This window comes from Thamnophis sirtalis, unplaced genomic scaffold (genome assembly GCF_051295495.1).
Source record: "Thamnophis sirtalis isolate CommonGarterSnake01/CBP01778 unplaced genomic scaffold, rThaSir2_p1.2 scaffold_2, whole genome shotgun sequence".
In the NCBI taxonomy this organism is placed as follows: Eukaryota; Metazoa; Chordata; class Lepidosauria; order Squamata; family Natricidae; genus Thamnophis; species Thamnophis sirtalis.
Genome location: NW_028261382.1, coordinates 63485450 through 63557538, shown reverse-complemented (window position 1 = coordinate 63557538; position 72089 = coordinate 63485450).

Here is a 72089-nt window from a genome sequence, read left to right as displayed (position 1 = left end):
GTGGTTAATGCCTGGCTAAATTAGATAAGGATCAATGGGATTCAAGGGAGATTGGACTTTCTTTGTGGCTACATAGGAATTCTAGGCTGATTCCTCTTTTAACTCCACCCCCAGATTCTGCCACTCCTTCTCCTACAGGTTGGCTATTAAGTCTATTCTGCCTTGTTTCTTTTCAAGTTCTTCTTAAAACAAATTGGTACGTGTATTTTAAATAAAATTGTATCTCAATGAATAGGTGGGTCTGGGGACCTGTTCATATTGGCGTGGAGTCTGCAGACTGTACTGTTAGGAAATCATGGTGCTGTTTTGCAGATTTTTAAACATGTTTTTAAGGGGATGCAGTGGCCCAGTGGCTAAGACACAGAGCTTGTCCATCAGAAAGGTCAGCAGTTCGGCGGTTTGAATCCCTAGCACTGCATAACGAAATGAGCTCCTGTCACTTGTCCCAGTTTCGGCCAATCTAGCAGTTTGAAAAATGCAAGTAGAAAAATAGGGACCACCTTTGGTGGAAAGGTAACAGCGTTCTGTGCGCCTTCAGCATTGAGTCATGCCGGCCACATGACCACGGAGACGTCTTCGGACAGTGCTGGCTCTTTGGCTTTGAAACAGAGATGAGCCACCCCCTAGAGTCAGGAATGACTAGCACATATGTGCAAGAGGAACCTTTATCTTTTTTAAAACATATTTTTATAGTTTTTATTGCTTTATTAACTTGTTGATGTTTTTTTACGTGTGTATTTTGGGAAGAACAACTTTACAAGCTCAGCGTCTTAGCCGCTGAGCCACCACGTCCCTGTCTGAGCCTCTATAGGAAATATTAATTTAGAGGTGGTAGTAGAAAATCCATGGGAAATAAGGTTGTACATTTCTAACCACTGAGAAGTTAAGTGTCAGCATTCCAAATATCATCCAGAATTAAATCAGAGTTCAAGGCAGAGCTTTCATCAAAGTTCCAATTTAATAAGAGAGACATGTTGGTACAAACTGTGGAAATCCAAATCTGAAAGCTTCCTGGGTTTCCACCCAGTTGAAAGTTCAAGATCTTGACCTCACACCCACAAGTCCATCACATGGTCCACTCTTCCTCTCCCCTGCTGGCATTTCCACCCATCTAGTTCCGGTCAGGTGCAGAGGTGCGGAGACAAAAGATGACCTTGGGCTTCTAGAAAGGAATGTTTTATTTTGACAACAACACATTCTACAAATCTGCTCCTTACTATTCCCTCTCCCAATTACCCCACTAATGAAACAGCATAGTAAAATAATAGAAAGTGTGGTAGACCAAAGATCCTAAAAGGAATATGACTGGAGGCCTGACATTAAGTTTCACTGGATTCTAGTGAATAGGCCTTCAGTCTTAATCTTTTAATTTTTAATCTGTATCAACAATCTCTTGTTCTATTGAAGCTACATAAGCTCAAGTCATGGTGAATTGTTGCATGAGATGAAAAGAAATTCACTTTTTGGACAAACACCGTCCACGGTGTGTACAGCAATAATATTCCTCGTGCCTTAAATGTATTAAAATGATGCTACAAGGCTGTGTTAGAAAACAATTCACCCAGCAAAGTAAAAGTAAAAAAAAATAAGGATATAGCGGACTTTAGATTCCAGGTCTTTACCCACTTTGTGGAGCAGGGCCAAATCACCCAAGAAAATTGTACTGCAGATATGCACCTCATGTGCTGAAAGCCATCAACCCACTGTGTTAATTCAGAAGGGACCTTGGAGGTCTTCTAGTCCAACCCCCTGCTCAAGCAGAAGGCCCTATACTATTCTGGACATATGGTTAACCCCTCTCTTCATAGAAACCTTCAGTGATGGAGCATCTGGAGGCAAGTCATTCCACTGATTAATTGATCTGTTAGGAAGTTTTTCCTTAGTTCTAGGTTGGTTCTCTCCTTGATTAGCTTCAATCCTTTGCTGCTTCTCCTGTCTTCAGGTGCTTTGGAGAATAGGTTGCCCTATTTGTGGTAGCCCCTCTAATATTGGAAGACTGCTATGATGTCATCCCTAGGCCTTCTTTTCATTAAACTAGACATATCCAATTGCAGCAATCATTATTCATATGTTATAGCCTTCAGTCCCCTAATCATCCCTGTTGCTCTTCTCTTCACAATATCATCTATCAGTTCTCCCAAATCTGTTAGGAAAGGAAGGTTGATTGATTATTCCAAATCACCTGATAAATCAGCATTAGTGCCAAGCAAGTTCACTTCACATGAAAATGTGAAGTCAAACCGAGGTTTCCTTGTATGATGCTTTAGTTAATATACCAGCAAACGTTGCCAGCTGATAGAAACAAAAATAAAAGTAAATATTAATATACTAGCTGGATACCTATGCTTCGCAATGAAACTATGTGATCAGGCAATGCAGGAGAAATCTTGTTCACTCCAGTTCAATCTGTTGGCTTAGTGGTGGTCGGTGATTGAAACACATAAGGGAATATTGTTCCCGCTGCCTTGAGTCCGGAAGCAGTCCCATGGATGGAAGGTGTAGACATTTTGGTGAGGTTACGTACAGTACATTAAGTACTGTAAGGGGCTCCAGACCACTCCTGAGTGAAGGAGTGCTAATTTGAATTGAGGTAATGGAATGTGAGGCAACTGGCAGTTGGAACAGAGTTCTTTTCAGGTGGGGAGGGGGAGTAGAACTCCTTAGCATCACAGCGTGTTAATTACTGTATAAGAAATACTAATGATCTGATGGCCATTTCAAAAAAATCCTTTCTAGCAAGCATCTAGAAGCCAAGAGGAACATACATGCCAAATTTCAAGTTTGTAGGCTTTACGGTTTTGGAGATTTTGTATATAAATTAAAACGTCACTTGCATCATTGATATATCTATTTTCCCGCTCTGCCTGCTAACTCTTATCTCCTGGATTTTATAAACATTTCTAGCAAAAACTAGAATTCCTGAACCTGAAATGCAACCATTTCAAAATGTGATTTAGGAGGCTTCCGTGTTCCCATCTGTTCCTTATTTCAGTTTCAAAAATATTTGAAGGAAGAATGTCTCAGTTTTATCCTTTGGCCAACTTCAGGTCTTTTTTTTTTAATAGTCATTAACGCCTTTTAAATGTCTTCCAGGTTTGGACTGTTATTATTCATGATGGCCACTTGAAAGTTACAGCAATATTAAATTTTAACACCTGCCTCCTCGACCCGAGTCAAAGATAAATTAAACTTTAAAAGAAAAAGGATGGGGGATGCATACCTAACGTTAAGGCATATTCTACATGTTAAGTCCTTTTTCTTAAAAAAAACCCTGATAAGGTCACCATGAAATATTTACAGCATCTAAGAAATGAACAGAATTCATCAGGCAAAGCAGTTGAGTATTTTAACCCACTTGAAAGTTTTGTTCCCTGCGAATGTTACGACATTTTAAAAAAAATGTCGTGAAGCTTAGCCCGGTGATGACTTAATCACAGATAATTGGATAAACTTTTTTTCCCCTGTCCATCCATTGAATTAGGCTGAAAGAACAGAAGACTTCAAAGAAGTTGAAGTTGATAGACATCCAGCATAGGTGGGTGGGGGATATAGTGAAGAGTTATCGGTTTAACATCATAGGGTATAAAGAGGTGCTAAATGTGTTTATATTTGTTGGGATGAAATTTGAAAGTCAATTCATTAAATATTTCTTTTCTTTTTCTTTATATTTCCTTCCTTCCTTCCTTCTCTCTCTCTTTCTTTCTCCTTTCTTTCTCTTCTTTATTATTTCTTTTTTTCCTTTCTTTCTTTTCTTCTTTCCTTTCTCTCTTTCTTCCTCTTCTTTCTTTCCTTTTCTCTTCTTTCTCTTTCTTTCTTTATCTTTCTTTCCTTTCTTTCTTTCCTTCCTTTTCTTCTTCATTTTTTCCTTCTTTCCTTTCTCTTTCTTCCTCTTCTTTCTTCCTATCTTTTTCTCTTCATTATCTTTCTTTATCTTTCTTTCCTTTCTTTCTTTCCTTCCTTTTCTCCTTCCTTCCGTCCTTTCTCTCTCTTTCTTCTTCTTCTTCTTCTTCTTCTTCTTCTTCTTCTTCTTCTTCTTCTTCTTCTTCTTCTTCTTCTTCTTCTTCATTTTTCTCTTCTTTATCTTTCTTTCTTTCTTTGTCTTTCTTTCTTTTCTTTCTTTCCTTTTTTCCTTCCTTTTCTCCTTCCTTTTCTCCTTCCTTCCTTTCTCTCACTTTCTTCCTCTTCTTTCTTTCTTTTTCTCTTTGTTTTCTTTCTTTTCCTTTCTTTGCTTTTTCCTTCCTTTATTCCTCTTTCTTTCTTTCTCTCTCCTTTTCTTTTTCTCCTTCCACTTTGTATTCTTTCCATCCATTCTCTTGTCTTTCCCTAAGTTTAGTATGCATTAGCTTTGACTAATGTAATTAATTCAGAGAGAGAGAGAGAGAGAGAGAGAGAGAGAGAGAGAGAGAGAGAGAGAGAGAGAGAGAGAGAGAGAGAGAGAGAGAGAGAGATGGATGACAGACAGAGAGATATGACAGACAGAGAGATAACGAGCATAGCAGAATAGCTAGAAACAGAAGCAAAACCAAGTGGCATGTGGCAGGCTACACACTCTGTAGGGGGTAAAAATCCAAAGGAAATCCAATACATGGATGAAAAAACTCAATTCTGTCACTGAGAGAAAATGGCATTGCCAGTTAAGTGGAGATTTCAGATTGTCAGCTGCTGTTGATGTACTTTTCTATGATTGGGCTTATTACATTAACCTTGACGCTGTGGATTATATGTTGTGGATTGTGTCTTGCTCATTGTACACAGTCTAGTGTCCCAGTTGTTGAGATGAGCAGCCAATATAAATCAGATTTATTCCTTAATTCATTCTCAACTAAGTACGCTGGCTTGATTGGGCAATCTGGAAATTAAGTCCTGGTTCAGCTAGGGGGTTACTGATTGGAGAAGGCAGGGATGAATTTTGTATCTTCAAATAAAGCTCAGTGGTGTGATAAGATGAGCCAGTAGTAAGTTTGAAAAAGAAATCAATAATTAAAATCAAATAATTGCTACCACCACCATCAGTGGGTGGCATTTCATCTTTGATCCTCTTCCAATTCTGTGAGTGGTTGCAAAAATGAATTTAGAAACACCATAATAGATGAGATTGTAAACAGAGATAGACCATAATCGGTGATTTTTGTGGTTTTGTGTATGTTTGCTTGTTTTCCTCCACTCGGAAAATGAAAACCTCTGGAGTTCTGTCAAAACTGATACAGAATGTAGAATCATAGAGTGGGAAGGGACCTCAGAGATCTTCTAGTCTGTCCCCATAACATTTCAGACAAATGGTTGTCTTTTTTAAACTCTCCAGTGATGGAGCACCCACAACTTCTGAAGGCTAGCTATTCCATTGATTGGTTAGTCTCACTGTCAGGAAATTTCTCTTTAGTTCTAGGTTGCTTCTCTCCTTGATTAGTTTCCACCCATTGCTTCTTGTTCTACCCTCAGGTGCTTTGGAGAATAGCTTGACTCCCTTTTCTTTGGGGCAGCCCCTCAAATATTGGAAGATGCTGTCCTGTCTCCTCTGGTCCTTCTCTTCACTAGACTAGCCATGCCCAGTTCCTGCAACTGTCCATGGTATGTTTTAGTCTCCAGTCCCCTCATTATCCTGGTTGCTCTTCTCTGAACTCTTTCCAGAGTCTCAACATCTTTTTTTATATTGCTCAGTTCAAGCTCACTTCAGCCTTTGCCTATAGATTTATTTATTTATTTTTTTATTTATTTATTTATTTATTTATTTATTTATTTATTTATTTATTTATTTATTTATTTATTTATTTATTAGACTGATATACCGCTTCATAGAGCTTTCAGCCCTTTCTTAGCGGTTTACAATTTTTTTAAGCAAATTGAGTCAGCAACTTGCCCCCACAGTCCGGGTCCTCATTTCACCCATCTCGGAAGGATGGAAGGTTGAGTCGACCTTGAGCCGGTGAGATTTGAACCGCTGAACTGCAGATCACAGTCAACTAAAGTGGCCTGCAGTACTGCACCCTAACCACTGTGCCACCTCGGCTCATAGATTCTCGCAGTAGGCAGTTGTGTTCCTGCAAAGCTTGAGAACTCTTATGATAGCTAGAATAATATTTAATTATTGCAAACCCTGCATTTGTTTCTTGTCCAACACTAATGCTAGCTCTATTAATGACAATAGTTATACCAGTTCATTGATCATTTCAGGACAGAGTAATCCTGCAAAGTTATGACTAAATGATAATACTCTAAGAAGATACACAGTATATATGTACACACACACAAAATTGCCCTCTGTATGTAGTTAAGTAAGCTATGTTCCATAAATAAAATTAAATGAATTTTATCATAGTCGCGGGAGAAAATCATTTATTTTCTCATTTGATGCCAATTTGCCTAATTCTCCCTTTCTGAAATTATCTGCGTGCTGGAAATGGATAACCATATTCATCAATATTGTAAATGTTGTTGGAAAATACAAACCCCCAAGTGAATCACCTTCCTGATTATTGGACATAATAAATATATTACATGGATAAAAATGCATTTTACCAAGGAAAAATCACTTTGAGAAAAACGATCCGTCGACTAAATTGCTATCTATTAAAGACCTTATGAATGCAAATTTGTGGTTCAGAAACAGTGGTGAGTTGCAGGCGGTACGCCCCAGTACGGGTGTACCGGAGACTGCCCGGAGCACCGGGTACTGTTCTGGTACGGTGCTCCAGAGGGCCCACCCGCCCGTGTGCCTTACCTGTCTTTAAAGCCTGTGGCACTTCCGCGCAAGCACATGACGCATACAGAGCCTGCACGACACTCTGCCAAGCAGCTGGAGCATCACGAAGGCTTGCGGAGGCGTTACTGGAAGGTAAGACGCATGCACAAGCTGCGCAGGTGTGCGGGTGTGCCGCGCCCGTTCATGTGGAGGATGCCGGGTCCCGTTGCAACTGTACCGGTTGCAATGGGATCCGGAACCCACCACTGTTCAAAAAGAAAAAATTGTGGAGCCCTTGATTTAGATGTGAGCTGAACGAGAAATGGAGAAGGAAGGAACCCAACTTTGCAAAAGTGAGAGGAACGGATGATGTTTTGATTGAAGATGGACCTTTTTTTTGAAACAGTGAAATGATTGGAAAAGCAGGAAAGAAAGTAAATAAATCTACCAATTTAAAGAAACATGTCAAGCATGAAAGACCAGCCCACATGTGAAGTTTCAATTTGTGACGACCCAAGGCATGGCACAGAGGTCTGTTCTGACCGAGGCTTCTGACCAAGAGCCTGAAGCAAACTCCTTGTCCAGACAAAAACCCCTTTTATTAATTTGCTGTGAATTCTGCCCATTCGCTTCCAGCAAAGTCTTTCAAGGGAGGATTTACAGTCACAGACCTTATCTGGCTTGGAGAGCTGCCAGGCCGATATCTGCAAAACTTGGCAAGGAGTCTCAGAGAGTCACGAACCAATTAAGCGAACTAATTGTCTTCTGCAAACTCCACTCCCCTTTCGCTCCTCTTTTATTTCCTCTGGGAGGGACCATTCATTGTCCACCTGTGACCTTACTCCCAAGTCGACCCTCGTTCCTTAGCTGTTCCCTTCCTCTGGCAACTCTGTGCACATGCACACTGGGAACAGGCTCCAGCTGTTCTTCTGCCTCACTGATGTCTGACTCTGAAGGCAGCTGATAACTGGCATGCGGCTCTGGCCCACTCTCTACCTCCGACACAGAGCCCTCATCAGAGCCTTCCCCAGACTGTCCAAAACTGATGCCAGCTCCACTGGCAGGCCACAACAAGATCACACAGGCAGCTGGCAATTCAAACCACCCCTTTATTGCTCCAAATTCCCCCCAATGCTCCCACATTTCTGGCAAGTCCCAGAGAAAAGAGTTGACAAACACACACACACACACACACGCACTGCCCTCAAGCAGCCTTTGACTGCAAATGGTCCAGCCCAGCGCTGTCTACACCAAGGCTGCACAGCAATAAAGGCAGCAGGGCAAATCAAGGAGTTCAGGAAGCAGAGGATCCTGTTAACTAGTCCAGAAAGCCAGAAATAATGCAAGGACAGAAAGAATGTGAGTAGCCTGCTCAGTTGTGCTGTTCTTGCCTTCCCTCCACGCTCCATGCTCTCAGATCAGGAGGGGGTGGTCCTTGCTCCTTGCCTGAGCTCTGTCTCTCATATTCACCGTGCCCCTGTTCCCCCCTGCCTACAAGCTGTTCTAAGCCTGAAAGGCCCATGCCTTCTCCATTTTCCTCCGACACCAATGAAGTTGCCCCCTCAATCTCTGTCAGTTCAAGTTCCAGCTTACCTTCCCCTATAGATTCAGGCACAATTAATCTGATTTATTGCTAAAAGTCCATGTGCAGGAATCTTCTTAACTAACCGTCAGCACTTACTATGGGTTAAATATGGGTCAACAGCACTCAAGGGGAGTTGGACTTAATTTGTGACTGCGTAAGGATTCTATGCTGATCCCCCTTTTTACGCCACCCCAGGTTCTACCATTTTTTCTACACAATGGCTTCTTTCATGTCAGGAGAACATCAGGGGTATGGACCACCTCATCACACTGAGAGCAAACCCCACATAATTTGCACTAACCATGCGGCTGCAGAGTTGTCATCAGCTTCCAAGGAATCCAAATGATGAGAGTCTTAATATTTAAAATTAGCACAGCTGTGTTCTTTGCTCTACTTTATATTGTACCCACGATATGATGCCAAGGACCAATAAACTTATAATGGGCCATTAAGGGACTGCCTAAAGAACATGGCCAGCTGTTCCTTGGCTGATCTTGCATTAGATCCCTGCCAGTCTGTTCAATAAGCTGCAGAGAAATGCCAGATGTTTTCCATTCCTGCCCGTCGGAGTTTGACCTTCAAATTTTCCCCTGCTTTGTTCCAAAGCTCCTTTCTTCTCATTTTTCCCCTCCCCATGGAAACCAAGAACATCTTACAATTAATGGTCAAAAGGAAAGTAGGACCATTATATTGACCCACAGTCTATCTGTCTCTGGAGGTCACCGTTGCTTTTTTTAATTTTGTAATGTCTGTTGACAACTCCCTGAAGATATCTATATAGTCTATCAGACAGCTGGATAGGAACTGAGATTGCATTGTGCAGCTTTTGAACATAAGTAAGCGGTAGGTAAAAACCGCTTGTTAGTTCCAATAAAACCAGGAGGGAAAAGCAAGAAGAAGAAGCTCTTGGTGAAAAGGGAATGAGTTTTTTTTCTCTCCCCAGGTCAGAAAAGACTTCACTAAACCTCTTAGATGTCAGATCTTCTCTGAGTCTTCACACTACCTGAGTTTTAGTTCGGTGCTAGGAATAGAATAGAATATATCTTTATTACGGTCATAGACCAGCAATAGACATCACTTTTTACCATATATTAAAAAAAGAATAGTACTTCCATTAATAGTGGATAATAACATCCCTGTTAAGAAACTACATGTTCTCAAACTGTTAGGGTCACTCCCTAGTTTACGTAGCCGATAAGTATATGAGTAAATATAATGTTCCAAAGATTGTTAGAGATATCCAAAAATTGGTACAAGTTGACAGCTATAATTCTGTAACCATTTTTTCCCCTTGTGGTCATTGCAGCAACATAGAATTTTGCCATTGCATGGATGGTAGATGGGTTTGAATCCTGGAGGAGAAAGCCTACATAAAAATTGTCTGCCCTCCCTGGCAATCTCTCTCTAGTAAGGGGAGAATATATGCTGACCCATAAACTTTGTAAAACTCACAGTATGGCCGGTGCTGGGGCTCAGCACCCCGGACAGCTCCCTTTCAGGGTGCTGGTGGACTATTTAGAGATTTGGCTTAGTGTCAGCATTCCGGAAGGACCCAACCCCAATGAAAAACTCCAAGACATTTATGAGAGTAGGTATACAGGCACATCTGGGAAAATCTTAATCTGAGATTTACGGGCTTTCCCACAATAAGTCAAAAGTCCAAACCCATCCCCTGCACCCATCCGTCCATCACCTCATCCAATCCCAATCCGTCCCAACTCGAGACATCACTTCAACCACTTCTCCTCCAGCTGGAGGAATACCATGACCTTGACTGAAAAGAAGAATGCTATATATTACTCTATGAACTCTTCGCTAGAGAGACTTCTTAGTCCAGGGGTGGGTTTCACATTTGGTTACCACAGGTTCACCCAGCACATGCGCCTGCTTTGCAGGCACACACGCCACCTCCCCGCATGCTCCCAGACTTCCGTGCATGCACTTTCCTTGTGCGCGTGCCTTCCATGCATGCGGCCGGGCTCAAAAATGTGCCTAAATAGGACTCACAGGCCCACCTGCAATTTCCACTACCGGTTGAGGCAAACCGGCTCGAACCGGCTGAATATCACTTCTGTCTTAGACCGCATTGTCTAAGAAGGCAGCAGTAGGTATAGTTCAATCCCTCTAATATTTCAACATTTGTAAGACATGTTGTGTGCACTATCCCTTGGTGGGAATTATATTTTTTAATGGAGAACTTCCTTTGTCATTCCCCCTAGCAATTGCACAGTGGATCGATCTTCTGTATATCTGGGGGCTTGGTTCCTGGGTATGTAAATGAGGTCCACGTTTCTGAGCAGCCAAGCTCTTTTTCACTTCACCGATGGGATCTATCCAATTATTATAACTACTCAAGCTGGTAATTCTAATGAATTCCATTTGGTTGGGTATTCTGATTGCCTGGAGCTATTTGACAGCCCTCTACAGATGTTCTGTGAATTACTTAGCAAACTGACTTCCTTGGTTATTTCCCCCTGATCAAAAGTTCATTTGATTGCACTCGGGGAGGGAAAAGAATATCGAATAGCCACAGAGTTCTTCCTTAAAAAGAAACCACACAAGGTCTCTAACCAAACTCTCTGCTCTGTTCCAGATTTCTTTAGGGATTCCTGAGCAGATCTAACAAAAGCAGAGACACTTTTCTGAATTCAGGAAGAACTATAAATTCTGTTGACCTTCAGATGGCTCCATTCAAGATGGCCAGTCTGTGACCTTCATTTCACATCACTCCAATGCTTTCATAAACCTGCCATCCTGGGCCCAACGTTTGGGAAGCCAGGCTCTGCCTGTCACAAGCCAGGACAAATGGTGAGTGATGGAAGAGTAACACCTCCTTAAAAAGCCTTGGTCCAGCTGGCCCGACTGGTAGCCCCTCGTAAGGGCACCTTTCCAGGGTTACAGGAGAAGAGGGTCAACGATTTTGAAGGCGGAACACGGCTCTATGCCCCAACGGCAGATAAAGTGGCAGAACCATCTTCTAGGATAGTGGTGTCAACCTGGTCCCTACTGCCCACTAGTGGGCGTTCCAGCTTTCATGGTGGGCGGTAGGGGTTTGTGTAACTCTGCTTTATAAATTTTATAAAGTAAAGTTACTTCCCTACTTTATAAATCACCATTACTGTGGAACTGGTGGGCGGTTAGAAAATGTTACTACTAATAGAGATACAAAAGTGGGCGGTAGGTATAAAAAGGTTGACTATCCCTGTTCTAGGAGAAGGGAAACTCTGATTACAAACCTCCACTGCCTTGTGGCTACATCCACTCCTGGAAAAGGCTTCGGAGTCAACCTCGAGGCAAAATCCGGAGCCGGAGTCCCAGAAGCAGTTCCTGACTGTGTACAACCACATTCTGGTAACTCCTGCAATGCAGCTGGAATGAATCGTATCAGCTCTGCCATTCCATTAGACCATTTCAGCCATGTGGAGAGGGAGGATTTGCTGCTTGGATAACAGTCTATCCTCCATATTAATCTACCCAGGTTCTCTGGAGAGGACACTCCAGCTTTGACCTCTTCCCAGAACATGATACCATAGTCTTTTGAGACTGAAGGATGCCGATGCAATGCTTTCATGTCTTTTCACAAGCTTTGGGCCAGAGGTCTGCAACCTTAAACACCCGAAGAGCCATTTGGATCCATTTCCCACCAAAAAGAAAACTCTGGGAACCACAAAACCTGGATGGGCATGGCCAACTCAATGTCACTCACTCCCACCCAGTCACACCTACCCAGGCTTTGTGGCTCCTGGTGTTTTGTTTTCTGTGGGAAACATGTTGGGATTACCTGAAAGGGAGCTGCAGCTGAGGGACGAAAGAGCTGCATGTGGCTCCGGAGCCACAGGTTGCTGACATCCACTTTGGGCTCTTTAAAATAGCCTTTAACAGTCAATTAAAAAAAATCCAAAATGCCCAATTGATGTCTAGTTCCCAGGAAGGGCACAGAATAAAAAAGAATATGTTCAACCCCTGTTGCGAGTAAAGAGGTTTTATTCATAAGTACCTTAAATATTCTTGGCCATCCTTTCTTTTTAAAATCTGTCAAGGGTAATTTAGCTTACAGTCACCACTAAAGTGACAAGAAGGCATAAAATTCACCTGCCTAATACTGGAGGTTGTCACTTTTAAATGGTCTTTCATTTGTTTTATTCTAATAATTGGCTTCCAACTGCTCTGCGCTAGAGGAAGGAAAAGCCAATCGTTCGCTGGAAGCATGAAAATATATTTTGGACGGAGCGTGTGAAGAATCATTGGAGAAAACCCCCAGGCTTGAAAAAAATGGAAGGCTATGGAAAAAGAGGTCAGCAGAAGACAGGATGGCTTGAAGTTCTCCCTAATGATATGGAAAAAGAGCTCAAAGAAGCAGCTACTGATGACAATCTTGGTAAAAATGATGTCCAACAGATCATGAATAGCTAGAAGCAAATGAGTGCCTGAATCTTCTCCTTCTCCTCCTTCTGCTTCTTTTTCCTCCTCCTTTTTCTTCCCCTCCTCCTCTTCCTCCTTTTTCCTTTTCTTCCTTTCTTTTCCTCTCCTCCTCCTCTTCCTTCTCCTCCTCCTTTTCTCCTCCTCCTTTTCTTCCTCCTCCTTCTTTCTCCTCCTTTCTTTTCCTCTCCTTCTCCTCTTCCCCATTCTCTTCCTCGTCCTCCTTTTCTTCTTCTCCTTTCTTTTCCTCTCCTCCTCCTTCTCTTCTCTTCCTCCTTGTTCTTCTCATTCTTCTCTCATTCTTTCCCTTCCCCTCCTCCTTCCATTATTCCTTGCATTATCCTCTTCCGTTCATCATTCCTTCTCCCTTTTTCTTCTGTTTTCTTCTATCCTCCTCCTCCCTTTTAATTGATTCAGAAGTTTGAATTGCTTCAAAGCAACATTTCTTGCATGTACAATAACAATGCTACCTGCTTGTTCTTTCAATGCATGTTTTAGAATTATGAAAATATTCCGAAGTATTCTGTAAAGATTAGGTATACCAAGGAGGATGTGGATACCAATTAAGACAGCCAGAAACACGTTGATGCTAATCACCTCCGTGTTTGGGAAGCCATTCTTATAGCAAAGGGAAGACCTGGTGTGATGTGGATAATGTCTCAGTTTGAAACTGAGAAATAGCTTGGTTTCATTTGAACAGCTAATCAACCATGAGAAACCACTTATAGCTCCCACAACACATTATGTTTTAAATTGCAGTTAATTGTTAACATAGAGTACAAATTAGGGATGCTATAATCCCTTAAATCAACATGCACATGAACACACTTTAAGCTTATAAGAGAGTAACCTTCTATCAAGATCTTCTATCAAGATCTATCAAGCTATTTTGACGAGATCCATCAGAAAGATCTGCCCCATGTCTGATGGACGTGTTTCTAAGCTTCATCAGAAACTTGGTTGATGTGAACACAAACATCCCAGTCTTCTGTTTTACAAGACATGGGCTGGCATGAATGAATATAGTGTCAGGGTTCCAAGTGACACCCCCAACAAAAGAAGACTCCGTGGCTTGAAGTTCCTCAAAGTCCCACTTTATTAGAGATGTCACATTGGGCTGTTAGTATTAACCTCTAAGCCACAAGCTCTCCTCCCTTATCAGCTGAGCCAGGGGAATGATTAAGTCTTTTTTTTTTTTATCAACGCATCTGATATGCTCAAATATGAGAGGGAACTTGTAGTTTATAACTGCCTAATATGTCAAAATAGCCCAAGTTTGAATCCCAGCAAGGGTATGGCTAGCTGTTGAGAGCTAAATAGCTTGAAATAGATCTATACTAGTCTCCCTTCATTTATTTATCAGCAAAAAAATGCAGCACAAAATGTTTTGTCTGCCTGGAAGGCTCCTGGGGTGGGGCTGAAAGGCAAAAGGGAAGCAGTATGCTCCCTCCAATATTTGGGCATACCAGGTGCTTTGACAAAAGAAACACACACACACACACACACACACACACACACACCTCCATGTCTATGCCTATATGTGTCTGTCTGTCTGTCTGTCTATCTATCTAAAGACACACATACCAAAAAACAAAGTTGTGTAGGAGAAATTGTGCTTGGGGGTGGAGTCATCAGACTAGAATCATGACATTCCCACAAAAGTCCAACCCCACCCAAATTCATCCAACCCCACTGGGTCTCAAGTACAAACTGAAGAGACACTTAAATTAATAACCAATTTGAGGATCCATCCATATCAACTTAGCTGGAGAAGAACTACCCAATCTTACATCTTAAAACGTCTTTGAATCTTGCCCCTCTCCGTCTGATCAGATTTAACTTGATCAGGGGCTATACACTCCAGAACGTGGAAAGAAGAGTGTCCTGGAAGATGACACCGCTTGGCTGAGAGCAGGTGGGAAGCCTGGACAACATAACCCCACGGTCCTAGCCACCCCTCCCCCCTTATTGCATTTCCCGACTGTAAATAAATCAAAGCTGTGTCCAAATGGGTGATAATGAAGTTTGACAGCATCTCTAATTAAAAGGACAACTTGGGAGTACCATCCATCTCGGAGTAACTCTGAAAGCTAAATTGTTCTCCCTCCGCAGGCCCTGACACTGATTTCAGATAAATTACTTTCATACACTTTCCAAGTAATTTAAAAACAAACTGCTCAGAATAAACTTCTCCCCACCAGCCCTCAAATGTTTATGAATGTTTTATGATGAGATTATGGGAAGAATCAATCTTTGCCAAGATGCTGGTTAAAAAGAGAAAGACACTAAAAAAAATGCTCCAGAAATTGTCATATTGGCCAGGCTTATTCACCGAAGGTCAGGCTGTGACTGCAGTATTTTTAAGCTGCATTTATGTCAGGAAAATCCACTCGAAATGGATTTGGGCCTTGCATGCGTAGCAAGCAATTAAGATACCATATTTCCTTTATTAAATCAGTAAATTGCAATGGTCCCCCCAAAAGTGACAAGCTTAAAGAATTCTGAGCCCCCTTGGTATATTTCATGCTGCTGGATTTAATAACGGCACGATCTCCAAATTTATGCTTATGTTTACATGCTTTCTTCCCTAATGCCAACTCATTTACAGAAGAATGGAATAACGGAAGGGATCTCAGAGGTCTTCTAGTCCAACCCCTGTTCAAGCAGGAGACCTATACCATTTCAGGCAAATGGCTACCCAGGTGTCTCTTCTCCAGGATGATCTGTCTCCAACCCTCAAGTATTCCAACAATAAGGTAAAAGTAAAGGTTCCCCTTGCACATTTGTGCTAGTTGTTCCTGACTCTAGGGGGTGGTGCTCATCTCTGTTTCAAAGCCAAAGAGCCAGTGTTGTCCAAAGATGTCACCATGGTGATGCGGCCGGCATGACTCAATGCCGAAGGGGCACGAAACATTGTTCTCTTCCCACCAAAGGTGTCCCTATTTTTCTACTTGCATTTTTACATACTTTTGAACTGCTAGGTTGGCAGAAGCTGGGACAAGTAACGGGAGCTCACTCTGTTACGTGGCGCTAGGGATTCGAACCACTGAACTGCCGACCTTTCCAACAAACTCAGCACCTTAGCCACTGAGCCACTGCACTTCCAACAATACACTCACTGTATGGCCAATATAACTGTCTTGTATTCTAAAACATCCCAACTTTGCCAGATCAAATTGTCCAGGGAGATACCATGGGAGATAGATGGTTCTTCAAATAACCAGATCTTTGTCATGAAGGGCTTCACAGCTAACAAGCACAGCATCTGGAAGCACAACTGGAAGCAATCAGATGAACCAGAATGCTACACAGGCATACCATCATAGCAAAATCAATGCGTGTAAAGAAAACATGAGTGCAATGAGTTACCTTGCACACCATTTGCTGTCTGCAAATACTGAACGTAACGTCTAACTATTGTTACTCTTAGGGTTGTACAGAGGGGTGTGATGGCTCAGTGGTTAAAGACACTGAGCTTGTCAGCTGGAAAGCTGACAGCCCAGGTTCAAGACTCAAACTTTGCAAGATGAGGTGAGCTTCCATTCCCTGCTCCAGATCCTGCTCATCTAACAGTTCAAAAGAATGCAAATGTGAGTAGATGAACAGGCACCACTTCTGTGGGAAGGTAATAGTGTTCTGTGTGCCTTGGCATATAGCCATGCTGTCCACATGACTGTGGAAATATCTTTGGACCATGTTGGCTCCCTCGGTCAAGAAACAGAGATGAGCACCTCCCCCTCAAGGTGGACTTGACTGGACAGGATGACAAGACAAGGAAAACCTTCACCTTTAGGGTTATTCAAGGGATCCTACTCAGATTTGTGTTTGGAGCATCAGTTTGCTTTGATCCTATTGTGGCAATTTGGGAATATGTAGAAGGCCACCCAATCCAATGGGCCACATTGATCTGAAGAATAATTCCGAAGAGGACTTTCAATCAAGCTTCCTTTGGATCAAATTTAGGAACTGGAGCTCCAACCCATGACTGTGACTGGTGGCTTCTCCTACCTTTTTCTGCTATCTTTTCTTTTCCTCATCTCGCCTGGGCTCAACTGTTGCTGAGCATGGCTGAAATGCGAGTATGCTACCATAAATACACCTGGCCCCATTGTGAGATTACACACTCAATTAAACTCACATAAAGTAAGCCGTTCTGCTTAGTTTAACGCATAAAAGCACTGAAGAGCTTCCCGAAGTATTAAAGACTCCTGTGGGCTGCAATCTTGATTCAGAAACAATGGCGTTGGTTACAATCATTTGCAAAGGTGCCCCTGGTTTGATCGTTCGACGAGTCAGAGGACATGGAAAGGCAGAGAGGAGGAAAAATCAAAGGAACATTTCCATTTCACATCAGCCCCATCAAGCCAACCCAGCGTGTCAAACTCAAGGCCTGGGGCCTGGATCTGGCCCGTGGGGTGCTTAGATCTAGCCCATGGGGCCACCCTGGGAACAGCGAAGGGCCGGCCTGCAGGGCCTCCCAAACTTCGTTTTCACTGGCAGAGGGTTGCAGGAGGTGGTAGCAACCAATGATGGAGGTTGGGAGCCCGTTTTCTCTGGCAGAGTGCTCGGGCCTCCCCAGGCGCCCCCAACACAAGTGACATCAAGATAGCCCCGCCCACCCTGGCCATACCACTCTGGCCCCCCGAGATCAAACATAACCTTGATGTGGCCATCAGTGAAATTGAGTTTGATACCCCTGAGCCAACCAATCAAGAGTTGTCCACCCCACAGTTCCTTGACATTGTGAATTTTCTTGTGTTTTTTTTTTTTAAAAAAAATACCCTTCCATGGTTGGATAACTTCTCCAAACTTTTCCAATCTGGAACCAAGAGAAGGAAAGCAATATGGACATATCATTCTGCCCACCAGACCGTGTCAAAGGAGATGAGGTCATTCATTTTGCACCCGCTAATAGTACCCTGAAAAATAAATTGAACTTTGCAGCTAAGCGATGGACTTCATCTTCTTCTCCCCATCCAAATTCTTTGCCAAATTGTCGCTGAGCTTAGAAACGGACCTTCTTCCCCGCTGAGGAGATTTTGATCTCCTTCCTTCTTTTCTTTCCCATCGTTTTTCTCTCTCTCTCTCTCCTTTTCTCTTTTTTGTCAACGTTTGAAAAGCATCCCAATGACCTACATTAAAAAACCCATTATTGTTCTGTCATATAATTTTGGTAACTAAGATTAAGGCTCGAGCACGCATGCACACCGCTGAGGAAGAAAATTCTCATTACATCAGATAAACACCATTGTTGCAAAACCCAGCTTGCTGGAGACAACCAGAAGGGGAGGTGACGGGGACCGGGGAAAAAAGAAAGAGAGAGGAGGGGGTGGTAATTTGAATTCTGTGGAGCAGTGTGTCACTTTTGCAACTCATTTGCAATCCTGAGCATACCTGCCAAGCCACATTCCAGCTATTGAGTAACGAACACATGTTTGAATATTCAGATCTGTGCAATTCTTGAAAGCTCCTGTTATCCTTAGCAAAACAGCTTGAAATGGAGAATTGCAGGGTGGGGGACAGCAGCATCTGGATAGGTGCTACCCTGTATACTAAACTTGGGTTTGTAGTGTAAAACAGATTTGGAGGGTATCCCACAGGGGTGAGTGCTTGGGGTGTGCTTTAGACGCATTCCTATACATGGATTAAAATATATTTTCTGCTGTTTGACAGCAGGTGGATTCTTCTGAGAAGTGCGTTGGTTGTCAATGTGTTGAAGTTGAGTGAGTTTTTCCTCTGTTGGCAGGCCCTTGACAGCTGCCAACACTTGCCTGCTGTTGATGGCATTCTTGTTTTGGCCATGCCAAAAAACACATGTTGAGTTGGACGAATTCCAGAGAAGGCAACCTGGAGTGTGAAGAAGATGAGCAACAGTTGGTCAATATCAGAAAGTCAATCAAGTGAGCATCAGTACTTTTCAGAGGAAACAGGTACATTTAATGAAGCTGAAATAGTTCGCAAGAGGAACAGGTTGGCCTTTCCTTGGTTGGGAAGATGGAACCAAAAGTGGATTTTAAGCAGATCTGGTCAATCTGTAGATGGGACATGTCCCAAGGAAGTCATTTACGCCAGCTTACAGAAGTGCAGAGCTGCAAGGGATCTTGGAGGTCTTCTAGTCCAACCCCCTGCTCAAGCAGGAAACCCTATACCATTCCAGACAAATAGCAATAGCACTTAGACATATACTGCTCCATAGTGCTTTTACAGCCCTCTCTAAGTGGTTTACAGAGTTAGCCTCTTGCCCCAACAATATGGGTCCTCATTTTACCCACCTCGGAAGGGGGGAAGGCAGAGTCTACTTGGAGCCTGGTGAGAATCAAACTTCTGGCAGTCGGCACAGTTAGCCTGCAGTACTGCCTTCTAACCACTGTGCACCATGGATGGATGGATGGATGGATGGATGGATGGATGGATGGATGGATAGAAGGAAGGAAGGAAGGAAGGAAGGAAGGAAGGAAGGAAGGATGGATGGATGGATGGATGGATAGCAACAGCACTTAGACTTATATACCACTTCATAGTGCTTCAGAATCAGCATATTTTCCCCAATAATCTGGGTCCTCAGATTGTTGTTTTATGACTGTCCAATCTCTTTTTAAAAATCTCCAGTGATGGAACGCCCACAACTTTTGAATGCAAGCCATTCCACTGATCAATTGTTCTCACTGTCAGGAAATTTGTTCTAAATTCTACATTGGATCTCTCTTTGATCATCTTCCATCCTTGTCTTGTCCTCAGGTGCTTTGGAGAACAGATTGACCCTCTCTTCTTTCTGACAGCCCCTCCAATATTGGAAGACTGCTATCCTGTCTCCCCTGGTCCTTCTCTTCACTGGACTTAGCCATGCCCAGTTCCTGCAACCGTTCATCCTATGTTTTAGCCTCCAGTCCCTTAATAATGCTGGTTTTCTCCTTTGCACTCTTTCTAGAAGTTCATGATGGGACAAAGATGAGATATAGCCTTGACCATCAAAAAAGGAAGAGGTTATTGCATTAGGGTTAGAAAAACAGAATTTAGATTTAATGAATCTCAGCATCCAACTTTCTCTCATGTCGCTGCAAGATAACTAGGAGATAGAATAGAATAGAATAATGAATAGAATAGGAATAGGATGGAATGGGATGGGGTGGAATGGGATGGAATAGAATAAGGAATAGAATGGATAAGACTAGACTAGACTAGACTAGACTAGAATAAGGAATGGAATGGAATAGAATAGAATAGCAGAGTTGGAAGGCACCCCAGAGGTCTTCTAGTCCTACCCCCTGCTTAGGCAGGAAGCCCTACACCAATTCAAACAAATGGTTATTGATTCTCTTCTTAAAAATTTCCGTCTGTCCCTAACAAGGAGGCATCTTTAAACAGCTTGTCTTTTTGGGGTGCATTTTGACCCCCCTCCCCTACATCAGAACTATGTGGTTAAGATCCTGTATCTCTCTAGTTATTTTCATGGCAACTCTTCAATACATCTGACCATCTTCATGGCATCTTCTAATACATTTGTGCAGGCTTTGACTCACTCAACTTTCTCCCAGAAAGTGCTGCAAATTGACAAGAAGATAAGCACGTTTATCACAGCTAGCTCATAAGGTCTTAGAGAAGCAAACTCCTTAGTCAATCTCAACAGGCTGAATTTTGATAGACTATTGTTTGATCTCGGTTGGAGTTTCTGATGTCCAACAATATCTCATTTTGATATGTCCCTGAGAGCTAGGAATGAGAGCAGCAGCAGTTGGCACAAATATTTTGATGGATGTTATAAGAAGCTTATTTCGTTAAATTAATGGCCCCAGACAACATAAACCAACTGAGTCACCACTCCATTTAAAGCTCTTCGAAAAAGTCCATTATTTTTAAGTGTTCAAGACTGCTGATTTTCCAAAAAAACATTAACTACACAGCAAAGACCCAACAAGGGGCTAGAAGTTGATATCGCAGCTGGCTAACTTTTGCTTCCAAACACATCCTTCCCAAAGCATCTAAGGGGTTTTTCATGTTTACGATGGGGAAATCTTGATTGTAGGTTATTTAGAAATGTTTTAAAATAAAGTTTTATTAAACTTCTACTATTACATTTAAAGGTAAAGGTTCCCCTCGCACATATGTGCTAGTCGTTCCTGACTCTAGGGGGTGGTGCTCATCTCCGTTTCAAAGCTGAAGAGCCAGCGCTGTCAGAAGACGTCTCTGTGGTCATGTGGCTGGCATGATTAAATGCTGAAGGCCCATGGAATGCTGTTACTTGCATTTTTACGTGCTTTTGAACTGCTAGGTTGGCAGAAGCTGGGACAAGTAACAGGAGCTCACTCTGTTACGCAGCACCAGGGATTCGAACTGCCGAACTGCTGACCTTTCTGATCGACAAGCTCAGCTTCTTAGCCACTGAGCCACAATGTCCCATACTATTAAACTTAATTAGTGCTTAATAAACATTGTATTGTCTGGGTTGTTTTGTTTGCTTAACAATACAAATTATATTCCTAATCTTTTACTAGACATATTTTTGAACATTCTGAAATGCCATCTATAAAGCATTTTATATAAGTTTTATTTATTTGCCATTGTTAATTTATAATTTATTTCTTATATAGTTTGCCATTTCTCTAATTGTATATTACATCCAAAGTTTTTCTTTTGCCCACTGTATTACTGTTTCTTTTACTTGTTCATCTTCTATTTTCAAATTTAATAGAAAGTAGATTATTTAGGAATTTATACACCAATAATAGGGACACGGTGGCTCAGTGGCTAAGACGCTGAGCTTGTCGACCAGAAAGGTCGGCAGTTTGACAGTTCGAATCTCTAGCGCTGTGTAACGGAGTGAGCGCCCGTTACTTGTGCCAACCTAGCAATTCAAAAGCACGTAAAAAATGCAAGTAGAAAAATAGGAACCACCTTTGGTGGGAAGGTAACAGTGTTCCGTGCGCCTTCGGCATTGAGTCATGCTGGCCACATGACCACGGAGACATCTTCGGACAGCGCTGGCTTTTCAGCTTTGAAACAGAGATGAGCATCGCCCTCTAGAGTCAGGAATGGCTAGCAGAAATATTTGAAGGGAACCTTTATCTTTACCTTTACACCAATAATAAAGTGTTAAACCTGGCCTGGTTACTGATTGATAGTCCATGTCATTATTTCCATAGGTTCTTGTGTATGGGATTGTCCCAGAGTAAAAAAATATAATGGGACTGAATGGTGCATAACAAAATAAGTGAGAAAGGAGAGCAACTGTTTTTATGCATTTACAACCACTGCCAACTGCATACTTATTACATCCATTATACCGAAAAACCAACAACCCTGAGTTATCCAGCTATCTTGTTAATGTATTTCTTTTCAGCAACTCCGGTACATTTTAAATCTCAAGATTTTTGGTATACGTAGAAGGCTTCCCATTGGATTCTTTTGATCAGAACTCACCCTGTGACCTTGGTAGAAGGGTGAAATGATTCTAAAGAAATCTGTCTGAAACTGCCATGGTTACTTTCAATCACGAATCAAGCTTATAGCTGATGAAAGGATGTATTGAAACCGAGGGATTGGGCTAAATGATTGAGCTCAGTGAAAAGATTTGTTGATCCTTTAGTAAGGGAGGTTATACATGACAAAACTTTCCACAAGATATGTTTTCTTTAGCAGTGTGTCATTATTCTAGGTGACCTACAAAAATAGAACAACAGAGTTGGAAGGGACCTTGGACGTCTTCTAGTCCAACCCCCTGCTTGTGCAAGAAATGCTATACCATTTCAGACAAGTGGTTATCCAACATCTTCTTAAAAACTTCCTGTGTTGGAGCATTCACAACTTCTGCAGGTAAGTTGTTCCAATGAATAATTGTTCTCACTGTCAGGAAATTTCTCCTTAATTCAAGGTTGCTTCTCTCCTTGATTAATTTCCACCCATTGCTTCTTGTCCTGCCATCAGTGCTTTGGAGAATAGCTTAATCCCCCTTCTTTGTAGCAGCCCCTGAGATATTGGAACACTGCTCTCATGTCTTCCCTGGTCCTTTTTTTCATCAGACTAGACATACCCAGTTCCTGCAACAGTTCTCCCCTAATCCTCTTTGTGGCTCTTCTCTGTACTCTTTCCAGAGTCTCAACGTCTTTTTTACATTGTGGCAACCAAAAGCGGATACAGTATTCCAAGCATGGATTTACCAAGGCATTATAAAGTGGTATTAGCACTTCACTTCACATGCCATTTCAATACATGAGGTTTGAATAGGTATAGGCACAAGCTCCAGTGTGTAGTAGTTTGGGTGATAAAATGGTTGTGTGGGCTTGAGTTTGAGTTTGAGTTTGAGTTTATTGGGATTTATAGGCCGCCCTTTTCCCTGAGGGGACTCAGGGCGGCTTACAACCACAAGGGAGGGGGGTGCAGTGTCAAAAAAAACAAAACAAAATGTGAACAAAGAAAAATAGTAAAAACACAACTTTCGTTCAGCAATCAAACACTCGGGCGGGTGAATTGGAAACCTATCCCCAGGCCTGCTGGGAGAGCCAGATCTTGAGGGCTGCGCGGAAGGTCTGGATGGTGGTGAGGGTACGGATCTCAACGGGCTTGTGATATCAAGGCACAGCATTGATTTTAACCTTGATCAAATTTATCTCCAGTTCTTGAAAGCAGCCGCATTTTTTCTCAGAACTGGATGGCTGTCTTCCGAATTGGTGCTGAATCCTGGTGAAAGATCAGGCTGCTTTAAAGAGTTGTAGACATATGCCATGCTCGCAATCAGGCACACTCTCACATTTCAGAGTGTGTGTGGCTGTGTGGGCACAGCATCGTGTCTACAGCTCTTTAAAGCAGCAGCATCTTCCTCCAGGATTTCTCAATTCAGAAGATAGTTATCCAGATGCAGTTGTTTTCAAGGACCGCAGATACAGGAAATGCCTAGTTCATAGCCTTGTGGGAAGACTTCTTTTAACTGCTGAGATGCGTCTTCTTCAGTCTGAACCCCTCTGGATTTCCATGTCCATAGTCCCCAGCCAGAATAGGTGCTTTCAATGTCACTGGATAATTATTCTTGGCAATGCTAACACTGTATTTTTTATTTTTTTTAAAAAAGTGAGCTCTGATTTACACTTAAAGCAACATAGAACTTTTCATGGCTTTGTCTCCATCTTCCAATCTCCAGCATCATGATGGATGGTTTGTTTACACCAGAGGAACAGGCAACAAATGACTTGCTGAGTGGAGACCATAAAATTGAAGGGCATCTGTCTTCAAAGCTGCATTGACCTTCATAATTAAAAAAAAAACCACCCAAGGTGATTAGAAGTTTAATCAGTCAATTATGTCAGTGTTTAGTATCAGGATGGCTTTTGTTGAGCAAGGAAAGAGTGTTGCGACCTGGCAGAAGAGCTGGCAGCAGATTCGGACAGTGAGGAGGTTGAGGAGAAGATGGGCCAGTCCTGGAGTCTGGGGAAGGCTCTGCTGAGGGCTCTGTGTTGGAGGCAGAGAGGGGGCTGGGGCCATTTGCCAGTTATCAGCTGCCTTCGGAGTCAGACATCAGTGAGGCAGAAGAACAGATGGAGCCTGTTCCCAGTGTGCGCATGCACAGAGTTGCCAGGCGAAGGGAAGAGCTAAAGAACAGGGGTCGACTTGGGAGTAAGGCCACAGGTGGACGATGAATGGTCCCTCCCAGAGGGAATAAAAGAGGAGTGAAAGGGGAGTGGAGTTTGCAGGAGACCATTAGTTGGCTTAATTGGTTCGTGACTCTCGGAGACTCCTTGCCAAGTTCTGCAGATATCAGCCTGGCAGCTCTCCAAGCCAGAGAAGGTCTGTGACTGTAAATCCTCCCTTGAAAGACTTTGCTGGATGTGAATGAGCAGAATTCACAGTCAATTAATAAAAGGATTTTTTGCCGGGACAATGAGTTTGCTTCAAGCTCTTGGGAAGCCTTGATCAGAACAAAGGGATTGGCCAGGCCGGAACAGAATTTCTGTTCAGAGTTTCTGTAACTAGGCAGAGAAAATTGAAACTCAAAAAGAGAGAGTAAAAGAAGGAAGGCGCTGGAATGGTTCTATTTAAAATATGCTGACATTCCTGAGCCTTTTTGGTTACCCTCATACATCATGTTCATCAGCTGCAAAAGTGCCAAGATGTGGACTGAATAGCAACATTGGGAACCTGGTCAGGGTTTTCTGGATAGCTTCTGAGGGACTCCAACTGTGACGGGTCCTACATGAAAAGTAAATAAAGCTATTTTGATTGGCTTATTGATTAGGATACGCAGACGGAGGACGGCTTCCAGAACTAAGTGGCCTGTCTGTCTGTCTGTCTGTCTGTCTGTCTGTCTCTCTCTCTCTCTCTCTCTCTCTCCCTCCCTCCCTCCATCTCTCTCTCTCTCTCTCTTGCTTCTTTAAAAGCAGTAGGTGACAGGAGAGGAAAGCCTCTGGAGAGGATCAATTTGTAATAAATCCTTGGTATGTTGTTAGCAAGGCAAGGGAATGACCTTTTTGTAGGAGAGATCTCTTTGTGCGATTGCTAGCAATTCCCAACCAGTGGTGGGATTCAGCGAGTTTGGACTGGTTCGGGCAAACCGGTTGTTATGATTTTGCTCAGTTTGGAGAACCAGTAAAAATCGCTCACCGGCTAGCCCCGCCCACTATGCACCACACCACCCTGCCCTATATATTATCTTTCCTTCACCATGCGATCCAGCTAATCTCTGTGCCTTGCCTGGCCTGCTCACCAAAGGTAAGCATGCCGCTCGCTCGCCCTTTGTCTCGGGTCAGGGCCCAAGGACACACCATTCCACGGCTCCAGCTTTGCCCCGGTCCGCCACTTACATGCCGCTGCCCCCCTCTGGCCTCAAACTACCAGATGGTTCTTCTTAGTTAAAGTGCTGCAGTTGAGATCTTGCAACCATCCCTTGCCGAAGCTTAGTCACTCATGGAGACACTCCATGTGGTCTCTGGGTCAGCAGTTGCTTCTCTCCATGGCTGGGAGGGAGAGAGCGTCTCTTGTGCAATTTAGCAGCTGTGAGCTGCCTCTTTCCTCTAAGCCCCATCCGGAAAGCATGCAGCACAGAGGAGCAGCATTCAACATGGCTCCTGCTTTGCTGTGCTGCACGCTTTCTGGATGGGACTTAGAGGAAAGTGACGGAACACAGCTGCTAAATTGCACAAGCGATGCTCTCTCTCTCCCAGCAAGAGCTGCAGCGGAGAGAAGCAGCCGCTGCCCCGGAGAACAGAGATGGAACAAAGTAGGCCCCAAAAGGCTGCTTGGGCAACCCATGCCACATGGCGGAAGGCACGCATGCACAGAAACTGTGCATGGATGCATGTGCAGAAGCCATGCGTGCACACATGCATGCATTTTTGGTACACCAGTTGTTAAATGGGTTGAATCCCAATACTGCTCCTAACCGTCTGAGCTAGCATGGACAATACGTCCAAAGGGGGTTGAAGATGACCTTTCCAAGACCCACTCCCCAGTTTGATCATCTGTCTGAGGTTACTTCCAAATTAAGATTCTCCCCACTGGCCCCCGAGTTCCTCTAAGAATTTGGCAGAGCAAAAGTTGATATCTTGCTATCAGTCCTCTGCCTGAAGTATATTTTCAGAGCTTGTGTCATGTTGCAATGCGCAATGTGTCATGCCTTTAAGTTCTATTATCTTTCCCCCAGTCCTCACATGATTGATGGGTCTGTGCACAAGGAAGAAACAGGGCTGAAGAAGAAGTAACCTTGATGTAATAGCAGCAGTGTTTTAGTTGGATGCTTGTAAGGTAGACGGAAGGCTGATCTGCATATTCATTGGGCTTCTCTTTTTTCTTCTTTAATTATTCACTCAAGTTCCCCCAATCTTAATGTGATCAGTCATAATGGCATGCATTTTTTTTGTGTAGTGTTTTGCCAATCAACAAAAGAACAGGTGAGTGTTTGTAACCGTTACACCGACATCAAGAGAATCTTCACAAAAGCATATAGACTACTGTAACGTTAGAAGGGTAACGGTGACATCCTGGCTATCGTGGCCATCAGCTGGTGTCAGCATGATCACCCCAGAAGTGGCAATACAGCTTGACTCTCTGGGCATTGGACTACAACGTCTTTACAGCAGAAGGCTATAAGCCCAACCTTAGTCAACTATATACAGAAGATGTATCTAGATTAGAACAGGAAGAATTAGATGGGTTGGTTGATTGGCTGGCTGGCTGGCTGGCTGGCTGGCTGGCTGGCTGGCTGGCTGGCTGGCTGGCTAGATTAGATAGATAGATAGATAGATAGATAGATAGATAGATAGATAGATAGATAGATAGATAGATAGATAGATGGATGATGGATGTAGGGAGGGAGAGAGGCAGAGATAGAGAGAGGTAGGAAGGTAGATGGTTAAATAGATGATAGAGAGATGATAGATAGACAGATGGATGAATAGATATAAATAGATAGACAGATAGACAGAGATGATAGGAACATAGATAGATAGATAGATAGATAGATAGATAGATAGATAGATAGATAGATAGATGGATGGATGGATGGATGGATGGATGGATGGATGGATGGATGGATGGATGGATGGATGGATGTAGGGAGGGAGAGAGACAGAGATAGAGAGAGGTAGGAAGGTAGATGGCTAGATTGATAGATGATAGATAGACAGACAGACAGATGGATGGATGGATAGATATAAAAAGATAGACAGAGATAATAGGAAGATAGATAGATGGATGGATGGATGGATGGATGGATGGATGGATGGATAGATAGATAGATAGATAGATAGATAGATAGATAGATAGATAGATAGATAGATAGATAGATAGATAGCACTCAGACAAAATTCTAGATCTTTTCGCTATACCAATCCAGGACATCTCCATCTCCCTCCCTCTCTCTCTCCGTGTCTCTCTGTCTCTCCCTTCCTCCCTCCTCTCTTTTAATAATGCCAAATGCATCCATTCCTTTAAATAATGGTTAGTTCTGTGACTGAACGAGAAGCCAGATGGCATTTCCCAGTGAAGTTGGTGAAAATGCTGAGCCATCGCAAACAGTCTCTCCATTCATTACGACTCGACACATTTAGCAGAGGAACAGTTATAAATAGAGCCCATTAAAAGCAACGGAGCAGGTCAACACTATCTTAACAATGCCGTTTAGAGGGGAAGAGACAGGCTTAAAAATTTGGCACAGATATTCCAGGGTGGGTTTGCCCTACAAATCCCTGGAGTTCTGGGTCATCAGTTCAGCTCAACCGTGGAATTCTAATTCTGGCCCTATAATATATATTTGGAACAGAACAGTTTTGTGATTTGGCATTCACTGAAAGACAGATCTAATACAGGTAGAATGGAATAGAACAGAACAGGATATGATATGGAATGGAATGGAATGGAATGGAATAGAATAGAATAGAATAGAATAGAATAGAATAGAATAGAATAGAATAGAATAGAATAGAAATGTTGAAATGTTTATTCCATTTGTATGCCGCCCTATTCCCGAGGGACTCAGGGCGGCTAACGAGCAGGGGGAAGGAGAATACATCACACGGCATTATTCCAATTGTGGTCTTACTAAGGCCTTATAAAGTGGTATTAACCCTTCACGGGATCTTGATTCCATCCCTCTGTTTATGCAGCCTGGAAGTGTGTTGGCTTTTTTGCAGCTGCTGCACATGGCTGGCTCATATTTAAATAGTTGTCCACTAGGACTCCAAGATCCCTCTCACAGTTACTACTATTAATACAATAATACAATACAATAATACAATAGCAGAGTTGGAAGGGAGCTTGGAGGTCTTCTAGTTCAACCCCCTGCCTAGGCAGGAAACACTATACTGTTCCAGACAAATGGCTATCCAACATCTTCTTAAAGACTTCCAGTGTTGGGTATTGAGCAAGGTAGTCCTTGACTTATGACCACAGGACAGCCTACAGAGTTGGCCCTGCATGGCCCCATGGGAGTCTGACAACCAATCAGAATACAAGCTCAAATACAAAGCCCAACAGAGGGCAGAAATCTCTCTCTCTCTCTCTCTCTCTCTCTCTCTCTCTCTCTCTCTCTCTCTCTCTCTCTCTCTCTCTCTCTCTCTCTCTCTCTCTCTCTCTCTCTCTCTCTCTCTCTCTCTCTCTCTCTCTCTCTCTCTCTCCCATGTGCCTTTTTAGCAAGAGCAAGAGCAGTAAGACTTATATACCACTTCATAGGGCTTTCAGCCCTCTCTAAGCGGTTTATTGAGTCAGCATATTGCCCCCAACAACAATCTGGGTTCTCATTTTACCCACCTCGGAAGGATGGAAGGCTGAGTCAACCCTGAGCCGATGAGATTTGAACAGCCGAACTGCAGAACTGTAGTCAGCTGAAGTAGCCTGCAGTGCTGCATTTAACCACTGCGCCAACTCGGCTCTTCCCCCCCCCCCAGGATCTCAAAACCATGTGGTCCTGTCCACCATTAAACCATCTTTACAAGCAGCCACCATGTTTTCAGTGTCTTTCCCCGCACTTGGAACTGAACCCAGAAGGACATTTCTTCCAACAAGTGGGGAGGTGGTCCAGATAATAAGATCATCAGTGCACAACAGCTATCATCTTTTGACTTAGTGGAGCATCAAAGTTTAACACGTCTTAAGGCCAACCTGAGATAGGCTCCATATTTTTGAAAAGAGGAAAAGAAGGAGTTCGGGGAGTCAGAGTGGAGATTTTAGTGGAGGAGAGCAGATTAAACACTTACTCGGATGTGTCTTGGTGTGATTAATTTTCCAGCATGCTTTCGCTTGCTTGCTTGCTTTATGGTATTTATTTGAAGTATTTAAAATACAGAGGAACTCAAATGTCACTGCTGGGAAGGGAGGGCCATTGAGTCAGGAGATGAATTCTGGAGAAGACCTTGCTAAAAGACACAACAGAAGACCTGGTAGAGGTCAGCTATCTCAAATCCAGAAGAAGAAGGAAAGCAGTAACTCTTTTTATGTTGCTGGATCAAATAAAGGATCCCTCACTGCTAGTCACGATGACTGAAAGGCTGAGAAATGTGAGGTCATTTAGTAAGATCTGATAGAGTGCTGCAGTGGCCTAAAGGGGGAGCTTTTGCCTCACAATCAAGAGGCTGTGAGTTTGATCCTAGGTAGAGGCAGATATTTCTCTCTCTGGGCACAATGAGAATATATTTGATGAAGAACAATATCCCTCCAGATGCAATGATCATAAGAAAGATGACTTGTAAAGCGTTTCCATGCCTATCATCAAGTTGACATTGAAAGGAAGGGAGGGAGAATTCCATGCACACCTTCGACCAGGGTCGAATCTCAGATTTCTACAGCAGGTGTGTGAGGCGAGAAAGTTTACAGCCTGCCGCAGCACCTCATTGGTGGATGTGATTTAAGACACAGACTGAGGGGAGGGGAGACACAGGGGTAAAGTTCAGACACCATTAAACGGAAATAAGATTTGGCTGTGCAGCAGGAAATGCCAAAATGTTGCTCCTAATAAATGACTAGATTTCTTTTAAACTTTGTCTCAAGGCTCGTAATTTAATTAGGGCATCTTTTGGAAACTTCACAAAAGATACTTGAGGGTGCAGAGATGGATAGGTTGATCATGGAACTGAAAGATAGAGAAGAATCTGAGTAATATAAAGTGTGGGACAAATAGTATAAATGGTTGGGTGATAGATGCAAGATCCTGTATAAGAACTAAATATTATTTATGACAAATATGAAAACACTGTATAAATTTGTAAATATTATTATATTTTACGTGCTTATATAATATATTATATAATATAGAGTATATTAGAGAATATAAAAATAGAGCTTATGTAAATATGAATGATATCAACAATACTGATATGGATTCGCTGCAATGAGTGGAAATTTGTCCTTTGCTTTCTAATGTTTAAAAAAAGCTTAATAAAGATTATTTTTTTAAAAAAAGAAAATATATCTGCTGAACAAAACTCTGCTCTGGCAACAGGAAGGGCATCCGGCCATTCAAACACTCTGCTAGCTCCATTCAGTTGCCCAGACTCCATGCCACAAAGGATTATGGGGGTCATTAAAAGAATAGGATTTAGTAAGATCCGATAGACTCCACATTTTCGACTCAGACTTTCTCAAGCCCAGCCCACTGCACAGGGTTGTTGCAGAGGGAGAAACAGGAGAAGGAAGGAGTATTTGGTGGATCCAAGGACAGTGGTTAGAACCACTGCAGGCTAATTCTGCTGACTGCCAGCTGCCAGCAGTTTCCAGCAGTTTGATTCTCACCAGCTCAAAGTTGACTCAGCCTTCCATCCTTCCGAGGTGGGTAAAATGAGGACCCAGATTGTTGTTAGTTGCAAAATTGTGTCTGACCCATTGCAACCCCATGGACAACATTCCTCCAGACCTTCCTGTCCTCTACCATCCTCTGCAGTCCATTTAAGCTCACACCGACTGCTTCGGTGACTCCATCCAGCCACCTCATTCTCTGCCTTCCCCTTCTTCTTTTGCCCTCCATTATTTCCAGCATGAGGCTCTTCTCCAGGGAGTCCTTCCTTCTCATTAGGTGGCCAAAGTCTTTGTGTTGCGTCTTCAGGATGGGCCTTCTAAAGAGCAGTCAGGGTGGATCTCCTCTAGAACGGACCAGTTGGATCACCTTGCAGTCCAAGGGACTCGCAGGAGTCTTCTCCAGCACCAGAGTTCAGAGGCCTCCATTCTTTGGTGCTCAGCCTTCCTTATGGTCCAACTTTCACAGACATACATACAGACATACAGACATACAGACTAGACACGCTTTTGTTGGCAGGGTGATGTCTCTGCTTTTTAGGATGCTGTCTAGATTTCCCATCGCTTTCCTCCCCAGGAGCAAGCATCTTTTAATTTCTCGGTTGCAGTCCCCATATGCGGTGATCTTGGATCCAATTACTGCTGGAGCCTAGCTTGTAGGATTTTTGTTGGGGGCTATTTGGTAAGTATGTTCCCTGCCCTGAATTATTCATTTATAAAAATGCTAAAGGTAGGATAAAACTGAATAAATAGATTTCAGCGGAGGAGGACTATGAGGCCCTTGGTGCTCTGTGAGCTTGACGGTCTTCTTGCAGACATTTCATAACCTATCTAGAAAACATCATCTGTGCTAGGGGAGGGCCACATAAAACAATCCCCTAAAATAAATACAAATTATTTATCTTAAATAATTACATAAATTTCAGAGGAGGCAGTGGAGTTGATCAGGGCAACATTTGCAATGTCCTCATAGAAGTAATAGAACTTTAGATTTAAATAAGTCCACATGAGAGGATGAGCAACACAAACCATCATCCTCCTTGAAATAATTGTTGGTCTTCATTTCTAAAAACCATCCCACTTCCTCCCTGCCTCTTCTTTTGATTCGCTCTGTGTTGGTAGATCCAACCTGCCCCGCAATCACACAATGTGCATTTTAATTGTGAAGAAGAGGCTTTGTTGTTTCCCGAAAGCCCTTGGGGAAGGTCAAACATTTGTAAAGATTGAGAGTGCCACGCACATCAAACGTATGAAAATATATTCATGTCAATTTGTAGCTGAGTACCTTCCATCCTGATTCCGCTTTCCAGTGGAGTAAATAGGTCAGTTGCTAAATTCATTCTTCCCCCTTCCTTTATTTTTTATTTTTTTGTTTTTTTAATTCTTTCAAGTTATGTTCCTGAAATGCGGTTTTGGACAGCTCCGCTTTGACAAGCATAATTAAGAATCTCAAAAGTTGAAGATGTAATCATCTATTATGACAGAATGCATTTATCTCCCTGAGACGAACTGATCCATAAAAAAAAAGAATGTGGTCTTTTTGGTAGCAAGGAAGAAAACACACAGCTTTTCGTGGTAAAACAATGGCCCAAAAAAGTCAGAGTAGACAAGAAATGACATCTTTTGAAGAATTCATATCTTCTGGATTGCTTGATAGTGAGCTAGGTGCTATATGAAATCCATCAATAAATAATAAATACATGAATATCTTCCTCAAGACGTTGAGGCTCTAGAAAGAATGCAGAGAAGAGCAACCAAGATGATTAGGGGACTGGAGACTAAAACATACGATGAACAGTGGGCATGGCTAGTCTAGTGAAGAGAAGGACCAAAGGACACATGATAGTAGTCTTCCAATATTTGAGGGGCTGCCACAGAGTGGAGGGGATCAAGCTATTTTCCAAGGCACTCGAAGGCCAGACAAGGAAACATGGATGGAAACTGACCAAGGAGAGATTCAACCTGGAAATAAGGAGGAATTTTCTGACAGTGAGAGCAATCAACCAATGGAATAGAAGTTGCCTTCAGAAGTTGTGGGAGCTTCATCACTGGAAGCTTTCCAGAAGTGACTGGACTGCCATTTGTCAGAAATGGTGTAGGGTCTCCTGCTTGGGTGGGGGGTTGTACTAGATGACCTGCAAGGTCCCTTCCAACTCTGTTATTCTGTCCTGTTCTCTATAACGGGTAACTTGAAATCATCCCAACTATTATGTAATATTGTTTGACTCTCAAGGAATCCTGTTGTACTGCAGGGCTCAAGAAAAGGAAAATCATGGAAACTTGGGCAAAGAAATTATAACCAAATATTAGAGGTAAGTTTAAAGAGTTTTGGAAACAATGATAGGATCATCCAGTCCATTTTATTAATGAGTTCCTTGAACACTTTGGACACTCTTTCTTCCTTCGATTCCAAGATAAACAACTTCTAAATCGAAATGGAAATTCAGTAGTTTGGTTCCTGTTTTAACTTGGTGGAATATAATTCTGGTGAAATCTAGCTTGGCCAATGATTAGGGAAGACCTAACTGGTCTAACTGGTCTGCAAAATATCCCCACCCACATTGTGACTAAAAGCCACAAGGAGAAAGCATCCCATGGTGTGCATGGCTGAGGTCCCTCTACACATCCTACTTGGTTAATTAGTTTTTGAGCATTGGTCCCTACTACTCCCTGTCTAGGCCATCTTCTAAAGCAGCAGTCACCAACTGGGGGCCCATGGACCACTGGTGGTCTGTGAGAAAATGTTGGTGGTTAGCAGAAAAATTATTTGCATTTTTTATATTGCACTAAATCAGGGGTGCTCAAACAACGGCCCCTGGGATGGATACATGCAATAAATGCTTGTGTTGCTGCAGAGAGTCTCCCCCTTCGGGGTCTTTTTGTGCAGGTCAGAGGGGGGCAGAAATTCCGACTTGGGATCTGCTTTGGCCTCCTGGTCCGGGGCTTTGGGCAAAGGCTGGAGGGAAGCACTGCTGGTGGCGAAGAGCCGGAGGGCCTCATTCCAGTGGGACTGCATCATGGCCTGGAACTGGCTGACCATCTCAGCCCGCTGAGCCTCCAGGTGCTGGTACCTAGCCTTGCACTCCCACAGGTCTTCCCTCTGCTTGGAAAGCCTATGCTTGTAGTCCTCAGTGAGGAGCTTCTGCTGAGCCTCCTTTTCGGTCAGATCCAATTTGAACTGAGCTGTTTTGCCAACTCTTTCTCCTAGTGGCTGCTTAGCTCCAGCATCTGCTTCCTGTTGGAGCCCTAAAGAGCCCGTGTGGGCAGGTGAGGAGTGGCTGGGAGGGGAGGGGTAAGTAGAGGCTGGTAAGGTTCCCCTCAATGTGAGTGGCATCCAGTTGGCCACGCCCACCCAACTGGTCATTAGGCAGATCATATTATTTGTCCACAGGATTTAAAATTATAAATTTAGTGGTGCTGAGGTCCAAAAGATTGGTGACTCCAGTTCTAAAGACATACCAGGAGCCAGCTTTTGGGAAACTTCAAGGAAGAGGATGATGGACTCATGCTGAGTTGAAGAAAATTACTTGTTAGCTTGGGGAAAAAAGCCAATATGAGGCATTTTTCTTTTCTCCTTCCTTGATCACAAGATTATGACTTACTGCAAATAGGATCTTCACCATCCCTTGAGGCCCTGGTTCAATGACACTGGCAGATATGAGACTGGGTTTCTAAAAGCAGACACAAAAATGGCTTTTATATAGGAAAGCCATCATGAACGCATTTATATATTTATTTGTCCATTAGGCTTTGAAACTTTTCAGTGAGTACATTATTCCATTGGAAGAAGGAAGGAAGGAAGGAAGGAAGGAAGGAAGGAAGGAAGGAAGGAAGGAAGGAAGGAGGGAAAGAAGGAAGGAAGGAAGGAAGCAAGCAAGCAAGCAAGCGAGCAAGCAAGCAGAGGGATGGAGGGAGGGAGGAGAGGGAGAAAAAGGAAAGAAGGAGGAAGGGAGAAAGGGAATGAGAAAAATTGAGGGAGGGAGAGAAGAAAGGAAGGAAGAAAGGAACGAATAAGGGAGGGAGGGGGAGGGGGGAAGGAAGAAAGACAGGGAAGGAGGGAGAAATGAATGAGTGCAGGAAATAAGAAAGGAAGGAAGGAAGGAAGGAAAGAAAGTGGGCGGGCAGGTGGGTGGGAGGGAAAGAGAAGAAGGAAGGGAGCGTGTTAAAATATTCATGACTGGAAGAGACATGGGGCAAAGGTCAGCCAATGAATAGGCATAGCAACTAAGTCAGCCAATGGGAGCTTAAACAGATCTGAACCTGTGTAGAGAATTGAAACAGAAACTGAAGCAGTCTGCTGCTCTGAAAAGTAAACTAGCAGTCTGTTTGGGCTTGTCTGCTAAAAATGAAACTAACTGTTTGTGTTTGCCTGTAACTCTCTTGCCTTATGTTTACTTGGAAGAACCATCTGTTGGTATTGTACATTTATTCATCTATTCTTATGTATACAAAGAAGTTAATGAATCCTGCTGCATCAATTATCTGTCGGTGAATTTGAATTTATGCAACAAACTCTGACAGAGGGAGAATGGGAATGAGAAGAAGGGAGAGAGAGAAGGAAGGGAGGAAGGAAAGAGGGAGGGAGGGTTAATCCCCTTGTAAAAGAGTAAGCATCATTCAGCCCTAATATGGGATAATTCATTGTTGCAATTTATTTACACCCTTCTACCTTCGTTTCTTGCTATCTAACCGTACAGCTGAGAATACTGGAGTTTTCAGCCCACCTGCCAAGGTTTCTTGGCTGAAGCAGATTGAAGGATGCCAATTCTTTCTGAGAAACCTCCAGACCATTTCTTGGCTTTCCTTGGCTGCCCCTTCCATCCCCGGCTTTAATTTATGGCAGCAGCAGAAAGCAAGTCCTTCCCTCCATTAAGTATTGATCACCTGAGCCTGCCTAATGACAGAAGCCTTTAAGTGAATTACACTAGTTTTCCCTTGACATTTAATTTTTCCCCTCCACCCAAATGCACTTTTCATAATAGACCGAAAACTCTTTACTCAATGATAGAGCTGTTTTACCACCTTGAGAACCGGAGTGCTTTTTGATTATGCTGCTATTATTTCATTCATTTATTCTATTTCCCTTTGTTCCAAAAACCTAAAACTCGTGTTTTCTTTTTCCTAATAGTCTCAGGATGCTCCCCAAATACTGGCTGCTTGCTTCCTCCATTCCCATCTGATCCTGAAATCCATGATAATTGATTTTTTTAATAATTAGAAGGAAATTTGAGGGGAAGAGGCAGAGGAGCTAAGAAATCCAGTTCTCCTTCTTATTTCTGTTCTGTTACTCTGTTTCTCTGAAAATAAGACCTCCCTGGATAATAAGACCAGTTGGGCTTTTGAGCACATGCGTTAAATAAGACCTCCCCTGAAACTAAGCCCTTCCTGAAAATATTTAAACGCATGTGCAGCTAGTCCCTGCCATTTCCTGGGGGGGGGGGGGAGATATGCCCCATGTGCCCCACATGCACTTGTCATCCATGTGGAATGGCCTTGCAGAGGCCACTCACACAAACCCTAGCTACTGCGCCCCTTCTCTTAGTGGTGGTTGTAAAAAGAGTGGCAGGCCCAAGCAACACTAGGGCTGGCAAGAGTGTGCCAGAAACAGAGACAGAACATCTAGCCCTCTCTGGATCAGCTGATCTGTGGGACACAGGCCAAGGTTAAGGGGCCTCCTGCACCTCAAAAATAATAAGGCCTCCCCAAAAATAAGGCCAAGCACTTATTTTGGGAGCACCAACCATTGTCCATGTATCTCAGCTGTGCAGTCGTGGAGACTTTTGAGAGCCGCATGTGGAGTGCCCTAAGCATGAATTGTGCAGCCCACTTTTGGTGGTGGTGGTGGTATGAAATCTTGACTGTTGCCCTGAATCTCACATTTAGCAGAAATCAAATGCAGCTATTAAGTAAAGAAACAATGACAGAAGAAAAAAGAAGATAAATAAAAAGAAGGGAAGGGAAGGAAAAAGAAAGGAGAAGAGAAGTAGAAGAAAACAAGAGAAGTGAAACAGGAGAAGAGAGGAGAAGAGAGAAGAGAAGAGAACAGAAGAAAAACTGAAGAGAAGAAAATAAGATAAAAGAGAAGGGGAACAGGGGAGGAGAGGAGAATGGAATGGAGGAGAAACAGAGGAGAGGAGAAGAGAAGAGAAATAGAGAAGAGAAAAGAAGAGAAAAGAAGAAGGGAGAGGAGAGAAGAGGAACAGAGAAGATAAAAGTAGAGAAGACAAGAGGAAAGGAGAGGAGAGAAACAGCAAAGAGAAAAGAAGAAACAGAGAAGATAAAAGAGGAGATGAGAGAAGAGAAAGAAAGATAAAAGAAGAGGAGAGGAGAGAATAGGAGAGAAACAGCAAAGAGAAGAGAAGAGAAGAGGAGGGTAGGGGAGAGGAGAAGAGAAGCATAGAAGATAAAAGAAGAGATGAGAGAAGAGAAAGAAAGATAAAAGAAGTGGAGAGGATAGGATAGGAGAGAAACAGCAAAGATAAAAGAAGAGAAGAGAAGAGAAGAGAAGAGAAGAGGAGGGTAGGGGAGAGGAGAAGAGAAGAGAAGCAGAGAAGATAAAAGAAGAGAAGGGGAGAGGAGATTAGAGGAGAAAAGAGAAAGACAGAAGATAAAAGAAGAGGAGAGAAGAGAAGAGAAACAGAGGAGAAGAGAAACAGAGGAGATAAAAGAAGAGAAGGGGAGAAGAGAAAGAAAGATAAAAGAAGAGACGAAAGAAGAGAAGAGAAACAGAGGAGAGGAGAAGAGAAGCAGAGATGATAAAAGAAGAGAAGGGGAGAGAAGAGAAACAGAGAAGATAAAAGAAGTGGAGAGGAGAGAAAGAGAAGATAAAAGAGGAGAGGAGAGGAGAGAGAAAGCAAGGTTCTTAATATTTCAGAATATTTCAAAATGCTTGGCTGCCCTTCCACTATGAGAAAAAAAATTCCCCTGAGAAATGCCTCCCTCCCCCTTTACCTTCTTTGCATGAAGCCCAGTGAGCAGCAGATGCCCAGACGAAATGGAGCTGAATGCCAGCTCTCCGTTCCTCTTCCTGCCTCATCACTTTTATGACTTCTTGAAACCCATCCCAGTAATTTCTAAAATAAACAAAGCATAAATTAGGGGAAGGTATCTACCCTGAATTCAATTCCAGAGAGAAGGACGAGGCTTTATCTAGCAGCCCTGGCAGGTAAATGAGCAGGGACAGGAAATATGTCTCCCCACCTGGATCGATACCTTTACTGAAATCTGAAGCCTGGGGGAAGAATCACGGCCATGAGCTAAAGAGAAACTAAAGGCTGGAAAAAAAATACCCGAAAAAGTGTATATACCATCTTCTTATCCCCTTTTCTCCCCCTTGTCTTGTGGGAGAAAAAAACAGATGGGGAAAGACTTGAGATAACAACAATTGCAGAGGTGAAGGCACCAGACTAGAAACTGGGGGACAGTGAATTCTAGTCCTGCTGACTGGGTGACTTTGGGCCAATCACCAGGAGACTGGGAGTTCTAGTCCTGGCCATAGGCAGGAAAGCCAGTTAGGTGACTTTGGGCCAATCGCCAGGAGACTGGGAGTTCTAATCCTGCCTTAGGCATGAAAGCTGCCTGGGTCACCTTGGGCCAATCGCCAGGAGACTGGGAGTTCTAATCCTGCCATAGGCATGGAAGCCAATTGGGTGACTTTGGGCTGATCACCAAGAGACTGGGAGTTCTAGTCCTGCCTTAGGCATGAAAGCTGCCTGGGTCACCTTGGGCCGATCACCAGGAGATTGGGAGTTCTCCTTATTTCTTATTTCTCCTAATTATCTCCTTATGTGCACCAACAGAAGACAGAAAGAGCACAGTGAAGGAACGAGGTGAGGCTGGAAGATGGACGAATAAAATCCTTTGTCAGAGACTTCAAGATAGATTTTATTCCCCAGGCACAATTTGGAGGGGGGGGGGAACCAACTTCCCATTATCAGTTGCTCCACTTGCCTGAAGGAAATATGAGAAAAAAGTAGGGTCCCTATTTAGGAGAAGTTCAACCAGTGGTGATGGATCTATTTGTGAGAGACGAAAGCTCAGTTTTATTGGAAGGGGGTGGGAGAGAGTGAGTGATGGCAGGAAGAGAAAGCTGGGAGGAAATCAAATTCCTGCTCATCTCATATCAAGAATTAACGTTCTGTCCTCTAGAAAAGTGAGACATTTGTCACGGTGGGGAGCATGCTGTCAGAGAAGGAGACACAAGCCACAAAGGTTAGGGACATAACATAAAGCAGAACGCAAGAGAATCAGGATGATATTACATCAAGGTGAATAGGCAGATTTAGGGGTGAGATTCAGCCAGTTCGGACTGGTTTGGGCAAACCGGTAGCTCCAACAATCAGCTGAGTGCGAACCGGTTCACTGACGATCAGGTGGGCCCATCTGCCCACCCCTGTGATATATTGACATATATTTCCTTTGTTTGAAGCCCAGTGTCTGGCCTGCAGCCATCTTTTCTTTCGGATCTTTGGCCTGCCACACTTTCTATTATTCTACTATGTCGTTTCTATTGTGGGAAAATGGGAGGGGGGACTGTACAGAGTTAGATGCTATGTAGCCAAAACAAAATTCCTTTCTAGAAAGCCAAGGTCATCCTTTGTCTCTGCATCTTTGCACCTGACCGGAACTGGATGGGTGGAACTGCCAGCATGGCAGTGGAAGATTGGACCATGTGATGGACTTGTGGGTGTGGGGACAAGATCTTGAATTTTCAACTGGGTGGGGAAAACCAGGAAGCTTTCAGATTTGGGTTTTCCCAGAAGTGCCAACATGTCTGTCTTAATAAATTGGAACTTTGAGAAATACTTTGCCTTGGACTCTTGATTTAATTTTGGATGCTATTTGGAACCCTGACACCCAGCTGATACGCACGGCAGAACTGTTTTACTCACCAGGGCTTCAGTAGAAGGTTAGTTTGTGAGCTGTTTTAAAATGCATTGCGTGCATGCTCAGCAAACTGGATGTTACACCAGTCAATCCCACCACTGGGCAAGTTCTTGTATTCTGTAAACTGGAAAACAGAAGGTCATCCCCAAACCCCTATAATTTTAACCTAAGACTGTGTACTGTTGGCCTCACCCCATTCCTAAGAGGTCTGTAAGGGGGCCTGCATAAGCGCACCAGTGTGCCTACCATCCCTGTCCTACTGCCTCCATCTATTCGTACCCATTTCCTGTATTCATATTTATGTTTACACTTATACATGTTTGACAAACTATAATAAATAAAATAAAAAATCTCTATAGTGCAATTCCAGTCCAAGGACCAAAACTCTCTAAGCAACGAGGTACTTCAACTGGCTCAGTCTTCAGAAGTGGTCCCTGAAGCCTGTGGGAGATGCCCTCAAAGTTCCTTCAGAAGTCACCCTTGGATTCCGATGGCCAACATCACTTATTTCTTTTTGTTTTTTAAATTAAGAGTGCAAAATTAATGGAAACACCACCAGACAGGCTCCTTTCTTCTCTAATCTCCCACTCCGTGTGGTTTGTTTATTTATTTATGCATAAATGGTTTATGATGTCTTTGTAGATAAGTCTTTTTTATTACAACAGGAAGATACAAGCAAGGGGAGGAGGGAATTGGTTAGAACATCAGATATGCTCCTTCAGAACCGAAAGACAAAGGGATCTGTTAAAGATTTTCAAAAAGGTTGAAAATTTAAATTTTGGATGTGTGCATTCCAGGGGATCTATCAGTTAATTACATTTTCTTTCAGAAACATTCATTATTATGGACCGGCCCTTGTCTTTTCCTCTTTTGTCATTTCTAAGAGGTAGACCCACAGTCCGTGAATAATAATACAACACCTTCGTTCATTCTGTTTGTGATATTTGGGTGGCCTCATTCTTGGATTTTCTAATGGGAAGAAAAGATGTACCAGGCTGAATAAATCGACAGGGTGAGCTAAGAGGTCCCCTCTTTGGCTGCAACCGTGTTCCATCAGTTTTGAAAATGAAGACATAGGTTTAATTCTTGATTACATTGATATGTTGCCCATCTCACTGATAAAGCAACTCTGGGAGGCTCAAAAAAGATTTTAAAAACTTGTTTTACAATAGAATAGAATATTGAATAGGATATGATAGGATAGGATAGGATAGGATAAGATAGGATAGGGTAGGGTAGGGTAGGGTAGGGTGGGGTGGGGTAGGGTAGGGAAGGGAAGGGAAGGGTAGGGGAAGTGAAGGGAAGAGAAGATTCTGAGTTGGGTAGCTATATAAATTTGACTAATAAATAAATAAATAAAAAAGAATGGAGTAGAGTGGAGTGGAGTGGTGTGAAGTTCCTAGAAGATGACCTAATTAATTTACGAGCCTCGAGACAAAGTTCAAAAGAAATCCATTCATTTATTAGGATCAACATTCCAGCGTGTACTTCTGCGGAGCCAAAACTGATTTACACTTAATGGTGTCTGAACTTTACCCCTGTGTCCACTCCCCTCTGTCTTGGTCATAACTCACATTCACCAACAAGATGCTACTGTAGATATGGACATGAGCAGCTGTAAGAATATGAGTCCTGACTCTAGCCTCCCTTCTCTATGCCATTTGATAGTAGTCATGGCAACACTTTACAAGTTGACAAGTGGGGTGGAATGGAATGGAATAAAATAGAATAGAATAGAATACAGTAGGATGGGATGGGATGGAACAGAACAGAACAGAACAGAACAGAATAGAATAGAATAGAATAGAATAGAATAGAATAGAATAACAGTATATTAGAATAGAAGCAGAGGTGGGATTCAATTTTTTTTTATTACTGGTTCGGTGGGCATAGCTTGGTGGGCATGGCAGAAGAAGGATACTGCAAAATCCCCATTTCTTCCCGATCACCTGGGACTCAGGAGGCACAGAAGAGATGGGGGTGGGGCCAGTCAGAGGTGGTATTTACTGGATCTCTGAACTACTCAAAATTTCCACTACCGGTTCTCCAGAACTGGTCAGAACCGGCTGAATACCATCTCTGAAAAGAAGAGAGGAGAATTGAAGAGAGGAGAGGTGAGAAGAAAGAGAAGAAAAGAGAATGGAATAGAGTAGAGAAGAGAAGAGTAGGGTATGGTACGGTAGGGTAGAATAGAATAGAATAGAATAGTTCCAAGGTCCCTTCCAACCCTATTATTCTATGTTCTAAATTAAAAAACAATTAAAATTAATGAATTAATAATTAATAAGACATAAAACCAAAGTCAAATGGTGGTGAAGCCTTCTCCCCTATGTGTGAGTTTGTAGAATGTGGAAGGGGAAACGCAAGACTAACATTGTTTGGTTGGGGAAGCGGGGGAGGGGGGAAACAGCTAAAGAACCATCATTTCAACCTATAATATAGGTAAATTTGCTTCTTTCCATGATAAATTCCGTGACAGAAATTGTCAGTATTCATAATTAGAAGTGTGTAATAAAGGATAGCTTTTTTATATATTAAAAAAGCAGAAGGAACAGAATGATAGATGCTGAGATCAGGTTCTACATCTACTAATTTAATGAAGCTTGTATAAATGAATGGATTTTAGTAAGGATAAATTTATAGACAAGCGAAACTGCCTGATCCACCCATTTAATTTAATCTGTTAAATTGGTGAGCAGATTTTTTCCCCGGCAATTTCGACCGGGGGAGCCGGGGGACAGCCAGGAGAAAATGAAGAAAGAAAGGAACAAAGACGTTTGATCGGTTTTTAAAATATGTTACCTATAACGAAAGAAAATTAAATTGCATCCAATTAAGATTTCTGGATCGGAATACATGAAACGGGGAACAAAAATCTATGCCGGAGTGGTTAACTTGGCCAATTTATTTAGAAAGAAAGATAAAGAAACCAAAACCTTGATGCCTTTTCCTAATTCGATCATGGGATGATTGTAATATCTCCCCAAATATCTTTGATTGATACTATATTTGATGCTAGCAAATATATTTTGGGGAGCAATCCACTTTTCAGAAGGAAATAATATCTATATCTATCTATCTATCTATCTATCTATCTATCTATCTATCTATCTATCTATCTATCTATCATCTATCAATGGATCTCTCTCTCTCTCTCTCTCTGTCTCCCTCTGTCTCTGTCTCTCTGTCGCTGTCTCTGTCTCTCTCTCTCTCTGTGTCTCTCTCTCTGCCTCTCTCCCTTTGTCTCCCTCTGTCTCTCTCTCTGTCTCTCTGTCTCTGTCTCTCTCTCTGTATATGTGTGTGTGTGTGTGTCAGAGGTGGGTTCCTACCAGTTCGCACCTATTCGGTAGAACCGGTTCATCAAATCTACCGAACCAGTTAGAAGAGGTTCCACCAGTGGACCCGGAAAGCAGGCCACACCTACAGAAGAGGTTCCAAAAATTTTTGAAACCCACCACTGCCCCCCACACACAGATAGAGACAGACTAACAGAGAGAGAGAGAGAGAAAGATAAAGAAAGGAAGAAATAAATAAATAAAAAAGAAAGAAAAAAGAGAGAGAGATGAAAGAAAAAAAGAAAAAAGGAACAGAGAGACAAAAGGAAGGAAAGAGAGAGAGAGAGAACACATGGCCCCGGCAAGCCACTCCCACCAGGTCACATGGCCGGCAAGCCACTCCCACAAAGGAGGCCACACCCACAGAGTAAGTTCCAAAATTTTTTGAAACCCACCACTGGTGTGTGTGTCTCCCAGCATAATTCTGGAATGCCTTGAACAATTTCAACCAAACTTGGTACATAGATTGCTTACCCTCTGGAGAAAAATATTGTGGGGGTAAGACACCCCTAAAACCCATCGGTATGTGTTTTATGTTAAGATGCAACCTGTTGTGCATTAAAATGGCTTCTACTATACGGCTGTAACTCTGGAAGGCTTTGAGCAATTTCAACCAAACTTGGTACAGAAATGATTTCTGGAGAAAAATACTGTGGGGGCACGATACCTCTAACACCTCTTGTGGGGAAATGTTCTCTTATAATACAGCCTGATGTACCATACTGCCATACTGGCTTCTACTGTACAGTGCAGTGAAGTTACCATAGTAATGGCTTCACAGTACTCCACAAGGGGGCTCCCTCTAGTAAGGGGGAAAATCCAACATTAGAAATTATATTTGATTATATTATAAATGTTGGTATCTACACTGGGAACATTGGATCAAAATGATCTTTTCCCCTTTGGATCAAAATCACCTGCTTAAACAAAGCCAACCTCTCTTGATTAACTTTAATCTTGGATTGTTGCTGTTGTTTCCCCTTTTTAGTTTAGTGTGTCATGTAAATTTAGCAGGCATGTTAGTTTATGGTTGTGTCTACCATGAGAATGCAGAAAATGGCCTAATTCAACACACACAAACACGGTCATTTTTCTGCATGTTTCTGTAAGAAAGAAGATTATTTTAATCGTAATGGCTTTCACATTATAAAAAAAGAGTGAAATGTTATAATTAATTTTCCTTAAATTCCAGGATTGCAAAAACTGGACATCTCTGCAGAGGATCATGGTTAATGTCTGTTTATTCCTGGTCTCACAAATAGTATAGCAAAGGGTTTTAGAACAGGGGTCCCCAACCTTTCGGACCTCAGGGACCACTAAATTCATAATTTTAAATCCTGCGGATCACTAATATGATCTGCCTAATGACCAGCTGGGTGGGCGTGCCAAGGTGGTCATGTGACTGGGTGGGCATGGACAACTTGATGTCACTCACATTGAAGGACACCTCACCAGCCTCTACTGGCCCCTCCCCTCCCAGCCCCTCCTCACCTGCCCACCTGGGCTCCTTAAGGTCCCAACGGGAAGCAGTTGTTGGAGCTAAGCAGCCACCATGAGAAAGAGTTGGCAAAACAGCTCAGTTCAAATTGGATCTGACTGAGAAGAAGGCTCAGCAGAAGCATCTCACTGAGGACTACCAGCATAGGCTTTCCAAGCAGAGAGAAGACCTGCGGGAGCGCAAGGCCAGGTACCGGTGCTTGGAGGCTCAGTGGGCTGAGATGGTCAGCCAGTTCCAGGCCATGATGCAGTTCCACTGGAATGAGGCCCTCCAGCTCTTCGCTACTAGCGGCACTTCTCTTCAGCCTTCACCAGAAGGCTGAAGCAGACCCCAGATCAGAATTTCTGCCACACTCTGACCCACACAAAAAGATCCTGAAGGGGGGGACTCTGCAGCAACACAAACATTCATTGCACATATCTGTTCCAGGGGCTGTAGTTTGAGTGCAATATAAAAAATGCAAATAGTTTTTCTGCGGACTACCAAAAAATTTTCATAGACCACTGGTGGTCCACAAACCACCAATTGATGACCGCTGTTTTAGAAGGACATTCAGGATAGACAGATGAGTTTGTTGCTCCAAATCATGAGTGACTTGATGGAGTCTTCTGCTCCTTAAGATATCCTCAACCATGAACTTCCAGCTTTTTGAAAAGGGGATGAAATAAATCAATGGGTAAGAGGTAGGTCAACCCACAAAAGCTCAACACAACCATGATATTCAGAAGCTGTTCTACTACTTATCTATGCTGAGTTGATGGGGGGCAGAAGTGGTGTTTGGCCAATTCTGACCAGTTCTGGTGAACCGGTAGCAGAAATTTTGAGTAGTTCAGAGAACTGATAAATATCACCTCTGGCTGGCCCCATTCCCATCTATTCTCTGCCTCCTGAGTCCCAGCTGATCAGGAGGAAATGGGGATTTTGCAGAATCCTTCCCCTGGAGTGGGGAAAGAATATGGATTTTACAGTATCCTTCCCCTGGAGTGGGGAAAGAATATGGATTTTGCAGTATCCTTCCCCTGGAGTGTGGAGGGAATGAAGATTTTGCAGTATCCTTCCCCTGGAGTGGGGAAAGAATTGGGATTTTGCAGTATCCTTCCCCCGGAGTGTGGAGGGAATGGAGATTTTGCAATATCCTTCCCCTGCTACGCCCACCAAGCCAGACCACACCCACAGAACCAATAATAAAAAAATTTGCATCCCACTTCTGGGGGGGCGCGTTCAAAGATCTTGCCTCTCAGCTCGTGAGTTTCAAAAAAGATCTGTCAGGCTGCCCTTGGTCATCAAATGTCCAACTAGAAGGACCTTGGGTGATTCTAGCAAAGATAATCATGATGTGAGCTGCATTGTTGGATCTGGAATGGGCACACTAGATTAATATTTAATGCCAACTGTCTAAACACACATAACCTTCCAGATGCAATGACGGCATTTGGAGCTGTCGTTGTGTGCTCTATAGGGTCAACAGATTGTCCTTGAGAAGGCAATAAAAGCTTGCACACAAAAGCTAGGTTTATTTCAGAAGGCACCAAGCCAAGTTAAAAAAAAATAAAACCCACCCCATCCCCCAAATTAATTGATGGGACTATGATGTCATGTAACTCTAAGGAATGAGCTTTCTTGTCATTCTCGAAGTCTTTCTTCAACCAGCTCTAGAAGCTTGGTTTCCCCCCCCCCCCCGCTCTGTCTCCCCCCACGTTTTGTAAGAACTGTGTCATTTACTATTCTGTTCTGGTATGTGAGTGATTACTGTCTCCTTCCCCGAACAAAGCATTTCTCCGGCTGATCATAATGTGGTTCCGAAACCCTATTAAAATGAGAGACACCCCATAAAAATGTCAAGTTTGTAATTGATGCATCGAATAAATGGACCCAGGGGGTTACAGGAAGGGTGAAGCATTAAATGAAGGATACTTGAATTGGCGTTCCAATTGTATCCGTTTAATGGCGATGGAGAAGCACATCCAGAATCCACCTCTGCCAATAATTTCAAATTTATCAATCGGGAAGATCGTTGTGAAGCGCACAGAATTTGGAAAGGGATGGCAATTTATCAGATTCAGTTCCTGATGTGAATGTTGTTTGGCAGGCGAGGATGTTTCACCCAAATCCATCTCATGCTTCATTTTTTTAAAATAGACTCCAACCGGCTCTTATCTTCTTCCTGTGCAAACCAGAAGCATTGTTCATCCATTTTCAGATACATTTTTTTGACCCACCTTTAGACATGGATCGTTTGTTGTTCATCTGAATGATGTTTGCAGGGTCATTGTTGCTCTCTGAACTTGGTTATTTTCTTGCAGATGTGTCATGACTTAGGTAGCATCTTAAGAGCTAAAAAAGAGTGGTATTTGCAAAGAGGAGGAGGAGGAAAAGGGAAGGAGGAGGAGATGCTGGAGGAGAAGGAGAAGGGAAGAATGAGGAGGAGGAGAAGGGAAGGAGGAGGAGGTGGAGGTAGTGGTGGTGGTGGAGGAGGAGGAGATGGAGATGGAGGAAGAGGAGGTGGAGGAAGAGGAGGTGGAGGGAAGGAGGAGGAGGTAGAGGTAGAGGTAGTGGTGGTGGTGGAGGAGGAGATGGAGATGGAGATGGAGGAAGAGGGGGTGGAGGGAAAGAGGAGGAGGTGGAGGTAGTGGTGGTGGTGGTGGAGGAGCAGATGGAGATGGAGGAAGAGGAGGTGGTGGTGGAGGAGGAGGACGACGACAATGATGACTGTGGTGTCCTTGGAGTTTCCCAAATTTGGTTGTTCCCTTGCAGACATTTCATGACCCAACTAGGGAACATCAACAGTGCTTGAAGGGAGTGGAGTTTGCAGAGATAAGAGAAAGGGAGGGAGACAGAGGAGGAGGAGGACTGTGGGGTCCTTGGCATTCTCTAAGCTTTGTTGATTTCTTGCAGACATTTCATTACCCAACTAGGTTTAAAGGAGCGGGCTTCACTTTTCTTATCCAGTGGATTGGCCTGTCAATGTTGATGGACTGCAAATGTTCTCTTCTAGTGATAACAGTGTTTTGACTGAAAGAATCAATGTCAACCCATTCAGAGGTAGGCAAGGAGGATCTATTTTAAATAGTTGATGCAAGCTAATCCTTCCCCTTCTTCTCTCCCATCTCCATCGTCAGTTGCCCATCAAAGCCTGAATTGCAGGCAGACTGACCCACGCATGCACAGTTCTAACTACTTACTTTCTTCTTTCCATGTCTCTTTCATAGGAATCTCTCCAAACTGGCAGCTTTCCCCTGGAGATGACCAAATAAGGCTCTAGAAGACCTTGACCTCTGCTGCTTACATAAGGAATCCAGGGTAGTTCCTCGCTTGATTCCTCCTCCCAAATAAGGATGGTTGCTCTCCTTGTGGTCCAAGGAGTCCCACCAATGCAAATTTTTGCTGCAGACTTCTGGACATCATCATGACCTGTCTTCAAAAGCTGCATTTTTGTATATCACAAAAACATCCGGAACCAGAGAAACAAACAGCTGAAACCATCTGTTGCAGAAAATGACAGGCTTTAGACTTCTCAGGATACAGGAAAAGTTTATTTGGCAGCCAGGTTCAGAAAGTTAGCACAATGGCTAACATTGCAAATTCTGAACCACCTTCATCATCGAAGCACACGTTCTTATACATTCTCAAAAGCATCGCAACACGGAAATACTTAACTCATTTCTTATTGGTTATTTTGGGGAAAAAGCCTTATAAGTAAATGAGGGTCTTACTTCTCCTTTTGTTACAGGTATGGACTACGTGTCATTAACGAACGTTAGCTGAACCTTGTGGTTTGGACTTTTGACATAGGGACGTTAGCTAGAACATCTTGTGGTTAGAGGCTGATGACATTTCCTTTAAACAGGCTTCTAACTGTCCCTTTTATGCCACGTCTTCATTTTTATATTTTTAATCCATATTTTATTCTACTTTACATCCAGTGGCTGTGGTTTTGTTTCTGGTTATATATGCCAAATACCATTCATGCAACATCACAAAATCTCCAGAACCGTAAAGCCTACAACTGGAAATTTGGCACCTGTATTCCTCTTGACTTCTAGATGCTCACTAAGAAAGAATTTGTTGAAATGACCATCAGATCATTAGTAGTTCTTATAGAGTAATTAACACGCTCTGCTGCTAAGGAGTTCTACTCCCCCTCCCCACCTGAAAAGAATTCTGTTCCAACTGCCAGTTGCCTCACCATTCATTACCTCAAACTGGCAGACGTTCCACTCCTTCACTCAGGAGCCACCTGGGGCTCCTTACAGTACTAAACGTCGGTACCTTACCAAAATGTCTACACTTCCCACTTATAAAACTGCTTCCTGACTCAAGGCGGCGGGAGCAATATTCCCTTATGTGTTTCAATCACCAACCACCACTGAGCCAACGGATTCAACCAGATTTCTCCTGCATTGCCCGGTCACATAGTTTTGTCGCGAAGCACAGCTAGTAAGAGCTAAAAAACGATAGTCAAACTCTCAGGGTAGCAACATAGATAAACAAAGCAACATTTGTTTGGCGAGTAATGAAAGATAAAGGAAGGAATAGAGGGACGTTGAGTCATCAGAGGCCGACGGTTAATCGATATTCCTTTCAACCAGTGGCAACAATTCGTGAAAGTATAGTGCATTTAATTTCCATTTCCCCCTCTTCCTATTGACAGTTGTCAAATAAAAGATCATGAATACATTCTGTTGGTAAGTGCTGAGGCGGGAAGACCAGAAAGCGTGGAATCGGTTTGAAAAGTAATGTTTTGGGCAAAACAGATTGCTTCATCCCAGTGGAGGAGAGCAATAACTATTGATTATATCCTCATTAAATTCTTATCCCTCCAAAGTGCTGAAATGTGCTCTTTCCCCCTCTTTTTTTTTTAATCTTCTCAAAACAGGGTTATTTTTTTCCCTTCTTCCCTGGACAGTCAAGAAAATATATGCGAAGTTATTTTCCACTGTGAGAGAAGAGGAGAAAAGAAAATGGGGCTAGAAACCAAATGCTATCTAAGCTTCCTCGCATCCCACTTCACCTTGGCCAAAATGAGATAAGGTCCAAAGAGTTGAGCTGCCAACTCAACCTGGTTCCTATGAACCTAGAATTGAGATTGATAAGACTTATCTTTGGTTTCCCCAGTTGCAATGGATGGCTGTAAAAGTTGGACCATAAGGAAGGCTGAGTGCCAAAGAATGGAGGCCTTTGAACGATGGTGCTGGAGAAGACTCTCGGAGTCCCAAAGTCATGTCCAACCCATTGCAACCCCATGGACAACATTCCTCCAGACCTTCCTGTCCTCTACCATCCTCTGGAGTCCATCAAAGCCTACTGCTTTAATGACTCCATCCAGCCACCTCATTCTCTGCCGTTCCCTTTTTCTTTTGCCCTCAATCTTTCCCAGCATGAGGCTCTTCTCCAGGGGGGTCCTTCCTTCTCATTAGGTGGCCAAAGTCTTTGAGTCTCCTCTTCAGGATCTGGCCTTCTAAAGAGCAGTCAGGGTGGATTTCCTCTAAGACTGACCGTTTGGATGGCCTTGCAGTCCAAGGGACTCGCAGGAGTCTTCTCCAGCACCAGAGTTCAAAGGCCTCCATTCTTTGGTGCTCAGCCTTCCTTATGATCCAACTTTCACAGCCATCCATGGGAAAACCATAGCCTTGACTAGATGCACTTTTGTTGGCAGGGTGTAGCACTGTACTGAAACCTAAATTCCCACAAGATTTCTCCCCATATGAACAAAAGTTTCTGGTTTTCTTTCTTATTCTTCTTTTCATCTTACATTCAAATCCTTGGCGGCAGGCTGTAAATATCCTTTATTTAGGGGAAATGACCCAAAAGGAAGCTCCTTTTCTCAGCCTGTTTATATGCTCCAAGAGGAAACGGCTGTCAGAGAAACCAGAGCTAATAATTTTCACCGAGAGAGAAAGCCGAAAGCCTAAATTACCTCTCCTTAAGTTGATAGGTAGGTTAAAGTCGGATGGTTAAAATAGAAGGGTTAAAAACCCATCATTGTAGCCACGGTGGGAGGAAGAAGACGTAGAAGGAAAATGATTGATGGTTTGGGTGACATGTTAATCTTCACCTGTTGATGCCTACCAAGAAATGCTTCCTGAAGATAGATGGATTGGTTTTGCTGATTCTGACTCTTGGGATTCAGGACTTCTAGATTTCCTAACCGGTATGGTTCACTGGTAGGAATTCTAGAAGATAACTTAAAAGAGCCTTCTAAGATCTTCTGATGAAGGGGGGCAGCATGTCAGGCCTGGAAGCCATCTTTTACATTGGGCCTTCAGGCCTGCCATGTTTTCTACTGTGGGAAACTGGGAGGGGGATTATATGGAGTATGAGTGATATATAGTCAAAATAACATTCCTTTCTCAGAGAGTCAAGGACATTTGCCCTGTACCTGGAGTGGCGTGACTGGGAGGCATCTCCAGTTTTGAACCATATGATGGACATGTGGGTGCTGGGCAGTGGGGGAAACCTGGAAGCTTTCAGATTTGGATTTTCCCAGATGTGCCAATATGACATCTCTCATAAAATGGAACTTTGAGGAAACTCAAGCCTCAGAGTCTTCTTTCATTGGGGGCCTTACTTGGAACATTGGTACAAAGATCAAGAAAAAAGACACAAGGGAATTTGCTTGGTGTTGGTAAGGGTCATTTGGGTTAAAATCAAGCCAAAGAGTTCAAAGCATTTTTTAATTTATTCTCTCTCAGTAGATCACCATCCCCCACCAGACAGAGCCATGGAATCAGAAGAGGACAATTGGCTGCCACAATCTTTGTGGGCTACAAACTTCAGCATGAGTCCACCCTACCCCAAAACTCTCATCTGATATTCTAAGGCAAAATAGCTGGTGTCGAGCAGGAAAATTCTCAGCTCTACGGAATATGGAATAAGGAATACGGAATACAGAATACAGAATACAGAATACAGAGTACAGAGTACAGAGTACAGAGTACAGAGTACAGAGTACAGAGTACAGAGTACAGAGTACAGAATACAGAATACAGAATACAGAATACAGAATATAGAATATGAAATGAAACGGAACGGAACATGGAACATGGAACATGGAACATGGAACATGGAACATGGAACATGGAACATGGAACATGGAACATGGAACATGGAACAGAACAGAACAGAATAGAATAGAGAATATGGAATGGAATGGAATAGAATAGAATTCTTTATTGGTCAAGTGGACACAAAAGGAATTTGTCTTTGGTGTATAAGCTCTTATTCATATTATCACAAAAATATAACCCTCTGCTTATATTACTATAGCAAGTTAGCCTCAACAGAAGGAGCTCTGATGGAGAGAGTTCATCGTCAACCAGAGAGCAAAAATGATTTGGTCTCCATTTGCCAAGATTTTGATAAAAGGACTAATTACCTTCCCATGTTATTTCATTGCCAACCCATGGTTGTGTCATGAGTCTGTGACTCTGCGATCCTTCTACTTTGTTAGCCAAGGCGTTCCACTCGTGATCGGAGCAGAATATTCAACTGGAGAAAAAATGGGCAAATTTCAACCTATGGGACAAGGGCATAAAGCTGACCGGTTGAGTAAATCAACTCTAAAGGTAAAACTTCCCCTCACACATATGTGCTAGTCATTCCCAACTCTAGGGGGCGGTGCTCATCTCCGTTTCAACGCCAAAGAGCCAGCGCTGTCCGAAGAAGTCTCCGTGGTCTTGTAGCCGGCATGATTCAACACTGAAGGCACACAGAATGCTGTAAACTTCCCACCAAAGGTGGTTCCTATTTTTCTACTCGCATTTTTACATGCTTTCAAATGGCTAGGTTGGGAGAAGCTGGGACAAGTAACGGGAGCTACTCCGTTCCATGGTGGTAGGGGTTCAAATCGCCGAACTGCTGACCTTTCTGATCGACAAGCTCAGCATCTTAGCCACTGAGCCCTTGAATCAACTGAGTTCTCTGCAAAGGGAAACAATTGCCCCCTCCCTGAACAGATGCTATTACAGATACAAGAGAAGAGATCTAGGGAAATCTGTAGCCCGGGGAAAATTCCAATGCTGGAACTCAAGACAATTTTGGGCATCAGGTCGGCATCAGGTGGAATGGATTTCCAGCAATGAGAAGAAGACTCGTTTGCTAATTCCCGACAGATTGGATGAGCTTGCCTGCAGTATTTTGTTTGTTCCTGCAGTGAACCTGCAAGGATGAAAATGTTTTGATACGATGCTCCGGGTTCTTTTTCTTGCTTGGCCGCGACATCTCTCTTAGTGACAGCTGAGTTACCAAATATCAGTGATAAATGGTTGATGCTCTCTTCATAAGAGCAATATCCTCAAATGAGAAATGGCTTTGGTGGCCAGGCGCCACCTCCAATAATTTTAGAGGCACTACCCTTGCAGTGACCAGTCATAAAATAATTCTGTAGAAGGAGAGGCTGAGATTTTCAGTTTCCACCCTCCCTCCCTTCCTCTCTGTTGTCCCTCTCTCCCTCTCTATTTTTCTCCATCCCTCCTTCTTTTTCTATCTCTCTTATGCCTTCTTCCCTTCATCTCTCCATTTCTTCCTTCCTTTTCCTTCCTTCTCCCCTCCCCCATTTCTTCTCTCTTTTCCTCCCACCGTCCCTTCTTTTCTTCCTCCCTCTACTTTTCTCCCTCACATCCTTCTTTTTCTCTCTATGCCTTCTTCCCTTCATCTCTCCATTCCTTCCTTCCTTTTCATTCCTTCCCCCTCCTTCTTTCCCTCCTTTCCTTTGCTATCTCTTATGCCTTCTTCCCTTCATCTCTCCATTCCTTCCTTCCTTTTCATTCCTTCCCCCCTCCTTTCCTTCCTCCTTTCCTTTGCTATCTCTTATGCCTTCTTCCCTTCATCTCTCCATTCCTTCCTTTTACTTCCTTCTCCCCTCCCTCATTTCTTCTCTCTTTTCCTCCCACCCTCCCTTCTTTTTTTCCTCCCTCTACTTTTCTCCCTCCCATCCTTCTTTTTCTCTCTTATGCCTTCTTCCCTTCATCTCTCCATTCCTTCCTTCCTTTTCATTCCTTCCCCCTCTCACCACTTCCTTCCTTCCTTTGCTATCTCTCATGCCTTCTTCCCTTCAGCTCTCCATTCCTTCCTTCCCTCCTTCCTTTCCCTTCCTTCCCCCTTCCTTCCTTCCTTTGCTATCCCTCATGCCTTCTTCCCTTCATCTCTCCATTCCTTCCTTCCTTTCCCTTCCTTCCCGCTTCCTTTCCTTCCTTTGCTATCTCATGCCTTCTTCCCTTCATCTCTCAGTCCAGCAAGATTCTTTTCATGTAACCTGAAACTACAGCTACAGCTAGCCCTTCTAAGTGTGCTCCACAAAGGGACTACTTTGAAGTACTCTCATTGTTTCCCTTGTTGGGAATGGGCTTTTTCTTCTCTCCATGGTTATCTGTTTGTCAGCATCTAATGGGCTACAATTGGGATGGGGAACCTATGGCATGCCTGCCACAGGCGACATGCAGAGTCCTCTCTGCAGGCAAATGAGCTGTCACCCGCAGTTCAGCTCCACTGTGCATGTGTGCACAGCTCCCACCAGCCAGCTGATTTTCGGGTCTCTGCCACGCATGAGCAAGGGTCAGGGGGCATGTGTGAGATGTGCGCACATGGAGGGGATAGGTTGCATGTGCATGTGGGGGGGTTACATACACATACGTGGGGTGGGGGGTGTTAGGTAAGCTCCCTGTTGGGAGAGCGAGTGTGTTCAGAGAAGCGTTGTGAGAGTTGTGTTGGAGAACACACAAACCACCATACAGAGACACTGCAGTTTAAATAGGCTTTTACTTTCATGGAAATAGAGGTATCAGAGTCCATCAAACAGTCCAAGTCATACACGGATAAGACAGTCAGTCATCAATGTCTTTCAGTTAAGGCATAATCCAAATAACATAGTCCAGTATCATATAATCAGTTCAGTACTCAAAGTTTGCTAGAAGTTGCAAAACTTACAATAGCTCATGGCACTTTCTAACAGCCAGCTTCCAAAACACTCAGATCAGATCAGCCCAGCATCTAACGAAACAGAGAGCTCTGTTCTGGCTCCCTCTTATGGCCGATTGAGGAAAACAGCAACCAATCACATTTTACAGTATGATTTAAAGAAACAGGTACAACATTGTTACATGATTTATATATTGCCAACCCAACAGTTAGATTACATTCATAATGGGGGGGGGCAAGGGGTGTTGCGGCGTCCTCCCCGTGGCCCATTTTTGCTCCCAGGAGGCTGTAGGGAGGCCTACTAGACCCAAAACGGGGCGCAGGGAGGGGTGTGCGCATATGCGGGGGAGGGGGGAATGTGGGGGTTGCATGAGCGAAGGGTGAGGGCTGTTGCATACATATTGCACACAACACATTGCACACTTTCAGCACATGGCAAGAAAAAGATCAGCCATCACTACAACAACCAACTCTCGAAATGAGATATTTCCAGGAGCTGCTGCACATTAGCTCAAAGCTGCATAACGGGGCAAAGAGTAACAGGGAGAGAGAGAGAGAGAGAGAGAGAAAGAAAGAAAAACTTTGGAACACCTCCAGCACCCAATAAATCTGCACCAACCCTCGCTAAAAAGTATAGTCCAAGTGATACATTTTCATTCGTGTGAATTATCTTGGATTCGTCCCTCCCTTTCCCGGAGGAGCATATTCACCGTTAAAACTCCAAAATTCACGCAGGGAACATTTGTTTTAGGGACATTTAATTATCTTTTCCTGGCATAAATAAAAATAAAATAACGCCGGCATTTATTACAGTTTGACTTTCAGTTGGGGGCCGAGAGCTGACTTTCTTTATTATTATTTTTAATTAAAAAAAGGTTAATAATAACTGGGTTGAACTCATATGCAAACCTCAAACCATCAATTTTATATTCGGGTGACACCCCAGTCATTGTGGAACAACTTAGTGGAGATAAGAAAAATGAAGTTCCGTCATTTAAAAAAAGGCACCCACTTCTCTCCTGGTTTTATTTCCCCACTAGCCGATAACCTGGCATTGTCTGGGTATTTATTTATTTATAGGGGGGAAGTGTCTGGACGAAATGTAATTTCTAATGTTGGATTTTCTCCCTTACCAGAGGGAGCCCCCTTGTGGAGTACTGTGAAGCCATTACCATGGCAACTCCACTGGGCTGTGCAGTAGAAGTCATTTTATGGCAGTACAGTAGAATCCATTTGAAGGCACAACAGCCTGTATCTAAACAGCACACACACCCCGAAGGGTTTTAGAGGTTTCTTAATCCCACAGTTTGTTTCCAAAGAATATGTACCAAGTTTGGTTGAAATTGCTCGAGGTATTCCAAAGTTATGCTGGAACACACACAGCCATTTATATACATACATACATACATACATACATACATACATACATACATACATACATACATACATGTTAAAGAATATAAACTTTGAATTATTTAAGCACAAGTGGAATTAGCATTGACTGGCATGGGAGAAGCCTCCTACACAACATTACTTGAAATCAGTTTTGCTGAAGGGAGATGTGGTGTCAAAGGCTGTTGTGTGTTTGTTCAAAGGAACCTCAAGAAAGAGACTGCTCACCAAAGTAACTCTCTGGGGCTTCCGAAGGAGTGTGTGTGGTGTGTGTATGCATGCATGTATGTATAGACAGACAAATGATAGAGAGATGATAGAGAGATGGAGAGAGAGGTAGAGAGAGAGAGAGATGGTATAGATATAATAACTATATACCAATAGATATAGACAGATATGGAGATAGTGATGGTGATGATAGATGGATAGACAGATAGAGGAGTAGTAGTAGTAGTAGTAGTAGTAGTAGTAGTAGTAGTAATAGTTGTTGTTATTAAAGATGAAGATGTAGGTATACTACTCTAATCCATCTCATGAACTTGCTGGGATCCTGATCTACCTTGATATTCTTAAGATCAGATATCTGTGATTCTTACTTACTCCTTAATTCCAGTTACTGGACATTCTGGATTCCGCTCTGGCATTCCTTTGTAACAAGAATGGGTTAATGGTGTCAGAAATGGTGTAAGCAGCGGGTTGGACTAGATCAGCAGTCACCAACTGGGGGCCTGTGGACCACTGGTGGTCTGCGAGAAAATTTTGCTGGTCTGCAGAAAAATGATTTGCATTTTTTATATTGCTCTCAATCAGGGGTCCTCAAACTACGAACCCTGGGCCAGATACGTGCAATGAATGCTTGTGTTGCTGCAGAGAGTCTCCACCTTCGGGGTCTTTTTGTGTGGGTTGGAGGGGGGCAGAAATTCAAACTTGGGGTCTGCTTCAGCCTCCTGGTGTGGGGCTTTGGGCGAAGGCTGGAGGGAAGTATCGCTGGTGGTGAAGAGCCGGAGGGCCTCATTCCAGTGGGACTGCATCATGGCCTGGAAGTGGCTGACCATCTCAGCCCGCTGAGCCTCCAGGTGTCGGTCCCTGGCCTTGCACTCCCACAGGTCTTCCCTCTGCTTGGAAAGCCTATGCTGGTAGTCCTCAGTGAGGCATTTCTGCTGAGCCTCCTTCTCAGTCAGATCCAATTTGAACTGAGCTGCTTTGCCAACTCTTTCTCGTGGTGCTGCTTAGCTCCAGCAACTTCCCTAAGGAGCCAGAGCAGGCAGGTGAAGAGTGGCTGGGAGGGGAGGGGTGAGTAGAGGCCGGCGAGGCGCCCCTCAATGTGAGTGACATCAAGTTGGCCATGCCCACCCAGTCACATGACCACCTAGCCACACCCACCCAGCCATTCATTAGGCAGATCATATTCGTGGTCCGCAGGATTTAAAATTATGAATTTCGTGGTCCCTGAGATCCAAAAGGTTGGGGACCCCTGGACTAAATGACCTAGAAGGTCCCTTCCAACTCTGTTAATCTGTTAATAAGATATTCCTGCTGGGAGGAGAAATCTTGAATCCCTATTTAGATGGGCTTCCAGTTGAATGCTCTGTTTCCACAGGGCTCATTGTTCGCATTCTTAGCTAAGCTAATCCATGCTTGTTTTAAAATTGATCTTAATTCAAAGGCAAAGACCCCATCGGGACATTTGCCCTAGACAATTGGCATTGTTAGGTGGCAACTACTTTGCCGCCTTTTACCTGAACTGTGTGGAGAGATATTTATTATTATAATATCCATGTCACCTAACTGGTTCGCCGAGCGTAAAAAAATCACTTCCAAAGCCCAGGTGGAAACGGATCATTGCAATTAAAGATCAGTAGGCCTCACATCAGCCCACTGACGTGAAATAAAAGCCTTGTCAATTTCATCCAGTGGCGGATGCCTCTCGGGGGGGCTTTTGATCTGGGTTTACAGAAGCGGAGAGAGAACCAGCCATTCTGGTTTTCCCTGGCATGGACAGCTGAATGATTGAAAATGACGCTTCCCAATTATACAAATGATTAGCATTTTCATGCCTTTCATTCAGATGTGCGAAAGGACCATACGGGCGAAGACCCCCCCCCCCAAATCGTGCGAAACCGAGCAAGATTAGGAAAGCAACATTACAGAAACAGCACTGAAAGCTGTAAGCGGTAGCATATCCATGGGGATGCCTGAGTTCACACAATATATTCACACAGGTAGGCCTTGACTTCGGGATGCGGTGGCTCAGTGGCTAAGACTCTGAGCTTGTCAATCAGAAAAGTTGGCGGTTCGAATCCCTAGCACCGCATAAGTGAGTGAGCTCCCGTGACTTGTCCCAGTTTCTGCCAACCTAGCAGTTCAAAAGCACGGAAAAAATGCAAGTAGAAAAATAGGAACCACCTTTGGTGGGAAGGTAACAGCGTTTTGTGCGCCTTCGGCGTTGAGTCATGCCAGCCACATGACCACAGAGACGTCTTCGGACAGTGCTGGCTCTTTGGCTTTGAAACGGAGATGAGCACCGCCCCCTAGAGTCGGGAACGACAGCACATATGTGCGAGGGGAACCGTTACCTTTAGGCCTTGACTTACAGCCACAATTGGGACCAGAGTTAAGCAAGGTGTGGTTAAGTGAACCACACCCAATTTTACAACCTTTTCCCCATGGTTATGTGAATCACAGCAGTTGTTATATAAATCACGCAAGTGTTAAGTAAATTTTGGCTTCCCCTCCTTGACTTTGCTTGTTAGTGGGCAGTTGCAAATGGTGATCACAGGACCCTAGGATGCTGCAACCATCACCAATACATGATGGTTTTAAAGCCACATGTGGAATAATGCATCCATTTTTGGTCCCCACAAGACCAGAACACACCTTCTTCAATAGCCAAAATACAGATAAGCAGGGATTGACACCAGACAAACCATCAAGCAGAAAACAATATCCTAATGAAGGAAATATCAAGGAGAAAACCACACCCACACACCCACACTGGCAGGACAAGTCACTCTATATTAAAAGGGAGCAAAGTCCACACACCCTCACACTGATGATGCTACCTTGTCAGGTAATGAAAAGTCTGCAAGCAAACAACCAATGTTGAAGAGAACCAAGGACTTGGTTTCCTGGTGTTCCCACTTCCTGAGACTTTGAGAGAAAGGGGAATTTATGAACCGAAAACCGATATTAATGACAGCATTATAATTTACAATCTTCTCTAATTATAATTATAAAGCCTTAGTAAGACCACATCTGGAATACTGCATCCAGTTTTGGTCCCCACATTACAGAAAAGATGTTGAGACTTTGGAAAAAGCTCAGAGAAGAGCAACTAAGATGATTAAAGGCCTGGAGACTAAAAAAATGAAGAACGGTCGGAGGATTGAGGTTTGGCTAGTCTAGAGAAAAGGAGGACGAAGGGGGACATGACCACAGCATTCCAGTATTTGAGGGGCTGCCACAAAGAAGAGGGGGGGGTACAATTTATCTTCCAAAGCACTAGAGGGCAGGACAAAAAGCAACAGATGGAAACTAAACAAGGGGAGAAGCAACTTGGAATTAAGGAGAAACTTCCTGACAGTGAGGACAATTAACCAGTGGAACTGGCTACTTCCAGAAGTTGTGGGTGTTCCATCGCTGGAGGTTTTTAAGAAGAGACTGGACAGCCACTTATCTGAAATTGTATAGGTTCTCCTGCTTCAGCAGGGGGCTGGATTAGAAGACCTCCAAGGTCCCTTCCAACTCTGTTATCCCTTCCTTCCTTCCTTCTCCATCACTGGAGGTTTTTAAGAAGAGACTGGACAGCCACTTATCTGAAATGGTATAGGTTCTCTTGCTTCAGCAGGGGGCTGGACTAGAAGACATCCAAGGTCCCTTCCAGAGCTATTCTGGTTGATAGTTGGCAGAAGGGAGCCTTCTCTTAAGACCTGTAAATAATATATATTTTAAGATCAGATCAATTGTTCCGGCCCTATGTGCATGTGTGTGTACACCCCCCCTCCCCCTCCCCCCCCCACACAAAACCAGCAAGTTTCCTTGGCCTGAAATAAGGAGAGAAAATTCAGTTTGTTTCCTGCTCAGCACTGGTTGCATTCCATTGCAAGGCAGAGAATGTGATGAAGCAGCATTTTCTTTTCATGCCACAAAGAAAAAAGATGCTCTCACAGGGTTGCAAAAGAAGCTTTGCTGAAGTTTTAATTTCAATAATGAAAAAAAAGGAAGCCGCTTCCCTCCCCCCACCTTTTCCCTCTAAATCTTTAAATGTATAAATTATTGCTCCAATCTAGCTATCTAACTTTCTCTCGCTGCCTTTTTAATGCTGAATACTACAGAGTGATTTGGCTTCCATAGCTGGTGGTAAATTATACCATTCTTTGCATATTAATATTTGCCTTCCTGAGACAAATGGAAGGGAAATGACACTCTCTCTTTTTTCCCCCTGCACAACTGGCAATTTTGAACCTGTCTACCCCAAAGGATCCTGAGTATAAAATCTGACAGGGAGAAATCCTGAAGAGGGAGGAAGAGAAGTAAGGAAAGAGAGAGGGGGAAGAAAGGAGGGAGGGAGAGGAGGAGAGAAGGAAGAGAGGAGAAGAGAAGGAGAAGGAAGGAAAGAAGAGATGGGACAAGTAAGGGAGGGAGGAAAGGAGGAAGGAAAAAGGAAAGGGAAGGTTGAGAGGCAGGAAAGAAGGAAAGGAAGGGGAGGGAGGGAAGAGAAAGATGGGATAAGGGAGGGAGGAAGGAAAGGAAGGGGAGGGAGGGAAGAGAAAGATGGGATAAGGGAGGGAGGAAGGAAGGGGAAAGAGATGGGACAAGGGTGGGATGGAGGGAGGGAAGGAGGAAAGAAGGAAAAAGAGATGGAACAAGAGAGGAATGGAAGGAGGGAGAAGAAAATGGGTCAAGGGAGGCAGGGAGGAATGAAGTAAGGAGAAAGAGATGGGATGAGAGGGGGAGATAGGAAGGAAGGAAGGAAGGAAGGAAGGAAGGAAGGAAGGAAGGAAGGAAGGAAGGAAGGAAGGAAGGAAGGAGCTGTGAAATTTGAAGCAACTATATGAACTGCCTACAAAGCTATTTTATTTCTTTGGAAATCTAAGAGCTGAAGTCTCAGACATTGTTTATGAGGTTGTGGAAAGGTAGTGTTGGAAGAAATGTCCTTCTGGGTTCGGCTCCAAGTGGGGAAAAAGACACTTGGAGGCTGCTTGGAAAGATGGTTGAATGATAGACAGGAACATATGGCTTGAGTCCTGAACAGAAAAGGTGATCACATGCTTCAATGTTGGGTGGAGAAGAAGAGAGCCGAAGAGAGGGAGGGAGGGAGGGAGGGAGGGAGGGGCTTGCTGGGCTTTTTATAATCTGTTCAGCCCCACCTCTCTGTTTTCTGTTCCTGTGTAAGAAATGTACTCTGATTGGTTGTCAGACTCCCATGGAGTCATGCAGGGGCAGCTCTCTGTGCTGTGTTTTGAATTCAGGTTTGGTTGAGTTCTCCGATCCCATGTGGTGAGTGGCTAAAGGCTAATCATGCCTTAATCCCATCACCCTGGAGCTGACAGGGAGAACTCTTTATTATGTAAAGGGACTGGCTTGGGCACCTTAATGGCCCATTGACAAAAGGGTGGGGGGCAGGAAGCTGCAGGGAACTACTCTGTCTTTTTAAAACATGTTTCTTTCTTTTTCACATCCAGGGAAGTATAATATTCTGCCATTTCAATATTTCCCACGATATTTCATTCTTCTAGGAGAGTGGTGGGTTTTAACTTCCTACAGTAGCTTTGCAGAGTGTAATGAATGAGTCAGCTTCCAGGCCAAAGGGAGATAGCAATACTCTCCCTGAGCCCAAAAGATCATTGTCATAGTCTTCTTCACAAAGCTTTTGTAGATAATTTCCCAAAGGATACTTGTGAATTATTTATATCTCCCCATTAGCTTGCAACAGAGTCAACTTCAGAGGATAAAAGTAAGCCATAAGATGCAGTTGCCCTTCCTTTCTTCCTTCCTCACCTTCATTTTCCTTTTTTATTCTTCCTTCTCTTTCATGTTCTTTCCTTCTTTCCTTCCTTCCATCATCCATCCATCCACCCATTTCATTGGCTCAACACCAGCCTGTTTAAGTCTGAAGACACCTTCAACTTCCCCATATCCTGCTATTAAGTTAAATCAGCAAATTATCTTTTTAAAAAGAGAGGGAGAAGGAATTAAGTAGTAAAATAGGTCTATTAATCCTCCAGTGGGGTTAATTTCCTTTTTTATTACCCCACCAAATAACCAGAAGAAAAGGAAATCAAGACCTAGTCTCCCCCAAGTCAAATTGACTCCATTCCCCTGGAATAGACAACTGGTGTGTATTTATGACTGTGAGATGCTGTGTGCAAGGGTCATGTGATCGCCATGTGCAACCTTCCCAAGAGAGGTGAGAGCAAGGTCAGTGGTGGGAAGTGTATTTGCTTAGCAACCATGCTGCTTCACTTAACAACCACTGCAAAAAAGGTCATAAAATCAAGCATACAATTACAGTACCTAATGACCTTATGACCACATAATCACTTAGCCACAGAGGTTCTGGCCTCTGTGGTCATAAGTCAAGGACTTAGAAATAGCAATAGTGCTTAGGCTTATATACCGCTTCACAGAGTTTTACAGTCCTCTCTAAGCGATTTACAAAGTCAGCCTATTGCTCCCAACAATCTGGGTCCTCATTTGACTCACCTCGGAAGGATGGAAGGCTGAGTCAGGATTGAACTCCTGGCAGTGGGCAGAGTTATGGATGGAAGGAAGGAAGGAAGGAAGTGTGGGAAGTTATCATCCAGCCCTCTCCCAGAAAAATGAAATATCCTAGGAAATATTGAAAAGGCAGAATATTTCTCTGGATGTGAAAATAAAGAAACATGCTTTAAAAGACAGAATAGTTGCCTGTAGCTTCCTGCCCATCCACACTTTGTCAATAGGCCATTGGGAAGGCCAGGCTAACCCACTTTACATAATAAAGACTTCTCCACTGCAGCTGCAGGGGAAAGGGATATTACTCAACTCTCCACATGGCATCTGAGAACTCATCTATACCTGGATTCAAAACAGCCTAGAGAGTAGCCCCCTGCATGGCACCATGGGAGTCTGACAACCAATCAGAATACATTTCTTACACAGGAACAGGAAACAGAGAGGTGGGACTAAACAGGGTATAAAAAGCCTAGCAAGCCCCTTCCTCAGCTTTTTTCTCTCTCTTCTTCACCCAACATCTGGAAGCATGTGATCACCTTTTCTGTTCAGGGCTCAAGCCATGTGGCCCTGTCCAACAATAAACCATCTTTCCAAGAAGACTCCATGTCTCCAGTGTCTTTATCCACACTTGGAGCCGAACCCAGAAGAACATTTCTTTCAACGGAAGGAAGGAAGGAAGGAAGGAAGGAAGGAAGGAAGGAAGGAAGGAAGGAAGGAAGGAAGGAAGGAAGGAAGGAGAAAGAAAAAACAATAGCAATAGCACTTAGTCTTGTATACCGCTTCATTCTAAGCGATTTACAGAGTCAGCCTCTTGCCCCCAACAATCTGGGTCCTCATTTTGCCCACCTCGGAAGGATGGAAGGCTGAGTCAACCTTGAGCCTGGTGAGATTCGAATTGCCAAATTTCAGGCAGCCGGCAGGCAGCACTCTAACCACTGCACCACCACGGCTCATTGTATCTGTATTTTTCAATATCCCCCAGTCATGCTTGATTTTATGACCTTTTTTTGAAGCGGATGTTAAGTGAAGCAGCATGGTCACTAAGCAAATACACTTCCTCCCAGTGACCTTGCTGGCTGTAATCATCTGAGAATGGGACCCTCTGCCAGTGTCTAGAATCTGATCATCTCTGGAATCATATATTCTTTCAAGAGTTTGCCAATCTAGTGAAAAGGAGGACCAGGGGAAACATGAGAGCAGTCTTCCAATATTTGAGGGGCCTCCACAGAGAGGAGGGGGTCAATCTATTTTCCATGAAGGCCAGACAAGGAATAATGGATGGAAACTGAACAAGGAGAGATTCAACCTGGAAATGAGGAGGAATTTCCTGACAGTGAGAACAATCAACCCATGAAACAGAAGTTGCCTTCGGAAGTTGTGGGGGCTTCATCACTGGAGGCTTTCAAGAAGAGACTGGACTGCCATTGGTCAGAAATGGTGTAGGGTCTCCTGCTTGAGCAGGGAGTTGGACTAGAAGACCTACAAGGTCCTTTCCAACTCTGTTAATCTGTTAAATGTCTAAACCAAATGACTAAGGAGTAAGCTCTGTCTGTCACCAAGGAAACACAAATGACTTCTGTGGAATTTCCATTCAGTGGAGTTAATGTGTTTGTTGCTAGCTAGGTTGGAAAATCGTTACTGGAATAATCTGCCATTAGTGTGAATAATAGGGGCTAATTATCAGATAACACCTGATCGGCTTTTTTTGCAAACTTTGCTCTAATTGGCTGGAGGGATGGAGGTCCAGACTACATTCAGCTGTGAGATTTCCCTTTTTCTGTCTCTCTCCAGCTAGGAGTCTGTTGGTCTTGAAAGAAGTATTTCATTAAGAAAAGGTGGGTTTAAAAATTACTGTTTTTTTATGGACCATGCCTTTTTATGTTCTGTGAAAAAAGAAGTCAATGACTGACTTGATAGGCTTGTAAAAATTTCTACAACTCCACCATGTAATAGCCTACTGTCAAAACTGGAAGTGTGAGCAAGTAGCTTCTTCTTTCTTTAAAAGGGAAGTGCAGAACTTCACTAGGAGACAAAACATCAAAAGAGCTTTTTCAAAGCTGAACGTTTATCTCTGCTTTTCCACTTTGACTTCAAAATTGTAGAATACGTGGTTATGAATCTCTCTCTCTCTCTGTCTGTCTCTGTCTCTCTCATTCCTTTTCTCTCTTCCTCTGTATTTCTTTCTCTCTCTTTTCTCTCTCTCTCCCTCTTACTCTTTCACTCTCTCTCTGTCTCTCTGTCTTTGTCTCTCTCTTGTCTCTGTGTCTGTCTCTCTCTTTGTCTCTGTCTCTCTCTGTGTCTTTGTCTGTCTCTCTCTTTCTCTGTTTTTCTCTTTCTCTTTGTCTCTCTTTTTCTCTTTCTCACTCTCCTTCTCTCACTCTCTTTCTCTCCCTTTCTCTTTCTCTGTCTCTCTCTGTGTGTCTCTCTGTCTTTCTCTTTCTCTCTTTCTCTGGCTCTCTCTTTCTCCCACTTTCTTGTTCTCTATCTCTCTTTCTTTCTCTTTCTCTCTCTTTCTCTGTCTCTCTTTCTCTGTCTGCCTGCCTGCCTGCCTGCCCCCCCCTCTCTTTGTCTTTCTCTCTCTGCTAAATAATTTCCAGAGACTGAATAATTTTGCAACTGGCTAAAAGCATCTGACTGGCCTCTTGAGGTAGAAAAACAGCATGTGTTTCCTTTTCACTCACAAATTTATACCTCTGTTGTGCAATGTGCTGTGTAAATGCAGCCAATGTGTCGCCTGGCTTCTGAAGGAGGTGTTCAGACTTGCACTAATGGCCCCACAGTCCCACCAGGGAAGTTTCTCACAGGGATGAAACAATTGCCCAACAACTGATATGGATTCTGTGCTCTGTTCAACCATTTGAGTCCATTCAGATGTGGGCATTCAGTCAAGCCACTCTGGTTCAAGCCTTCAACACGATTGGAGAAATGGGGTTGTGTGACTTGTGCAAACATCCATTGAATGGCCAGAATGTCAAAATGAAGCAGGCATGGTTTGGCAAATTCAGTCATTTCAAATTAAGGCTATGCACAGCTCTGTGTATCTCTGGTGTAACCTCTAGGTTACCTTGACTCTAGTATAAGGTGACCAGATTTTCAGATTGGTAAAGAGGGACACCATTGACCTGGGGGGGGGGGGCTTGATTAAAAATTTTATATTTTGTCAAAAGGTCACCCCAGGACACTGAAACCAGCATAAATACGAATCTGTTGCCAAACAAAATTTTGATCACGTGACCATGAGGATGCTGCAATGGTCGCTAAGTGTGAAAAATGGTCGCAACGGTCACTAAGTGTGAAAAATGGTCATAGGTCACTTTTTTCAATGCCATTGTAACTTTGGTCACTAGGTCACTAAATGTTTTCCCCCTCCTCGAGACACCTTCCTTCATTCCTCTTGCTTATCTACCTTCACCTTATCCGTCTTCTGCTCTTTCCCTCTCTTTCTTCCTTTCTCCTTCCATCCTCTCTTCTTTCCTCACTCACTCCCTTCCTCCTTTTCTTTTCCTTCCTCCTTCCATTCTTTCAGCTTCATTTCTTTTGCCTATCTACCTTCTCTGTCTTTCTGCTCTTTCCATTTCTCTCTTCCTCTTCGCTTCTGTTCCTTCCTCCTTCCCTCCTTTCCTATTTCTTCCTTCTTCCTTCCTTCTGCCTATCTACCTTCACCTTCTCTGTCTTTCTGCTCTTTCCCTGTCTTCCCCTTTCCTCCCTCCCTCCCTTCTTTCCTTTCTAGTTCCATCTTTTCTTCTTTCCTCTCTCCCTCCCTTTTTCTTTCTTCCTTCCTTCCTCCTTCCTCTTGCCTATCAACGTCATCCTCTTTGTCTTTCTGCTCTTTCCCTCTCTTCCCTCTCTACCCCTTTTCTTCCTACCTCCTTCCCTCTTTTCTCCCTCCCTTCTTCTTTTTCTTCCTTTCTGCTTCCATCTAAGAGCCAAGGTGGCGCAGTGGTTAAATGCAGCACTGCAGGCTACTGCTAGATCAGCAGTTCAGCGGTTCAAATCTCACCGGCTCAGGGTTGACTCAGCCTTCCATCCTTCCGAGGTGGGTAAAATGAGGACCCAGATTGTTGGGGGCAATATGCTGACTCTCTGTAAACCGCTTAGAGAGGGCTGAAAGCCCTATGAAGCGGTATATAAGTCTACTGCTATTGCTATCTTCCTCCTTCTCCTTCCATTCTTTCTCCTTCCATCCATCTTTTCTCCTTCCATCTTCTCCCCCCTCCCTTCTTCTTTTCCTTCCCCCCTCCCTCCTTCCTTCCTCTCCTTCCCTTTCTCGCACACAGGAAGGGGGGGGCTTTCTAGTCGCTTTCACAGCATAATTTCTTTATCTAACTTTTAAAAAACAGTGTGCAAATCAAACATGAGATTTTCATAACCTGCGAAGCACCAAGTTATTATCTTCTGTTGTTGTTACAAATTCGCAGCTACTCCATTCTTTCCAATAGGGAACTGCTTTTCCCAAGATGCCTCAGATCCTCAAAGCGCTGAACGCGGTTTTGCAATTGACTCCAGCGAGGCCTGGTAGCCGCCGGCGGGGGTGGCTGTCAGGGCGCTGACGGCGAAGTGGACGCGCCCAGTTTGTTACTGCTTCCAGGGATCGAGACGGACGAGGGAAGCGGCGGTGGCGGACGTTGGACGTTGGCAGCGACTGTAACGACTGCATGGCCGAGGTGCGGAGGAAGAACGGAAGGTCTCTCCCGCCCGCGATGACGGCTCCAGCCATGGACGAGCAGGCTGGCCCCAACAACAACAACGCGCTGCTCTTGCCGCCACCTCCGGGTGGGAAGCAACCACGCCTCACAGACTCGCTTCCCACCGCAGCACAGGCGCCGCATGAGCGGAGCACTTTTCCAGTGCTCCTGTGCCTGGAGAGCTCCGTCTGCATATGAGCCCGGGATCTGCTGCTTATGCTCCTTTGCTACGCCCCGCCACCCGCCTTCCCTATCTAGGGGCTCCTCCAGCAGAAGTAGCAGAGTCGCGTCGAGTGCTGCTCTGCCTTCCTCCGCGCTCTTCCCGCCCGGACACCCAAAGCCTCCCAGCCCGCCCGGCCCGGGGCGAGTCAGCTGCAGTGCAGCGGGCGGCGATCCCACCACCATCTTCCTGCTCACTCGCCCCGCCAGTCACTTACTCTGAGTTCGGAGAAGAAGCGGCGGCCCCAGGTGGCTCTTTTCGCGGAAGCTTTCCCACGGCTTGTCCGGAAGTGGGGCTGGAAAGGCGAGCTCGCTCCCCTGCCCATCCGCCCGCTCACTCACTACGCTACCCCGCCCATGCGAGCGGCAGCGGATGGGCGGGGGAGCGAGTCGAAGAAGGCGCCAAAATTAAGCTGGATTTTTTGGGAATGGCCCGGGACGCGTGAAAAATTATGAAAAGTCGTACCTGTCCCGCCAAATGCGGGACGTCTGGTCACCCTACTCTAGTAACCAATCAAAAATATCACCATTTTCTGGTTTTGAAGATAAATAAGATCTATCTATCTATCTATCTATCTATCTATCTATCTATCTATCATCTATCTATCTATCTATCTATCTATCTATCTATCTATCTATCTTCATCTCCACCTCTATTTCCACCATCATTCTCCCTCTCCACCCCTTGCTATTTCCATCTCTGCCTGTCTCCACCTGCATCTCCACCTCCACCTCTGTCCATTTCCACCTCCACCTCCATTCATCTCCATCCATCCATCTCCACTTCTATCTCCACCATCATTCTCCATTTCCATCTGTCTCCATCCTCCATCCATCCATCTCCACTTCCATCCTTCTATCTACTGTACCGAACAGGCCAAAATGGTTTCCTTTCTTTTCTTTTCTTTTTGAAAAGTTTTTTTTTAATTTTCATACAAGTATACCGTTACACCTTTACAAGTGTTATTTTCTATTATCCAGTATTATATCAATTTCTCTTACCATCAACCCACAACAATTACCATTTGCTCTTCTGCTTTCCATACACCATATTATACCCTATTTCACCACCATCCTACCTTCTCTCCCTCTCTCCTCCTCCTTACCTCCTTTCTTCCCTCTACCATCCCTCTCTTCTCTACTTCCCCTTCCTCTCTCCTTCTCCTCTTTCCACTCCTTCTCTCTCTCCTACTCTTTTTCAGTTTCCTTTCTGATGTTGAACAACAACAGTCTCCCCAAACTGACACCCTTTCCATCGCTCTCTGAGCAGCAAACACTCCTTTGATAGACTTCCAAAGGACCAAATTAGACATTCAAGATTAATTGTGAACTGGATTCTCTTTCACCTTTTTCACTGCAACTTTCAGGCTTTGGTTTTGTCATAATTTACTCTTTCCACTTTCAATTTTGCCATCATGCAACCCTGACACCCAGAAAAAATATAACACATCCGGGGTTGAAAAAGAATCAGGGTGGAAAGACTATAGAAATACATTAAATAAATAAATAATGATATATAACCGCTTCGCTCTCGTCGAGGGTTTCAGGAAAGCATTTAAACCGAAGAACCAATTTATGTCTGTAGCCATATGTTCCAATTGCTGATAGATAAAAGGGGGTATAAAATAAGATTTCATTTTTCCAAGGCAATAAATCTGAGACTCGAGAAAATAGCAGCCATGACACCAATTCCTTCTTATGTTATAATATTTATTTAAAGGTTTGCTCTCCTGGATTGCCGGAGGAAACGCGCAGTTCATTTTTATTGGCGTGCAAAGTTTGTGCTACAATAAGAAACTAAATGGGGAAAGACCTTTTGGCTTGTGAAGGTTGTACCCCAAGGTTCTCACAGAGTTTATTTTTAAAAATGAAACTGAGAGAGAGAGAGAGAGAAACAGATAGAGAAATAAATAAAATGGCATGTAGCTCAGAATCAAGCAACTGAAAATGGTCATTTTGTTTCTGTTTGAAGACTTTTAGCTAGGCAAGAGTGAAAAAGCAGGGGGGGGGGTTGTAGATTGTAGCGTGCAATATTTGTTTCTTCTTCTAAATTTGTACTGAATCATTCCTATGGTAGAACAGAGGTCCCCAACCCCTACCATGTTTTCCCGAAAATAAGTCCCGGTCTTATAAGCTCTAGCATGATGTCAGGGTTCCAAATAGCATCCAAAATTAAATCAGAGCCCAAGGCAAAGTATTGCTCAAAGTTCCAATGTATGAAGAGAGCCATGTTGCCACATCTGGGAAAACTAGAATCTGAAAGCTTCCCGGTTTTCCCCACCTAGTTGAAAGGTCAAGATCCTGCCCCCACACCCCCAAGTCCATCCCATGGTCCAATCTCCCATTGCCATGCTAGCAGTTCCACCCATCCAGTTCCAGTCAGCTGCAGAGATGCAAAGACAAAGGATGACCTTGGCTTTCAAGAAAGAATTTTGTTATGGCTACATCGGATCTCACTCCTACAATCCCCCCTCCCATTTTTCCCACAATAGAAAATGCATAGTAGAATAATAGAAAGTATGGCAGGCCAAAGATCCCCCCCCAAAAAAAAAGATGGCTTCAGGGCTGACACATGATTTTTCAGGATGCTTGTAATATAAGCCCTATCCCCCAAAATAAGTCCCAGTTAAGATTGGCAGCCACATGGCCTCATATACAACCCCTCCCTTTCAAGGACCTTGGAGTACTCATCTCTAATGATCTACGTGCCAGAGCCCACTGTAACAACATTGCCAAAAAGGCATTAAGAGTTGTCAACCTAATCTTGCGTAGCTTCTTCTCTGGTAATATAGTACTGCTAACCAGAGCATATAAAACCTTTGCTAGACCAATTCTTGAATGCAGCTCATCTGTCTGACTATCAGATATTAACACAATTGAATGAGTCCAGAGACACTTCATGAGAAGAGTCCTCCGTTCCTCTGCTTAGCAAGAGAATACCCTACACCAGCAAGCTTGAAATTTTAGGCTTGGACAACTTACGCCGCCTTCGGTCTGACCTAAGTGTAGTACATAAAATTATCTGCTACAATGTCCTACCTGTCAACGACTACTTCAGCTTCAACCACAACAATGCACAAGCACACAATAGACCCAAACGTAAGGTAAACTGCTCCAAACTCAATTGCAGAAAATAACGACTTCAGCAACAGAGTGGTCAATGCCTGGAATGCTCTACCTGACTCTGTGGTTTCTTCCCCAAACCCCCAAAACTTTAACCTCATACTGTCTATTGTCAACCTCACCCCATTCCTAAGAGGTCTGTAAGGAGCGTGCACAAGTGCACCAATGTGCCTACCATTCCTGTCCCAATTTGTATCTATTTATTTGTATCTATTTTATGTACTTATAATCTTTTATATGCTTATATCTATTATCTTATACATGCTAGACTAAATAAATACATTAAATAAATAAATTAAATAAAAACAATGCATTTACCGTATTTGCCCCAAAATAAGACCTAATCAGAAAATAAGCCCTAATGCATCTTTTGGAACAAAAAATAATATAAGACCAGGCCTTATTTTGGGGAAAACATGGGAGCTCTCCAAGGTTCTGAAGAGGCCACATGTCAGGCATGCCTCCATCAATAACAAAGAAAGTAAACTCCTAACTCCATTGTTTGTGGAATTAAAGATACTTTCACTGGTTATGAGAAGATAGCAGCGAAAGTAAAGCAAGATCTGAGCCAGGAAGGCACGAACAAATACGTATCAAATGATAACCCAGCCCCCTCCCTCCAACGACCCCACCCCAGTGTCCAATCCGCAACTCCCTTAGGTGTCATGTGGGGTGCATCTCCAAAAGGCATCTTCATGTTGGTATGCAGGACGGTTGGCCTTGATCAAGTCCAAACACTGGCCACCAGCATGTGCAGAAGATGGTGAGAAGGAAACTCCCTTTTCCATATCACTCCTGTACCATTTATTCCCATCCCAAATACCATGCCCACAACCTCCCCGTTTCTATGGCAGCCGATAGTAAGTAAGCGAAGCAGAGGCTGACACCACATTTTCAATTCCTATTGCCTGCTGGTTGTTAGTTGACTCCCATCATTTCTGATTCATCACCATAAAAGTCTCCTTCATTAGGAATCTAGAAAGTGGAAACCAAAGGGACTTTTTTTTTCCAGCAAGGCAAATCTGAAAAACAAAAGAAAATGTGCAAATATTTTTTTTTAAAAAAAAAAATAGTCTTCCATTGCAACAAGAGGGAACTCTTCACAGAATAGTCAAAGTGAAGGAATTCTGCAAAAATATTATTAATCGAGGGATCTGAAGTAGAAGCGATTTGTTTTCTGACCCAAAGCAGAACAGAGCAGCAGAGTACCCAGCTGTTGGTGGTGATTTCCACGGGAGAGCAACAGCTGTTTAAGCCTTTCCTTTCAAACTCATATTTCTTCACCAAGAATATTGTAATATAATACCGGAAGTCTTGGGTAGGACTCATTAGTCTCTATTTACATATTTTGCAAAAATGGGATGACTCCTGACATTGGAACAGTGGAGCCTCTGGGGAGACCAAGGAGTTTTTTTTTATTTCTCTGGCA